We start from the raw sequence: 72,089 nt of genomic DNA, 5'->3' as shown, positions 1-72,089 counted from the left end.
GACTTAAAGAGAAACTTCTCTGAAGAGGAAAGAAGGATGGCCAGTAGACACATGAAGGAATGCTCAACCTCCCTAGCTATAAAATAAAGGCAAATCAAAACATTCAGATTCCACCTCACCCCAGTTAGTATGGCTCTAATTAAGAATTCTAACAGCAGGTTGGTCTGTGGACAGAAAGGAGCCCTACTGCATTGTTGGTAGGCGTGTAAACTTGTTCAACCTCTTTGGAAAGTAGTATGGATATTCCTCAAAAGACTCCACATAGAGCTCCCCTATTTCCCTGCAATCCCACTTTTGAGCATTTACCCAAATGATACAAACATGATTATTTTAAAGCTACCAGCACGAGTGTGTTTATTGCAGCATTATTTACCATAGGTAAGATATGGAACCAACCCAGATGCCCCTTAGTAGATGAATGGATTAAGAAAATATGGTATATATACACAATGGAATTCTATTACTCTATCAGAAAGAAAGAATGCCATATTTCATAGGAAATGGAAAGACTTGGAAAAAATTAAGTGAAGTAAGCCAGGCCCAATGAAACATAGGTCCCATGGTTTCCCGTATTTGCAATAACGTATATTTTTGAGACAAGCAGAAACGGTCAGATAAGTTGATGTTAGGTGAAATGAACCCCAATATAAGTATTCAAATGTTTTTTTTTCTTTCTTGTGATTGTGTCTAACATTCATAAGATGATTTCTTTGTTGCTTTGTATGTCCCTCCCCAACAGTATAACCCCTGTTTTCACTGTATTTGATGTTGGTATAATTTGTGGAGGGGAAGGGAAAAAACAAACAGTTTAAATAGGGATACAGATGGACCCATTGCAACAATGAGGTATAAAAGTCGTTATGTTGAAAAATGAACTTTACCACTTTGGCCTGGGGGGAGGTAGGGGGACATGTGGTGGGGGGATGAGAATGGATGTGAATGGGAAACAGAGGAGGAGGCAACAATGCTTAATAAGAAATGTACTCATTACTTTGTTCATGTAATTGTAACCCCACTGTACAGTATTTTCACAAATAAGAAAAAGAAATATACTATTCAGAAAATCATATATAGAATTAGGGGCTGGGAACGTGTTTCAGTTGTAGAGCGCTTGCCTTGCATGCTTGAGGCCCTGGGTTTCATTTCTCAGCACCACATAAGCCAAAATAAAAAATCAGCAAGTGGCGCTGTGGCTCAAGAGGTAGAGCACTAGCTTTGAGCTGAAGAGCTGAGGGACAGCGCCCAGGCCCAGGGTTCAAGCCCCATGACCGTACCCCAAAGAAATATATAGAGAGAGAATTATAAGATATAAACATACTTAAGATTCAGGATCATTGTAGCATTAACATTGTAGCATTAAAAAAATATGTACCCTGTATCTGTTGGATATATTTTCACTTCTGTTACAATGTCTTTGAATTATGAAAGGTGATCATTTGATGTTATCTGGTTTATTCTTGCTTTTTTTAGCCACTAATGAGCATCCTGAGCATCGAGGATTACAGGCATGACATATTGGTGCATGTTTGTGTTTCAATTTTTAAGGGTTTTCCTCTTTCCTTTGAATTCAAACATTGTCCTGTCAGTAATTCTGCACATTCTCAGACTGTTGTTCTCAAAGAAGATAAGTATCTGTTTGATGGGTGATTGTCCTGTTCATTGTATTTGACATAGTTTTCATTGTTTCTATTGATTTGCCCTTCCTAATTATTTCATTTGATGATTAGAATATTTAATATATAGACTTCAGTTTTGCCTCTATGGAGATTGTAGAAGTCATGTCAAAATAATGGTTTAAAAGATTCTTATAGAGACAGAATTGTGAACTTTATACATAAAAATGAAAAAAAAATTGGTCTTTGTTTCTATGAAGAAATTTTAAAAATAGGATTTAAATTATATGGTAATATATTTTAAATGCCATATGAACAAAAAATATGATAATCAGCAAAATTTTCTCTAGGTGACTGTCCCATTTATTCCCCCACCCCACCTTTCCCTGTTCTGGAGCCTAGAAAGGAAAAGGAAAATTTGTGTTGATTATTAAAGATTGTGAATTTCTCAAACTAGCTTTTTAGAAGCTCTAGAGGGTTGGGATGTAGAACTGTGTTGGCCAAGAAGAAGAAGGAGGAGGAAGAGGAGGAGGAGGAGCGGGAGGAGGAGGAGGAAAAAGAGGAGGATGAGGAGGAAGAAGAAGAGGAGGACGAGGAGGAGGAGGAGGAGGAGGAGGAGGAGGAGGAGGAGGAGAAGAAGAAGAAGAAGAAGAAGAAGAAGAAGAAGAAGAAGAAGAAGAAGAAGAAGAAGAAGAAGAAGAAGAAGAGGGAGAAGAGGAAGACGAAGAAGACGAAGAAGATGAAGAAGATGAAGAGGAGAAGGAAGAGAGGAAAAAGAGGAGCAAGGAGATGGAAGAAAAAGAAAAGGAGGAGGAGGAGGAAGAAGTACAGAATCAAATTTATCCACATTTTATTTGATGAATATTTATGGCAAAATAAGAGGTTCAAGTTTCATTTTGATCTTTACAGTAGTTCCTGTTTAGCCTCTGGATATACATTTCAAGTGGATACCTGAAATCAATGAAGTACTTTAGAGAGTTAACCCTCATTATCCAGAATTTCCAGATCTAGGTGATCAATCAACCAGAAATTTAAAATATTCAGGAAAAAATGTTCCCCAAACATTCAATATAGCAACTATTTATATACTGTTACATGTATGTTGGTAATAGATATAACCTTGACGTGATTTAAAGTGTAACTTACTTTGTATGACATACTATGCTATTTTCTATATGGGACTGGAGCCTATGCTGATTTTAGTATACTCAATCAGTTCTGGAAGCAACACTGTAAATACCTAGATGACCATTTTATGATTTTACCCAAACAAATATAGCTACAATGAAGCTTCAGGTATAAATTAGGTACAGTAAGACAATTATAACAGTAGCTAATAAAAATAGAAAAATTGTAACAGTATACTGTAAAAAAAAAAAAGTAATGTGAAATGGATATGTAAATGCATACCTGTAATTCCAGGAAACAAGACTAGGCAGGAAAATAATCAAAGAAATATACAGTGAAACTTTAGCTCCAAAAGAACCCAAAAAACAAAATGAAGGTATTAAGTGAATGTGGTCTCTTTTAAATTATGAGATGTTTTTCCATTAATCTTTTCAGAGCACAGTTGAGAACAGGTAACTTGTTGGGTCTTTGTCCGTCCCACGAAAGACAGACTGGGTCTGAGGAAAGGTAAGTGCGTTGCTTGCCCATTCTCCACACTCCCTCAGCCTGGGGGACAACCAGACACAGCGGGGAGCCAAGTCAAGAAGGAAGAGAACTCGTTTATTAACAGAGAGCAGCCCTTTTTAAAGCCAAAAATGCTGGTGGTATGGCAGGGGAGGAAGAGGAAACAATCACTGTCAAAGTCACACCCTATCATGCACCTAAGCTTTCACGGGCTGATTACACACTGAATGTAAGGTAAATTGGGCTCTACCCACTCACCTCCCTCTCAGCACCATCTTTGTGCTCTGCAGTAACTAACTACAGAAGGGGGAATTACAGTGAAGGTGACTACTGTATAATTGTTTTGTGAAGAGAAAAACGTACCTTATTTAAAGGTTCTTTTCTGACAAGAAAAACCATGCACAATTCTTTTGCCTTTTTCTGAAACTCTAAGATATTTTTCCCCTCCCAACTAACCATCTTCCCACCTGGGTGCTGGAAAGGACAAGCACTCCCAAACTAGCTTAGCTGTGCCATCGAGTCTTTCCAGGGCAACAATGCTTGATAAGAAATGTACTCATTACTTTGCTCAGGTAATTGTAACCTCTCTGTATGGTACTTTCACAATTAAAAAGAAAAAGCAGAAGTACAAACATGATTTATTCCTGAACAACCAAGCTTTCTGTAGCCTATTTCACTCTTCCTATTTTGCTCCCAGACGCCCAGAAGACCCTGGTTTGAAGACATATTCTGTATTGTCAGGTGTATGAGATAAATGACTTCTTTAGAAGAAAATGTGAATTTGGAGATTGAAATTGTGAAGGGAAATCAAACTATCCCATCTTTTTTACTAAGGACTAGAAAAAAATGATATGTGCTTACATGCTGAGAGTAAGCAACTTTTGCCACCTGTGGTAATGAATTTAATTTTGATGCTGTTGTGAAATGTGTCCTGAATCCTAATTCCTTATTTTCTGAGAGCACCACCTCTTCAGAAATTCTGATTTGTACTGTGAATATTTACTTCCTGTAAAATGTAGTTGCTTGGATATTTTGATTTTGTGAAAGCTTGGTTAGTTTGATATTGTTCTCTCAGTTGAATTATAAGCAAGTAAAAATGAATTGAAACTGATTAAATGAAGTTCTTTCTGCCCATTTACTCTGGTACAGATTTCTTTGATTTAGGAAATCTACATTTTAAGTCATTCTGGATGACTAACTAGGTCTGTGTATGTGGATGAGTCAATAAGAATTGTAGACTTTGCCACATTGATTTTGGAGCAAAAAATTACAGCTGGTAACTGGGCAATGATTCAGAAGACAGCTGAGGCTGAAGCCATGAGCCCTCCTGATTGTGTTAAGCTCGCAATCTCTTCTAAAACACCCTTCACTCCCCATTCAGTGGTTTCATTGTCTATCCAAAAAGGTTTCTGGAGCTTCATCTTATGCTGACCTCCTAGTATGCCAACATAAGGGGAGTCAAAGCAAGCAAGCCAGATGTGGCAGAGGGATTTTTTTGGTCGGTTGTGGGGCCTGAACTCTGGGACTGGGCATTGTCCCTCAGCTCTTCAGCTCAAGTCTAAAACAACTGCATAGATCAAGTAGATTTAACTGACATCTACCGAATAATTCACCCAGCAGCAACAGAACACACGTTTTTCTCTGCAGCACATACAACATTTTCCAAAATAGACCACATTTTAGGTCACAAAGCAATCTTGTCCAAATTCAGAAACATTGAAGTTATACCTTGCATTCGCTCACACAACAAGGAAATAAAATTAGAACTCAACACCAAAAACAACCAAAGAAAGTCCTCTAACACATGGATGCTGAACAACACACTGTTGAATCACCAGTGGGTCAGGGAAGAGATTAAAAAGGAAATTCAAATGTTCATGCTATTCAACAAAAATGAGCACACAAATGAACAGCTCTTCTGGGACAGAGCAAAGGCAGTACAGAGAGGCGAGTTTATAGCTTTGAGTTCCTATATCAACTAATTGGAGAGATCTAAAACCAATAATTTAATGAGACATCTGAACCTCCATGAAAAAGAGCAGCAAGATAAACCCTAATCCAGGAGATGGAAAGAAATAATTAAAATTAAATCAGAATTAAATGAATTAGGATCCAAGAAGGCCATAGAAAGTATTAACAAAAGAATGAGTTGGTTCTTCGAAAAAATTAACAAAATTGACAGGCCCTTAGCAAATCTTATCAGAAAAAGAAGAAAACTCACCCAAATATATAAACTCAGAGATCAGAATGGAAACATCACCACAGAAACAACCAAGATTCAGAACATTATAAGGGAATACTTCTCAAAACTATGCTAATAAGTTTGAGAACTTGGCAGAAATGGACCTTTTCATTGCAAATATTGACATGCCGAAACTAAACCAAGATGAGTTAAAACATTTTAACATGCCCATATGAAACATTGAGATAGAAACTTCAATAAGAGCAGTCCCATTTAAAGAGAGCCCAGGACCAAAAAGATGTGCAGCAGAATTTTATAAGGCTTTCAAAGAAGAGCTCACACCAATAGCCCCTCAATGAAATTGAAAGAGAAAGTGCACTACCGAACTCACTCTGTGAAGACATCATAACCTTCATCCCAAAACCAGTCAGGGACTCATAAAAAAAGAGAACTTATAGACACATTTCTTTGATGAACATTGATGCAAAATTCTGAACAAAATTTTGGCCAATCGACTTCAGCAATTCATCCAAAAAATCATAAACCATGATCAAACAGGATTCATTTCAGGAATGCAAAGCTGGGCCAATATACGCACATCAATTAATATAATTCCTCACATCGGCAAGAGCAAGGATAAAAACCACATAGTGATCTCAATAGATGCAGAAAAGGCATTTGAAAAGATTCATACCCATTGACAATGAAGACTAGAAAAACTAGGAATCCGGTGAACATTCCTCAATACAATGAAGGCTGTATATGACAAACCTACAGCCAGCATTATACTTAATAGTGAAAAACTAAAGCCATTTCCTCTTAAATCAGGAACGAGGCAAGGATGTCCATTCTTGCCACTCCTCTTCAATCTAGTATTAGAATGCGTAGCTACAGCAATAAGACAAGATGCAAACATAAAATGGATCTAAATAGGGAAAGATGATGTAAAACACTCCCTCTTTTCAGATGTCATGATCTTGTATTTAAAGAATTCCACTGACTCCACTCCCAAATTATTCAAACTTATTCAAAACTTGGGCAAAGTAACAGGGTATAAATTTAACCCTCAAAAATCAATGGCTTTTCTGTATGCCAAGAATGAGAAAAGTGTGGCTCAAATCAGGAAAGCAACTCCATTCATAATAGAGCCACAAAAAAAGAAAATACCTAGGAATTAACTTAACCAAAGAAGTGAAGGACGTCTATGATGAAAATTTTAAAAGCCTGAAAAAAGTAATCAAAACAGAACATAGAAAGTGGCAAAAACTCCCATGCTCCTGGATTGGAAGGATCAACATCATGAAAATGGCAATATTTCCCAAGGCTATCTACGAATTCAATGCAATATCTATCAATATCCCAGATTCATTCTTCAAGGAATACAAGAGACAATCCAAAAATTCATATAGAACAATAAAAAACCCTGGATAGCATCAAAGATCATTAACAGAGAGAAAAGGGCTGGAGGAATATCAAGACTAAATTTCAAACTCTAATACAACACAATAGTAATCAAAAAAACTTGGTAATGGCACAAGAACAGATCTCAGGACCAATGGAATAGAATTGAACCTAAAGATATATAGCCATCTAATCTTCGATAAGGAAGCTAAATAATTAGAATGGAAGAAAGACAGCCTCTTCAGTAAATGGTGCTGGCAAAATTGGTTAATCACTTGTAGAAAATTGAAGCTAGATCCTTATATATCACCCTGAACAAGAATCAACTCCAAATGGATCAAAGACTTCAGAGTAAAAGCAGACACTCTGAAAACATTACAGGATGCAACAGGAAAAACCCTAGGTCTCCTTGGCACAAGAGAAACACAACAAATCAAACAAAAGTTGGACAAATGGGATTGCATGAAATTGCAGAGCTTCTGCAAGGTAAAGGACATAGCAAGCAAGATCAATAGAAAGCCCACGGATTGGGAGATGATCTTCCATAGCCATAAAATGGACCAGGGTCTCATATCTAAAATATACCTGGAACTCAAAAAAAAAAAAATCCCCCAACAACAAATCCTCAGAGAAACAACTGCCCAATAAATAAGTGGGCTAAATGCTTAAAGGGAAACTTCTTTGAAGAAGAAAGTAGGATGGCCGATAGACATATGAAGAAATGCTCAACCTCTCTAGCTATAAAAGAAATGCAAATCAACCCAACATTGAGATACCACCTCAGCCCAGTTAGAATTATATATCTTGATTCTAGCCATAATCAAGAATTCTAATAACAACCGATGCTGGAGGGGATGTGGACAGAAGGGAACCTTACTTCATTGTTGGTGGGAGTGTAAACTTGTTCAACCACTTTGGAAAGCAGTATGGAGGTTCCTCAAAAGACTTCACATAAAGCTCCCCTATGACCCAGCAATCCCACTTTTGGGCATTTACCCAAATGCTTACAAACAAGACCACACTAAAGCTACCAGCATGACTATGTTTATTCCAGCATTATTTACCATAGCTAAGATCTGGAACCAACCCAGATGCCCCTCAGTAGATGAATGGATCTTGAAAATGTGGTATATATACACAATGGAATTCTATGCCTCCATCAGAAAGAATGACATTGCCCCATTTGTTAGGAAATGGAAAGGCTTGGAAAAATTATATTAAGTGAAGTAAGCCAAGATCAAAGAAGCATAGGTTCCATGGTTTCTCTTATTTGTAATATCTAGTATATGTATGAGTCAAGCAGAAAAGGTCAGATAATGTGATGCTAGGAAAATGAACCCTTAGATATGTAAGTAAATGTTTTTTCTTTCATGCATTTGTTTCTAATACATTTATTAGATTATTTCTTATTTGCTTTGTATGTCCCTCCCCCACAGTATAACCCCTGCTTTCACTATATTTGATGTTGGTACAATTTGTGGAGGAGAAGGGGAAAAACAAGTCGTTTAAGGATAACTGTGGACCCGTTACAAGAATGAGAAGTACAAGTTGTCATGTCGAAAACGAACTTTACAACTTTGGTGGGGGGGGAGGATGGGGGAGGAGGCTGGGAAGGGATATGAAGGGTAAACAAAGGAGGAGGCTGCAATGCTTGATAAGAAATGTACTCATTATCTTGCCCATGTAATTGTAACCCCTCTGTACAGTATGTTCACAGAAAATTAAAATTAAAATTAAAAAAAGAAGCAAAAAATGAAAATACACAATATATCAATGAATAAGACACAAAATAAAGAGAATGACTACAACAAATGCAACATGCCATATTTGGAAATATAGATCTTTTGTTTTTATTATGAATTTATGACTATATTGGCCCCCACCAGGACTCCATCTCTGGTCCCAGAAATGGTCTACCTCCTTAGTGGCTCATAGGCTGGTGTGCTCACCATGACCCATTCACCAATTGGGCCTGCTAGGCCTTGAGTTCAAATTCCAGCATTGCCAAAGATTCATTCTGATGTGAAAAGCCTAGGGTTGCACATGTTTTCCTGTTCGGTGAATGTCCTGGGTCTCTTTGAGGATCGAAAATACTATATAAGCAACTCAATAGCCATGGGAATAGGTTGTCATCCATGTAAGCACAGTTGTATCTGTCAACATATTCAATAAAATGCACAATACATCCATGAATAAGATAAATAAAAATTAATAAAAAGTATAAATACACTGAATGCAAGATGCATACCACACCTGTAGGTAAAGAGAGATCCTATGATTTAAAAAGGTGGGCTTGGGGAGTCCGGGAAGATGGCGGAGGAGATGCTGGAGTCTAAGTAAGTTCTCTCATAGAAAGCAGTTTTAGAGTTCCACTGAACAGTCCTAAGCCAGAGAATTACACCAAGTGTGCCATCACAGCACAGAGAATTAGGCCAGAGAAAGAAACCCGGGCAAGAAGACACTTCTGAGCTCTTGCCAGCAGCAGCCATGGCGGCGGCAGCTGTGGCAGTGGGCGAGCCCAGGAGCCATACCTGAGCAACAGAGAGTCTGGGACGTAGGAGCCAGATGCACAGAGGAGCGTATTATACTCAACATCAGCAAGAACCGACAAGGACCAGACATCTTCATCCTGCAGTTCGCAGACCAGAGACGACCCAGGAACTAAGACTTGGAATGAGTAGAAGCCTGACATCCTCACTCCTTCTCAGGGAGTAGAGGAGGGAAGGCCACCCCTCCCCCCCCAGCACAGGTGTTCTCCATCTTGGATAGCGAAAAAGCTCGAAGGAGCTGCTAGCTCCAACTCAGGCCTTGGAATAAAATGAGTCATTTAGCAGGTCACAAGAACTTAACGGCGGCGTGACCTGCCAGACTCAGCTCCACCCAGGGAAAAGTCACCCAGCTCGGCACCAGCCCTAGGAGTGGGTTTCTTCACTGGGTAATCAGAGCCAGAGGCTGCTCCTCCCTCTAGCAGCCTCGACACTCAATTGAAAATCAGTAAACAGAAACCCTGAGAATGGCTCCAGGCTGGGCTCCGTGAGGTTTTCACAAAGTAGCCCCAGAAAAGCTACTGTCTGTTGAAAGGCCTCAACTCTACCCAGAACCTAGCCTCATCACTGCATCCCCCTCTTTTGTGATACTCAAAGCAGATCTGCCTCCCAATGAACTAGCCTGGGAGGAGGATCGCCAAGTCCTGGGTAAAGCAGAGCATTTTTCTGCCTGTTGGAACAAACTGACTTAAGAAACCAACCAACCGATAATCTTATAAATGTGTTAGAAAAACATGCATGAAAGAAAAAAACATTAAAGTACACATCTAAGGGTTCATTTTCCTGACATCACATTATCTGACCTTTTCCGCTTGACTCATACATATACTAGATATTACAAATAAGGGAAACCATGGGACCTATGTTTCTTTGGGCCTGGCTTACTTCACTTAATATAATTTTTTCCAAGTTTTTCCATTTCCTAACAAATGGGGCAATGTCATTCTTTCTGATGGAGGCATAGAATTCCATTGTGTATATATACCACATTTTCTTGATCCATTCATCTACTGAGGGGCATCTGGGTTGGTTCCATACCTTAGCTATGGTAAATAAGGCTGCACTAAACATAGTTGTGCTGGTAGCTTTAGTGTGGAAGAGATGGGGAAAAACCAGTTGTTTAAGGATACAGGTAGACCTGTTGCAACAATGAGAAGTACAAGTTGTCATGTCCAAAACTAGCTTTACAACGTCGGTGGGGGGGGGGAAGGAGAAGGATTGGGATTGGGGGGAGGGGGGAGGCTGGGAAGGGATGTGAAGGGTAAACAAAGGAGGAGGCTGCAATGCTTGGTAAGAAATGTACGCGTTATCCTTCCCACGTCATTGTAACAACTCTGTGCAGAATGTTCAAAAATAAAATAAAATTCAAAAAAAAAAAATAAAAGTAACCAACCAAGCCACAGGACCACAATCAGACCAGAGACTCCAACAAGAAGCTGGTTAAGGACACAAGGGAGATACAGGATTTTTCCCACTTCTCCCAAAAAAAATCAAAGACTTTTTTTTTTCTCTTCTTCTTCTTCGTATTCTTTTTTTTATTTTTTATTTTTGGTATCTTATATTAATTTTTTTTCTTTTCTAAAACTTTTTTTAATCTTTAATCTTAGTCTTTTTTGAAAAGAAAATTGTTTTCCAGAAATATTTTTTTTCCTCTTATACTTTTATTTTAGGGATACGTGAGTGTGCGTTTCTCTTTCTTTTTTGGTCTTCTTTCTCTTTTTTTTTCTTTTGTAATTATCTTTTTGTTCTTTGTTTAGCTCTACTTAACTTCTCATCTTTTTCTTCTTCCTTTCTTATCCTTTTCACCTTCTCCTCTCTTTCATTCTGCTTTATGTGACTTAATTCTTTTTTTTTTTTTAATTTTATTTTTTTTAATTTGAGAACATACTTTACAGAGGGGCTACAATTACATGGGCAGGAAAATGCATACATTTCTTACCAAGCATTGCAGCTTCCTCCTTTGTTTACCCTTCACCTCCCTTCCCAGCCTCCCCCCTCTCCCCACCCAATTATACTCCCCTCCCCCCCACACCGACATTGTAAAGTTGGTTTTGACATGACATTTTGTACTTCTCATTGTTGCAACAGGTCCACCTGAATCCTTAAACGACTTGTTTGTCCCCATCTCCTCCACATGTTATACTGACATCAAATATAGTGAAAGCGGGGGTTACACTGTGGGGGAGGGACATACAAAGCAACAAAGAAAGAATCTTATAAATGCGTTAGAAACACATGCATGAAAGAAACGAAAACATTAAAATACATATATAAGGGTTCATTTTCCTAACATCACATTATCTGACCTTTTCCGCTTGACTCATACCTATACTAGATATTGCAAATAAGGGAAACCATGGGACCTATGCTTCTTTGGGCCTGGCTTACATCACTTAATACAATTTTTTACAAACTTTTCCAGTTCCTAACAAATGGGGCAATGTCATTCTTTCTGATGGAGGCATAGAATTCCATTGTGTATATATACCACATTTTCAAGATCCATTCATCTACTGAGGGGCATCTGGGTTGGTTCCATATCTTAGCTATGGTAAATAATGCTGGGATAAACATAGTTGTGCTGGTAGCTTTAGTGTGGTCTTGTTTGTAAACATTTGGGTAAATGCCCAAAAGTGGGATTGCTGGATCATAGGGGAGATCTATGTGAAGTCTTTTGAGGAACCTCCATACTGCTTTCCAAAGTGGTTGAACAAGTTTACATTCCCACCAACAATGAAGTAAGGTTCCTTTCTGTCCACATCCCCTCCAGCATCTGTTGTTGTTAGAGTTCTTGATTTTTGCTGTTCTAACTGGAGTGAGGTGATATCTCAATGTTGTTTTGATTTGCATTTCTTTTATGGCTGGGGATGTTGAACATTTCTTCATGTGTCTATTGGCCATCCTTCTTTCTTCTTCAGAGAAGCTTCTCTTTAAGTCTTTCGCCCACTTATTTATTGTGCTGTTGTTTCTTTGAGGATTTGTTGTTGGGTGGTTTAATTTTTTGAGTTCCAAGTATATTTTAGATATGAGACCCTTGTCCATTGTATGGCTATGGAAGATCATCTCCCAATCCGTGGGCTTTCTATTGATCTTGCTAGCTATGTCATTTGCCCTGCAGAAGCTCTGCAACCTTATGCAATCCCATTTGTCCAACCATTCTTTGATTTGTTGTGCTTCCGGGTCTCTATTCAGAAAATTTCGGCCTGAGCCGAGGAGACCTAGGGTTTCTCCTATTCCATCCTGTAATGTTTTCAGAGTGTCTGCATTGAGTTCAAGGTCTTTGATTCATTTGGAGATGATTCTGGTGCAGGGTGATATATAAGGATCTAGCTTTAGTTTTCTACATGTAGTTAACCAATTTTGCCAGCACCATTTATTGAAGAGGCTGTCTTTCTTCCATTCTATTGTTTTAGCTTCCTTATCAAAGATTAGATGGCTATAGGTCTGTAGGTTCATTTCTGGGTTTTCAATTCTATTCCATTGGTCCTGAGGTCTGTTCTTATGCCAATACCAAGCTGTTTTGATTACTATGGCTTTATAGTAGAGTTTTAAATTTGGTATTGATATTCCTCCAGCAGTGTTCTTTCCGTTGAGGAGCGTTTTTGCTATTCGGGGTCTTTTTTTGTTCTATATGAATTTTTGGATTGCCTCTTCTATATCCTTGAAGAATGAGGGTGGAATTTTGATAGGTATCGCGTTGAATTTGTAGATAGCCTTGGGAAGTATTGCCATTTTCACGATGTTAATCTTGCCAATCCAGCAGCATGGGAGGTTTTGCCATTTTTTAAGTTCTGTGTTGATTTCCTTTTTTCAGGATTTTAAAGTTTTCATCATAGAGGTCCTTCACTTCTTTGGTTAAGTTAATATCTAGGTATTTTATTTTTTGTGGGGCTATTACAAATGGAGTTGCTTTCCTAATTTCAGCCACACTTTTCTCATTGTTAGCATATAGAAAAGCCATTGATTTTTGGGGGTTAATTTTATAACCTGCTACTTTGCCAAAGTTTTGAATCAGCTTGAGTAATTTGGGAGTGGAGTCTATGGGATTCTTTAAATACAAGATCATGTCATCTGCAAAGAGGGAGAGTTTTATTTCTTCTTTCCCTATTTGCATCCCCTTTATGTCTGCATCTTGTCTTATTGCTGTAGCTAGGCATTCTAATACTAGATTGAAGAGAAGTGGAGAGAGTGGGCATCCTTGTCTTTTTCCTGAGTTAAGAGGAAATGGCTTTAGTTTTTCACCATTGAGTATAATGCTGGCTGTAGGTTTGTCATATACATCCTTTATTGTATTGAGGAATGATCCATGGATTCCTAATTTTTCCAGAACCTTCATCATAAAGGGGTGTTGGATCTTGTCAAATGCTTTTTCTGCATCTATTGAGATAACCATGTGGTTCTTATTCTTGCTCCTGTTGATGTGATGAATAATATTAATTGAATTGCGTATATTGAATCAGCTTTGCATCCCTGAAATGAATCCTGTTTGATCATGGTGTATAATTTTTTGGATGAATTGTTTAAGTCGATTGGCCAAAATTTTGTTGAGAAGTTTTGCATCAATGTTCATCAAAGAAATGGGCCTATAATTCTCTTTCTTTGATGAGTCCTTGCCTGGTTTTGGGATGAGGGTTATGATGGCTTCATAGAATGTGTTCGGTAGTGAGCTTTCTCTTTCAATTGCACTGAAGTGTTGGAGGAATATTGGTGTGAACTCTGCTTTGAAGGCCTTGTAAAATTCCGCTCTAAAACCATCTGGTCCTGGACTTTTCTTACCTGGGAGGTAGGTCTCTTATTGCTGTTTCTATTTCAATGCTTGATATGGGCCTGTTAAGCTGGTTTAACTCATCTTGGTTTAGTTTTGGCATGTCAATATTTGCTAGGAAAAGGTCCATTTCTGTCAAGTTCTCAAACTTATTAGCATAAAGTTTTGTGAAATATTCCCTTATAATGTTCTGAATCTTGGTTGTTTCGGTGGTGATGTTTCAATTCTCATCTCTGAGTTTATTAATTTGGGTGTGTTCTCTCCTTTTTCTGATAAGGTTTGCTAAGGGTCTCACAATTTTGTTAAGTTTTTCGAGGAACCAATTCTTTGTTTTGTTGATTCTTTCTATAGTTTTTTTGGATTCTAATTCATTTAATTCTGATTTAATTTTGATTATTTCTTTCCGTCTACTGGATTGGGGTTTATCTTGCTGCTCTTTTTCAAGGAGGTTTAGATGTGTCATTAAATTGTTAGTTTCAGATCTCTCCAATTTGTTGATGAAGGATCTCAGAGCTATAAACTTGCCTCTGAGTACTGCCTTTGCTGTGTCCCAGAGGAGCTGGTAATTTGTGTGTTCATTTTTGTTGAATAGCATGAACATTTGAATTTCCTTTCTAATCTCTTCCATGACCCACTCATGATTCAGCAGTGTGTTGTTCAGTCTCCATGTGATACCGGACTTTCTTTGGTGGCTTTTTTTGTTGAGTTCTAATTTTATTCCCTTGTGGTCAGAGAGAATGTAAGGTATAACTTCAATGTTTCTGAATTTAGACAAGTTTGCTTTGTGGCCTAAAATGTGGTCTATTTTAGAAAACGTTCCATGTGCTGCTGAGAAGAACGTGTATTCTGATGCTGCTGGGTGAAATGTTCGGTAAATGTCTGTTAAGTCTAGTTGATCTATGCAGCTGTTTAGATCTGCGGTTTCTCTGTTGATTTTTTGCTGAGTTGATCTATCTAGTGGGGAGAGTGGTGTGTTAAAATCCCCAACAATTATTGTCTTTGGATCTATGTGGGATTTGAGGGAAAGTAGTGTTTCTTTGATAAATATGGGTGCTCCATTGTTTGGCGAATAGTTATTTAGAATTGTAATATCCGCCTGAAGGAGAGATCCTTTAATTAGTATGTAGCGACCTTCTTTATCTCTTCTCACGAATTTTAATTTGAAGTCTATTTTATCTGATATTAGGATTGCAACTCCCGCCTGTTTATGAGGGCCGTTTGCTTGGTAGATTTTGTTCCAGCCTTTAACATTGAAAATGTGTTTGTTTTTATGGGCAAGATGTGACTCCTGCAGGCAGCAGATAGAAGGGTCTTGTTTTTTAATCCAACTAGACAGTCTATGTCGCTTAATTGGAGAGTTCAGTCCGTTAACGCTAAGAGGTAGGACTGAGAGGTATTTGGGAGTTCCTGCCATGTTATCCACCTTCTTGGGGGCTGTGAAAACTGGGTTCTTCCTAAGGTTCTTGGATTCTCAGTTTGGGTGCAGTTTCTTGGCCTTTGTTGCAGTCCTGTTGGTTTTCTATGTGTAGGACATCTTTAAGAATCTTTTGTAGGGCTGATTTGGTGGAGATGTATTGTTTCAATTTTTCTTTGCTATGGAAGGTTTTTATTTGGCCTTCAATTATGAAGGAGAGTTTAGCTGAGTACACTATTCTTGGTTGATAGTTGTTTGTTTTTAGGTCATGGCATACCTCATTCCAGGCTCTTCTTGCTTTGATTGTCTCTGCTGAGAAATCTGAGGTGATTCTAATTGGTTTCCCTTTATAGGTGATTACCTTTTTCTCCTTATCAGCTTTAAGGATCTTTTCCTTGGTCTGGGTTGATCCTGTGTGGATTATAATGTGACGGTGGGATGTCCTATTCTGGTCTGGTCTATTTGGGGTTCTAAAAGCTTCTTGTATCTCAATAGGCCTATCTTTTTGCAAGTTTGGGAAGTTCTCTGCTAGGATCCTGTTAAACAAATTTCCTAGACCATTAACTTCTGTTTCTAGGTGCTCCTCTACACCCATTATCCTTAGATTGGGCCTTCTGATGGTGTCTTCCAGGTTTTGGATAGACCTATCATATTTCTTGGACTTGTCTTGGATGGTTGTACGTTCTTTCTCTATAATATCTAGGCTGTCTTCAATCCCTGAGATTCGATCTTCTGCATGGTCTAACCTGCTGTCAAGACTCTCTACTTTGTTTTTTACCTCTTTTCCTTCTAATTGGTCAGCTTTGATGGCTTCAAGTTGTTTGTTGAAGCTCTGTTTTAGGTCTTGTGTGAATTTCTTTACTTCCTTAATTTGGTGTTCAGTGTTTGTTCTCAAATCACTTAGTTGATTGGTTATGGTTTCTTTGGACTCCCATTCCTTCTGTTGGGTTCCATTCAGCATTCCCTTTGTGGTCTCCCTGACTTCCTTCAGCTCTTTGTTAATGGATTCCATGAATGCCTTTAGTGATCTTTGTGTATTCTCTACCTGGTCTCTCAATTCCTGAATTACTCTTTGATTAGCTTCCTCCCGTCTGTGGGATTCCTGCAGTTCTCTTTCTTCCCGTTCGTGGGATTCCTGCAGTTCTCTTTGAGTGTTCTCTGCCTGCTCACGCCATTCCTCCCTTTTTCTTTGAGTATTCTAAATTTGTTCACGCAAATCCTGTATCAGTTTTTGAGTAGCTTCCTCACGCTTATGATATTCCTGTATAACCTTCTGGGATGCCTCCACTCTCCCTATCACGCTCATACAGAGTCCTTTGTACATTGTCAAACTTCTCATTTATCATGTTTGCTATTAGTGTTTGTAGAGCTATTTTGGAACTCTCCTCTGGATTATTCTTTATCTGTTCTAATCCCTGATTATCAAGATTGGGAATTGAGATACCCGAATTTGCCATTTTCCTTGTGTTTTTCCGGCTTACTCGGCCCATTTGAGATGAAGATTGCACCAGTTTTGTGCTAGAACACTATCTTAAGGCAACCATCAACCTAAATTTGCGTTTGTACAGTCAATAGTCTACAGATACAATCTAGTTCAACAGATACATCTATTCAACATCAAACAACTATATGTTAAAGGACTTCGAACCGCAGAAAAGAATTTGGAAAACCAGAAATTATTAGGATTAGGGAGAGATGTGGGTAAAAAATAGGAATAGATTGGTGTGGGGAGGCACAGGGAGAGTTAACTATGTCCTAATCACAATGCAGGAAATGGGTTGGGTAGGATGCAAGTAGAGAGAGAGAAAAAAAGAAGAGACGGAAAGGGGAATGAAGAGAGACCAGAAAAAAAATAGAAACGTAAAAATTAATGTTATTATACAGGTTAAAAGACCGTCTATTTAGAGAGGAATGTGAATATGTTCAGAGAAGGGGAGGGACTTAGAGGAGATGTGAAAAGCTTTAAGGATAGGAAAGGGAGAAGAAAAGTTCAGAAGTTCAGTAGAGCTAGACAAAAAACAAAAAGATAATTAAGAAAGAAAGAAAAAGAGAAAGAAGACAAGAAAAGAAAGGAAAACGCTCATTCACATATTCCTAAAATAAAAATTACAAGATAAGAAAAAAAAATTTACTGGAAAACAATTATTTTTTCAGAAGAGGCAAAAATTAAAGATTAATAAAACTTTTAGAAGGGAAAAAATATATATATCGTAACAAAAAACAAAAAACAAGAAAAAAGAAAAAACAAAAAAAAGAAAAGAAGAAGAAGAAAAAAAGAAAAAAAAGTCTTTTGATTTTTTTTTTTTGGGGGGTGGGGAGGAGTGGGAAGAATCCTGTATCTCCCTTTTGTCTGTAACCAGTCTCTTGTTGGAGTCTCTGGTCAGCTTGAGGTCCTGTGGCTTGATTGGTTTCTTAAGTCGGTTGGTTGGAAGAGGCAGAAAAATGCTCTGCTTTACCCAAGATTTTGAGATCCCCCTCCCAGTTTATTTTTCTCTCAGCGTGATCTGCTTTGCGAATCACAAAAGAGGGGGATGTGTTGATGAGGCTAGGTTCTGGGTAGAGTTGAGGCCTTTCAGCAAACAGTAGCTTTGCCCTGGGGCTATTTTGTGATAAAGCTCACAGCGCCCAGCCTGGAGCCATTCTCAGGGTTTCTGTTTTTCAATTGATTGTGGTGGCTACTAGAGGGAGGGGCAGCCTCTGGCTCTGGTTTCCCAGTGAGGCAAGGCACTCCAATGGCTGGCGCCTGAGCTGGGTGACTTTTCCCTGGATGGAGCTGAGTCTGGCAGGTCACTTCGCCGTTAAGTTCTTGTGACCTGCTAAATGACTCGTTTTATTCCAAGGCCTGAGCTGGAACTAGCAGCTCCTCCGAGCATTGTTGGTATCCAAGATGGAGATCACCGGTGCTGGGTGGGGAGGGGTGGCCTTCCCTCCTCTGCTCCCTGAGAAGGAGTGAGGACGTCGGGCTTGTACTCACACCGAGTCTTGGATCCTGGGTCGTCTCTGGTCTGCAAAGAGCAGGATGAAGATGTCCGCTCCTCTTCGGTTCTTGTTGGTGTTGAGTAGAATCCGCTCGTCCTCTGCGTCTGGCTCCTTCGTCCCGCACTCTCTGTGTCTCAGGTATGACTCCGCGGCGGTGGTCGCCGCTGCGACCCTGCCGCCGCAGCGGCAGCTGATGTGTTTCCTTGGCTTCCCCTCTCTTGTCTAACTCTCTGTCCTGTGATGGCACACTTGGTGTGATTCTCTGGCTTAGGTCTGTTCACTGGAACTCTACAACTGCTTTCTATGCAAGAGCTTGTTCAGATTCCAGCTTCTCCTCCGCCATCTTCCCGGAACTCCCTATGTGACTTAATTGTTGTACTGCACATCCTCAGATAAACCCGTAGTTGACTATTATACCCTATCCCCCATTGTGAACACACTTAATCCACAAATTTATTACTCAAGTCACAACCTCTAACACTTAAACTCCTTAATAGCAGTACTACCTCTTTATACCTATATAATATTTTAAATATTTTTATTTTTAAGTTTTTCACATCTTCATTAAATCCCTCCCCTTCTCTCAATAAATACACGTTCTTATTTAAATAGATTGTTATCGAATCTACATATTTTGATTAATTTCTACCTTTCTATTTTTTCAGGTCTCTTTTCTTTTCCCGTTCCCTTTCTTCTTTTTTTTTTTTTCTCTCTCTCTACTGTCATCCTACCTAACCTATTTCCTGCTTTGAGATTAGGACTTTGTTACCTTGCCCTGAGCCTCCCCACAACAATCTATTCCTATTTTTTATGCACATCTCCCCCTAACTCTAATAATTTCTGGTCTTCCAAATTCTTTCTTGCGGTTCATAGCCCATTAACGTATAGTTGTTTGATGTTGAATAGATGTATCTGTTGAACTAGATTGTATCTGTAGACTATTGACAGTACAAATTCAGACTTGGGCTGATGCTTGCCTTAAGATAGTGTTCTAGCACAAAACTGGTGCTATTTTCATTTGAAAAGGGCAGAGCAAGCAGGAAAAACACAAGAAAAAATGGCAAATCTGGGTATCTCAATTCCCAATCTTGATAATCAGGGAACAGAACAGATAATGAATAATCCAGAGGAGAATTCCCAAATAGCTCTACAAACACTGCTGACAAACATGATAAATCAATAGATTGAAAGCATACAAAGGTCTCTGTATGAGCGTGATGGGGAGAGAGAAGTTTATACAAGAACATCATAAGCCTGAGTTAGCTACTCAAAAACTGACAAAGGATTTGCATGAACAGCTTGAGAATACTCAAAGAGAAAAGCAGGAATGGCGTGAACAGGCTGAGAACACTCAAAGAGAACTACAGGAATTCCACGAATGGGAGGAAGCTAATCAAAGAGTAATACAGGAATTGAGAGAACAGGAAGAGAATACACAAAGATCACTAAAGGCATTCATGGAATCCATTAACAAAGAGCTGAAGAAAGTCAGGGAGACCACAAATGGAATGCTGAATGGAACCCAACAGAAGGAATGGGAGTCCAAGGAAACCATAAGCATTCAACTAAGTGATCTGAGAATAAACACGGAATATCAAATTAAGGAAGTAAAGAAGGTCATACAAGATCTAAAACAAAGCTTCAACAAAGAATTTGAAGCCATCAAAGCTGACTAATTAGAAGGAAAAGAGATAAACAACAAAGTAGAATGACTTGAAAGCAGGTTAGACCATGCAGAAGATCGAATCAAAGGGACTGAAGACAGCCTAGATATTATAGAAAAGAATATACAACCATCCAAGACAAGTCCAAGAAACATGATAAATGTATCCAGCACTTGGAAGATACCATCAGAAGGCCTAATCTAAGGATAATGGGTGTAGAGGAGCACCTAGAAACAGAAGTTAATGGCCTAGGAAATTTGTTTAACCGGATTCTAGCAGAGAACTTCCGACACATGCAAAATGATAGGCCTATTCAGATACAAGAAGCTTTTAGAACTCCAAATAAAACAGAGAAGAATAGCACATTCCACCATCACATTATAATCCACACAGGATCAACTCAGACCAAGGAAAAGATCCTTAAAACTGCAAGGAGAAAAAATTAATCACCTATAAAGGCAAACCAATTAGAATCACCTCAGATTTCTCAGCAGAGGCAATCAAAGAAAGAAGAGCCTGGAAGGATGCATGCCATGTCCTAAAAACAAGCAACTATCAACCAAGAATACTGTACCCAGCTAAACTCTCCTTCACAATTGAAGGCCAAATAAAAACATTCCATAGCAAAGAAAAATTGAAACAATACATCTCCACCAAACCAGCCCTACAAAAGATTCTTAAAGATGTCCTACACATAGAAAACCAACAAAAACACAATAATGGCCAAGAAACTGCACCCAAACTGAGAATCCAAGAACCATAGGAAGAACCCAGTTTTCGCAAACCCCAAGAAGTTGGATAACATGGCAGGAATTCCCAAATACCTCTCAGTACTTTCTCTTAACGTTAACGGACTGAACTCTCCAATTAAGCGACATAGACTGTCTTTTTGGATTGAAAACCAAGACCCTTCTATCTGCTGTCTTCAGGAGTCACATCTTGCCCGTAAAAACAAACACATTTTCAATGTTAAAGGTTGGAACAAAATCTACCAAGCAAACGGCCCCCATAAACAGGCGGGAGTTGCAATCCTAACATCAAATAAAATGGAATTCAAATTAAAATTCGTGAGAAGAGATAAAGAAGGTCGCTACATACTAATTAAGGGATCTCTCTTTCAGAAGGAGAATACAATTCTAAATATCTATTCGCCAAACAATGGAGCACCCAAATTTATCCAAGGAACACTATTTTGCCTCAAATCCCATATAAATCCAAAGACATTAATTGTTGGGGATTTTAACATACCACTCTCCCCACTAGATAGATCAACTTGGCAAAAACTCAACAGAGAAACCGCAGATCAAAACAGCTGCATAGATCAACTAGATTTAACAGATATCTACTGAACATTTCACCCAGCAGCATAAGAATACACGTTTTTCTCAGCAGCACATGGAACATTTTCTAAAATAGATCACATTTTAGGCCACAAAGCAAACTTGCCTAAATTCAGAAACATTGAAGTTATACCTTGCATTTACTCTGACCACAAGGGAACAAAATTAGAACTCAACACCAAAAGCCACCAAAGAAAGTCCGGTATCACATGGAGACTGAACAACACACTGCTGAATCACGAGTGGGTCATGGACGAGATTAGAAAGGAATTTCAAATGTTCATGCTATTCAACAAAAATGAATACACAAATTACCAGCTCCTTGGGACACAGAAAACCAGTATTCAGAGGCAAGTTTATACCTCTGAGCTCCGACATCAACAAATTGGAGAGATTTGGAACCAACAATTTAATGAGACATCTCAACCTCCATGAAAAAGAGCAGCAAGTTAAACCCCAATACGGTAGACAGAAAGAAATAATTAAAATTAAATCAGAATTAAATGATTTAGATTCCAAAAAACTATAGAAAGAATCAACAAAACAAAGAGTTGGTTCTTCGAAAAAATTAACAGAATTGACAGACCCTTAGCAAATCTTATCAGAAAAAGATGAGAACACACCCAAATAAATAAACTCAGATTTGAGAATGGAAACCTCACCACGGAAACAACCAAGATTCAAAATATTATAAGGGAATACTTGTCAAAACTTTATGCTAATAAGTTTGAGAACTTGACAGAAATGGACCTTTTCCTAGCAAATATTGACATGGCAAAACTAAACCAAGGTGAGTTAAACAGGCTTAACAGGCCCATATCAAGCATTGAAATAGAAACAGCAATAAGAGACCTTCCAACTATGTAAAGTCAAGGACCAGATGGTTTTACAGCGGAAATCTTCAAGGACTTCGAAGCAGAGCTCACACCAATACTCCTCCAACTCTTCAATGAAATTGAAATAGAAAGTTCACAACGGAACACATTCTATGAAGCCATCATCACCCTGATCCCAAAACCAGGCAGGCACTCATCAAAGAAAGGGAACTATAGACCCATTTCTTTGATGAACATTGATGCAAAACTTCTCAACAAAATTTTGGCCAACCGACTCCAACAATTCATCCAAAAAGTCAAACACCATGATCAAACAGGATTCATTTCGGGAATGCAAAGCTGGTTCAATATACCCAAATCAATTAATATTATTCATCACATCACCAGGAGCAAGAATAAGAACCACATGGTTATCTCAATAGATGCAGAAAAAGCATTCGACAAGATCCAACACCCATTAGGATGAAGGTTTTGGAAAAATTAGGAATCCATAGAACATTCCTCAATAGAATGAAGGCTGTATATGACAAACCTACAGCCAGCATTATACTTAATGGTGAAAAATTAAAGCCATTTCCTCTCAACTCAGGAACAAGACAAGGATGTCCACTCTCTCCACTTCTCTTCAATCTAGTATTAGAATGGCTAGCTAAAGCAATGACAAGATCCAGACATAAAGGGGATCCAAATAGGGAAAGAAGAAATAAAACTATCCCTCTTTGCAGATGACATGATCTTGTATCTAAAGAATCCCATAGACTCCAGTCCCAAATGACTCAAGCTGATTCAAAACTTTGGCAAAGTAGCAGGTTATAAAATTAACCTCCAATATCAATGGCTTTTCTGTATGCCAACAATGAGAAACGTGTGGCTGAAATTAGGAAAGCAATTCCATTTGTAATAGCCCCACAAAAAATAAAATACCTCGATATTAACTTAACCAAAGAAGTGAAGGACCTCTATGATGAAAAATTTAAAATCCTGAAAAAGAAAATCAACACAGAACTTAAAAAATGGCAAAACCTCCCATGCTTCTAGATTGGAAGATTAACATCGTGAAAATGGCCATATTTCCCAAAACTATCTACAAATTCAATGTGACACCTATCAAAATCCCACCCTCATTCTTCAAGGAAATAGAAGAGGCAATCCAAAAATTCATAAGGAACAATAAAAGACCCCAAATAGCAAAAACGCTCCTCAACGCTAAGAACACTACTGGAGGAATATCAATACCAAATTTCAAACTCTACTATAAAGCCCTAGTAATCAAAACAGCTTGGTATTGGCACAAGAACAGACCTCAGGACCAATGGAATAGAATTGAAAACCCAGAAATGAACCTACAGACCTATAGCCATCTAATCTTAGATAAGGGTGCTAAAAAAATAGAAAGGAACAAAGACAACCTCTTCAGTAAATGGTGATGGCAAAATTGGTTATCTACTTGTAGAAAACTAAAGCTAGATCCTTATATATAGCCCTGCACCAGAAACAACTCCAAATGGATCAAAAACCTCGAAGTCAAAGCAGACACTCTGAAAACATTATGGGATGGATTAGCAGAAACCCTAGGTCTCCTTGTCTCACGCCAAAATTTTCTGAATAGAGACCCGGAAACACAACAAATCAAAGAAAGGTTTGAAAAATGGGATTGCATAAAGTTGCAGAGCTTCTGCATGGCATAGGACATAGCTAGCAAGATTAATAGAAAGCCACGGATTGGGAGAAAATCTTTAATAGCCATACAAAGGACAAGAGTCTCATATCTAAAATATACTTGGAACTCAAAAAATTAAACCCCCAACAACAAATCCTCAAAGAAACAACTGCCCAATAAATAACTCGGAGAAAGACTTAATGAGAAACTTCTCTGAAGAAGAAAGAAGGATGGCCAATATACCCATGAAGAAATGCTCAACATCCTTAGCCATAAAAGAAATGCAAATCAAAACAACATTGAGATACCACCTCATTCCAGTTAGGATGGCAAAAATCAAGAACTCTATCAACAACAGATGCTGGAGGGGATGTGGACAGAAGGGAACCTTACTTCATTGTTGGTGGGAATGTAAACTTGTTCAACCACTTTGGAAAGCAGTATGGAGGTTCCTCAAAATACTTCACATAAAGCTCCCCTATGACCCAGCAATCCCAATTTTCAGCATTTACCCAAATGCTTACAAAGAAGACCACACTAAAGCTTCCAGCTCAACTATGCTTATTGCAGCATTATTTACCATAGCTAAGATATGGAACCAACCCAGATGCCCCTCAATTAATGAATGGATCTTGAAAATGTGGTATATATAAACAATGGAATTCTATGCCTCCATCAGAAAGAATGACATTGCCCCATTTGTTAGGAAATGGATAAACTTGGAAAAAATTATATCAAGTGAAGTAAGCCAGGCCCAAAGAAACACAGGCTCCATGGTTTCCCTTATTTGCAATATTTAGTATTTGTATGAGTCAAGCGGAAAAGGTCAGATAATGTAATGTTAGGAAAATGAACCCTTAGATATGTATTTTAATGTTTTTTTTTCTCTCATGCATGTGTTTCTAACGCATTTATAAGATTATTTCTTTGTTGGTTTGTATGCCCTTCCCCACAGTATAACCCCTGCTTTCACTATATTTTATGTCCGTATAATTTGTGGAGGAGATGGGGAAAAACAAGTCGTTTAAGGATACAGGTGGACCTGTTGTAACAATGAGAAGTACAAGTTATCATGTCCAAAACGAGCTTTACAATGTCGGTTTTGGGGGAGAAGAAGGATTGGGATTGGGGAGGGAGGGGGGAGGCTGGGAAAGGATGTCTAGGGTAAACAAAGGAGGAGGCTGCAATATTTGGTATGAAATGTACACATTATCCTGCCCATGTAATTGTAACCCCTCCATACAATATGTTCACAAATAAAATAAATAAAATTTAAATAAAAATAAAAAAATAAAAAGGTGCGTTTGCTATTTTGTTCAGTCCTGGGGCTTTAAATCAGGCCCTGTACCAGGCCTGACATTATAGTCTTCAAGGATGGTGAGCTTCCCCTTCCCCCTCAGTGCAACAGAGCTATCGAAACCTGAGTTCAAATCCCGTCACTCACAAAAATATTCATCCTGATGTCAGAAGCCAGTTGTTTTAAATGTTTTCATCTCCTGTGTAAGTCCTGAGTCTCAACTAGGAAGGGGAATTCATAGGCAACCCTATAACCATGGGAACAGGTTGTCCTCCATGTCAGCACAGTTAAACCTGTCACCTTACTTAGTAAAATACACAATACCTCCATAAAGTAGAAACAAAATAAGGAGAAATTCACCGAACACAAGATGTTGTACACACACTATGTCAATATAGATCGTATGTTTAAATTATGAATTCATGACTGTAGTGGACCACCCTGGTGATCACTGTCAGATCCTGGGAATGGCCTAGCTCATTAGTAGCTCACAGGTTAGTGTGTTCACCTTGACCTATTGGCCAATTGGTTCTATTAGGCCCTGAGTTAAGATCCCAGCACTACCAACAAGTGAATCGTGGAGTAAGAAGCGAAGTGTAAAACTTGTTTTCCTTTTCTCTGAATATCCTTGGTGATCCTGAGAATCCTGGTATGATGGAGAACATTTCTATAAATCTATATGCTCTGTGAAAGGATGTCATCAATGTAATACATGGAAGGGGTTTCATCATAGTACAATCAATGGTAAATAAATGAATATAACAAAAGATACAAGAACAACCACACCAAACATGTATGGTTGAACATCTATAGGTAAGTAAATATCCTATCTTTACAATGTATATAAATAGTATGTTTCCAGGGCTGGGGCTTGAATTCAGTACTAGTGAACAGGCCTGACTTTTTTATCTTCATCCCCATTGCTGCAGGTTTACCCAGATCCTGAGTTCGAATCCAAAGCCTGGAAGAATAAACAGCATGAATTGCAAGCCAGGGAGCTAATTTTTTTATTTTACTTTTCTCAATACGGCGCTTGAACTCAGGTTATGGCAACTCTGCCTCAGCTTTGATAACCCTAGGCTGGGGTACAGCCACTAGATCTATAGCTCCTCCTGGGATCCTAGACCCCCAGGCCTTGCAGGGAAATCAATGCACAAAAATGGCCATTTTACGTTTTCTTCCTTTGCATGGTGACCATCATGGGTCTGAATGACACTGTTGCAAAGGGTACTTCACCTTGCATTGCTGAAGGCTGCCAGACTATCAGGATTAACAATGGAATGTTGTCAATGTCAGGGTTGAATGAATTGATCATGGATGATGCTTTATAAAATTAGACAGCATCATTTCAGGAGGCTGATTGATTTGATTTAATATTTATGAAGCATTGAAAGAATATTATTACTTAAAGGAATGCAATAAATTCAGGACATTGATTTCATTAATAGTTTAAGAATGGAAACAATTTATTAATTACATTACATTAATTACATTAACTACATTGAGGCACAATTAATACCCAGGAATTGGTAAGAATGTAGTTTATATAACATCTTTGACACTCTATAAAGATATATATTTATTAGCGTACTGCCATCTGCATGTCAATCTTTTCTTATTTTGGTAACCCCTGGGGCTTGATCTGAGGTCCTGGGAACACCCTATCAGCTCAATTTGCCCCAGGATGGCATGCTAACACTCACCCATTCATGAATTGGGCCTTGTAGGCTTGTAGGCCTTGAGTTAAGATGCCAGCACTACCAAAAATGAATCGTGGAGGAAGAAGATGATGGTGACACATGTTTTCCTTTTCTCTGAAAGTTCTGGGTGTAAGGTATGAAGTGGAATACATATGCAGACCTATATCCTGTGTAATCAATGTAATCAATGTTTTATGTTCCATAATAGTCAATAAAATAAATGGTCAATACATGAATAAAACAAAAAATAAAATAACTATACTGAATGCAATATGGAGTCAACCAATGTATATAAATATAAATCATATATGTAAATTCTACATGAATAGGATATTTTCTAGTGGTGAGGATCTATTTTAGGCATAAGGAACAGACCGGAATTTCTTGATTTCAAGGAGGCCAGCTTCCCATTCCCACACAGTGCAACAGAGTTACTAAGACCATGAATTTCAAACCCAGACCTGGCAGAAAAATGGCACCTTTGTAGTATGTGAGGCCCAATTCTTATGTATTTTATTATGTCTAAATTTTATGAATGTGATTGTTTAAATGCTTAATAAAGAATTAACTAAAATCGATCAGTGTCCTATAATATATTGTATATAATTTTATCCTAGAATCATTCAAGAACTGCCCATTCAATCAGGACATACATCACATTCCATTGGTATTCATATGGAAAGGAATGAGTTCCTTAGAATCTCCTGCCATTTGGAGGTGGCAGGACCAGGATTCCAACTGTGGGCTCCAGCTCCCAACACTTCAACCTGGGGATAGGGTACGCACCGGTCTGTCCAAGAATATCAGTAAGACCAATGATTAGGCAGGCACCAGTGGCTCTCAACAGTCCTCCTTGATACTTACAAGGCTATAATGGGAGGATCATGGTCAAAGTCATCCTAGGAAGGAAAGTCCTTGAGACCTCTGTCCAACTTCAGTTCCAACAAAGCCAGAAGCCCAGGGCTCCAGTGTGGAAGGCGAGCCTTGAGCAAAAGCAGCTCACAGACTGTTCCCAGATCCTGAGTTCAAGGTCCGGGTCTGGTAACAAACAGACATACACAACAATCTGTGCAGCCATCCAGCTAAAGCAGGTCACCCTCTTGTCTCCAACTGAATTGGTCCCTGGGAAAAGGGCTGCGGGAGCTGCTGTCTTTTTGACTCCACCCATGCTGCTTGCATCACAGAAATCCAGCCACACCCCCATTATTTCATGGTTCTTTCTGACCAATGGGATACAAGAATGGTGACCACGCCCACATTCTGTGATGCCCAGTAGCACCTGGATTCCCTCTGTTAGTTTACAACATTACCAGCAGTTGAGGAAGGTAGAGGTGGCTGAGTGGTGAGGAAGAGACTCAAGCGACTTTGGATTATAGTAGGAAATTGAGAAGCCTGCCCACACCCTGGCTCCCTCCCCCCTTCCCCAGGTGCAGGATTTCAAACCTCAGGTAAAGGTGCCTACCAGCCCTCCTAAAGCACTGACCTGGTCCCTGGCCCTGGTTCTTTGCTCATGGCCCATCTGTTTGCTATGCCACTGCCATTGATGCTTGCCCCACCTGGAGCAGCCTCCAGCAGCTTTTCCCAGCAGCACAGGTGAGTGGCTGCCCCCAAATCACCACTACCCGAGGTCAGACACCCCTCTGGGGGCACCATGACCCCCTGCTTGTTTCCTCATGCTGGCTCTGAGGAGCCACCTTTCTGTCTTGTGCATTTCTGAAACAGAGACTCAATATATGATTCTGGTTGGACTGGATTGAGGTCCTCCTATCTGGGACAGGTATGCTCTACCGCTCCACCAGACCTGGTCCTCTGTAGTTGGGATGGTAGACATGTAGCACCATGCTCAGTCATCGATTTAGATGGATTATCCCAAACATTTAGTCCACAGCAGCCGATTCTTGACCACAGGTGAAGCTCTGGGTAGGGCCACAACCATCAGACCTCATTCTCTTCACAGGACAGTTTTGAGGAAACAAGGGATTTATACAGAGAGAATCTCTGGAGCATGACTTGGCATGGAGGGAGTGGCCTTTTGAGAAGGTTCTCGGCTATTCTGTTAGCAAATGACAGGAAGATACCTGAAAAGGGCTCAGGTGGGGTCAGTTATTAATCATGCAACAGGTGGGGATTTTGAAACAAAACATGGCTCTCTTTCATCATTACCCTATCCCCATGAGTAAGGGGATGCTTCACTGTGTTGAGTTTTGCATCTGGGGAAACCGAGGCACAGAGAAGTCAGGTGATCTCCTTATCATTTTAACTTCACAGGAAACTCGTCCTGACTTCATTACCATCCTCCCAAGGACAATGGGTGCTATTCAATCCACTTCTTGTGGTAGGAAGTCCACTTCTTGTCAGTTGTGGGGCTTGAACCCTAGGCATGGGCGCTGTTCCTGAGCTCCTCAGCAAAAGGCTAGTGCTCTACCACTTAAGCCCACAGCACCACTTCTGGTTTTCTGGTGGTTCTTTGGAAATAAGAGTCTCAGAGAGGTTCCGGCCGGGGCTGGCTATGAACCATGATCCTCATATATCAGCCTTCTGTGTAGTTAGGATTAGAGTTCTGAGCCACCGCCACCCGACTTAATTGTAATTCTGACTTTTCTCTCTCTTTTCACAAAAACTGGTTGAATGGGTTCTGGAGGAGGGGCCCAGCATTCCCATATGGCTGGAATCCAAGGTGACCCTCTCATTCTGGAGGTGGGCTCTGGGTCACGAGCTGTCTCGCTTAGCCTGTTGAAACAGCTCCCTGAGCTAAGACCCACTGGGCCCTGGCTAGACTGTGAAATTCATTGTCCATCCAGCCTTACTGGACTTATTATATTGTATTGCTTTCTGCATCATTTTCTAGCACCTGGACAAACTTATGATACATACTTACGGAATGAAAATGTAATGCCTTCTTAAGAAATTCTCTTAGGGCTTGGGAATGTGGCTTCATGGTATGGTGATTGCCTAGCATGAATGAAACCCTGGGTTCAATTCCTCTGTAACACATAAAAAAGAAAAACACTGAAAGGAATGCTGTGCCTCAAGTGGTAGAGTGCTAGCCTTGAGAAAAAAAAAAGCTCAGGAATAATTCCCTACCACAGAGTTTAAGCCCCTGAACTGGCAAAAAAATAGTAATTGGAAAATAAAGAAACCATACTTGAAATATATAATTGCTCCTTTCATACTGACACCTGACAATAGCCCCTAATTCATGTATTTTACTTATGTTAGGATACTGTGTTGAAAAAAGGTTTGTTCATTAAGTCACAGCAATTAATGCCAGGAATGTGCTTAGATGTTAGGTGAAGATTAATTCTGGAAATTCAACGATTCCAGGATTTTGTGTCATCACTGCTAATCACAAAGTGAAAATAGTCTAAGTGTGATTTTGAAAACTTTCTGGTCAGTTTTGGCACCAAAAAGGCAGAAGTTAATTAATAGTTGTGACAGAAAATAAGGAATAACTCCAGTTGGAAGGAAAAAATGATAGTAACTAAGTTTACCAGAAACTGGTCTAGAGAACCATTTTTGGTTACTGAAGATCTAGTTGTCAAGTAGGCTTTTCCTCATTGCCTTTAGCATTCTAAATCTCTTAGGCTAGTTCTTAATCTCTGCATGATAAATGTATCTCCTTCTATGCTGTTCTTTCATACCTTATCTCCTTTGTTTTCTAAAAATCTCATTCTTTCTACATTTCTCTATGAACATTTCCTGATACTAAATACACCTATACAGATGTCACAGGATGCTAATGTAAGGGTCCCATAGCTCATGAGTCATTAATGTAACAAAATGGAAAAGGAGGACATATTTACTGCTACCTCAATTTTTCTGAAAATCTACTATGTTATCATTTGGTTAAAAATTCCATTCTTTGTCTACACAGTGTCATTCAGTGCACATATATGCAAATATGAGCTGGGTGTTGGTGGTTTACACCTGTAATCCTAGCTACTCAGGAGGTTAAGACCAGAGGATTGTGGTTCAAAGCAAGCCTTGTCAGGAAAGTCCACGAGACCCTTATCTTCAATTAACCACCAGAAACCCGGAAGTGGTGCTGTAGCTAAAGTGGTAGTGTGCTCAACTTGAACTGAAGAGCTGAGGGACATTGCCCAGGATCAGAATTCAAGCCACACAACCAACAAAAAGTGAAATATGACTTTAAGTTTTCCCAAAAGGAACGACAAGATCAATAATCTTCCCAAGCAAAAAAATTAATTCCAAAATGATTCAGTGCACCTACTTTTGCTGAGTTATGTTATAGAATCTTTGCTGGACATATTCTCTAAAAACAAATCGTTTAGGGATACAGGTGGACCCATTGCAACAATGAGATGTATAAGTCATTATGTTGAAAAACGAACTTTACAACTTTGGTGGGGGGGGAGGATAGGGTGAGGGGAGAGGGGGTATGGGAATGGAAGGGAAGGGGAAACAAAGAAGAGGCAACAATGCTTGATAAGAAATGTGCTCGTTATCTTGCCTGTGTAATTGTAACTCCTGTGTACGGTATTCTCACAATAAAAAAAAGTCAAATACTAGCTTTCCAATAAACATCTAATATTTCTTCTTTGAAGAGACGTCTATACAGTTGATGTCACTTAGCATTACTCCTACGTGGAACACGAAGTATGAGGCCACTCCCTTTCTAAATCATGCTTGCTAATCACGCAACTTTGTAGACAGTAGAATGGAAGCATAATTCTGTTTCCAATGCAAATCAGATATAAGAGCATGGACTTAATTGGAAAAAAAGTCCATCCTGAGAGAGCAGGGATTATACTAGCCATCAACTGGTGGATAAGATCACATTTATTTTCTTTCCTTTACTTATATATTTTTTGTTGGTGGTGGTCTTGGCACTTGAACACAGGGCTGGGATCTGTCCCTCTGCTATTCAGCTCAAGCCTAATGCTCTATACTTGAGCCACAGTGCCACTTTTAATTTTCTTGTAGTTAATTGGAAAAAGAGTCTCTGGGACTTTCCTGTCCAGGCTGGCTTTTAACCCTATCCGAAGATCTCACCACCACCAAGCTTAGGATCACATTTCTAACAGTGTACACTCAGCATATGTAATGTGCATGTTCATCTATCTTTATATAAATTTTTTTTTAATTTAATTTTATTTTATTTGAGAACATACTGTACAGAGGGGCTACAATTACATGGGCAGGATAATGCATACATTTCTTACCAAGCATTGCAGCCTCCTCCTTTTTTTACCCTTCACCTCCCTTCCCCGCCTCCCCCCTCCCCCCACCCAATTATACCTCCCTCCCCCCCCACACCGACATTGTAAAGCTGGTTTTGACATGACATTTTGTACTTCTCATTGTTGCAACAGGTCCACCTGAATCCTTAAACGACTTGTTTGTCCCCATCTCCTCCACATGTTATACTGACATCAAATACAGTGAAAGCGGGGGTTACACTGTGGGGGAGGGACATACAAAGCAACAAAGAAAGAATCTTATAAATGCGTTAGAAACACATGCATGAAAGAAACGAAAACATTAAAATACATATTTAAGGGTTCATTTTCCTAACATCACATTATCTGACCTTTTCCGCTTGACTCATACCTATACTATATATTGCAAATAAGGGAAACCATGGGACCTATGCTTCTTTGGGCCTGGCTTACTTCACTTAATATAATTTTTTCCAAACCTTTCCATTTGTTAAAAATCTATGTTACACCTTAGCCTTTACACTCACAAAATATTTGTAATTTAAAATTTGATACTACTGGAGCAATACAACCTAAGAATGTAAAGTAGTCTGGGAAGTTCAGTTTGCATCCAGCCTGGGCAGAACAGTCTTTGAGAAACTATATATAATTAACCAGCCAAAAGTTGGATTGGAAGAATGGCTCAACTATTGGAATACCAGTCATGAGCAAGGTTGCTGAATAAGATGTTGAGGCTTTACATACATACATGCAATCATACACATATATACAGAGGCACTTATATGTGCACAAATACACATATGAAGCAACTCTCAGAATATGTGGAAAAGTTAGAAAACAATAGAAAATATGTCCTGAGTAAGACTAGAATCAATTGATAATTTTTAATGTTAGAAAATCCTCAAGTGAACTTTCTTCAAAAAAGTTTAAGAATACTACATAGATAGGGACCAGAGATAGTAAGAGAGTCAAGTATTCATTATTAAAGGGATCAGATCCATGGAGGAATGAATCAGAGTCTCCTGCAGGTTCATCTGAAAATATTCATATCCTGTGTCAAATGTTAGAACATCTTTGAAGAGTACATGAACACTCTCAGCAGTGCAGTGGATAATATTACTGGAGAAGTTCAGAATTGCTAGTCTGTATCTAGATTAAATAAACCAAGAATCTATGGAGGGGCAATGTGATACAAGGCTAGAATTCTAGCACTGAGATTAAGATAGGAGATTAGATAGTGGAATTACACAGTGATACCTTCCCTGGACCAGGTAGTATACTTTTGTCTTAATAAAATAAACCAAACAAGAAAGGAATACAAAGTTGGACGTTTGGGCTAATTTTGTCATTATGTTTTGAGAAGTCAAGTTTCCTATTGAAGTGCAACTCATATATAATCCTCAGTTGTGTTTTAAATGCACTCTTCATTACAGAACCTTAGATGCAAAATGGATCATGATTCCCATCCAAAATTTGAAAAAGTAAGTAATCATCACTCTGTTTGATTCCAAGGAAAGGATGAAGGATTACAAAAACTTAAGCCTGGGGAAATAGCAAAGTTAATCTAATGAAGGACTATGTAGATCTTGCTAAATTGGAGTTTAGATTTAAAATAAATACTTCGGTTTTGTTTGTAATTTCATATTCTATAAGATACTTACAAAATTCTTTTTAAGTACAGTGTTTAATTGACAAATTTACAAATGTTTCTTGCATTCTATTTGCCTAGAATATTCTTTCATAAGAGTTATAATTAGAACTCAGCTAATAGATAATTACAACACTTCATGTATAAAATGATAATGTGAATAATGTAGAGAGAGTTGCCAACAAATGGATGATATTAATTTATAAATTTAGAAAAAGGGCAATGTTTTTTTTGGTCCGGTAGTGGGGCCTGATCTCTGGGCCTGGGTGCTATCCCTCAGCTCTTCAGCTCAAGGCTAGCCCTCTACCACTTGAGCCACAGCACCACTTCCGGTATTTTTCATTTCCCTTATGTGGTGCTGAGGAATTGAACCCAGGGCCTCAGGCATGCAAGGCAAGCGCTCTGCCACTGAGCCACCTTCCCAGCCCGAAAAAGGGCAATTTTTTGAGGCTTTGGTATAACATGGTATGAAGAGAATAATTGTGTGACATCTTCTTTCTTCTAACTGTATGTAACACAGGAAGAAATTTCCCTTAATTACTTCCTCTGTATACAGTGAGAAAAATGCTAGGTTTGGGATTTGTTTTTATTTTTGTTTTTGTTTTATTGGTTTGTCCTAGGGCTTGAACTCTGGGACTGGACACTCTCTCTGAGCCTGTTTATTCTCAAGGCGTGTGCCCTACTATTTCAACCTCAGCTCACTTGTGTCTGTCTTTTGCTGAGAAGTTTATTGGAGATAAGAATCTAGGGAACCTTCCTGCCCGAGTGGGTTTTTGTCAACATCTATTGCGTTGGGGTCCCTGGGTAAGGGTAACGAAATCACCAAGACATAAGGGATGCAGAGTGCAAACAGCAATTGCCACTGAATGCTGTGCTTTATTGTCAGTGGTATTTAAAGACAAGCAAGCATGATCTTTGCCAAGATTTGGTCAGAAGACATTCACACAAAAATTTCAACAGATACATTTTTACTTGACCTATGAGACAATGTCTTGGTATTTTATTATCTAACCTATTTTAGAGCAAGCTCAAACCACTTCTTCAATATCAGGAAAATGCTTGACCAGCTGATTATCTATGCTTAAGCAAGCAGAAGAGCTACTTCCTCAGCTCCCAGGAGTCTGTGACATGTGTTTTGAGACAGGGAGAGAGAAAATTTTCCCTCTCTAGCCCGGCATCCAAGAGGTTTCTTAATACTCAAACACAGCCCTCGGATAATCCTGAGGCCAGAGCCTGCATCATTCTGCCCCTTTAACATAGACCCTGAGTCTTCACAACTTTATTCTTTTTTCTTTTTTTTTTTTAAAGAATAGCTTTCCACAGCGTTATCATAGACGCTTGCATTGGTTTCATAAAAATCAAATATAACAGTACAAGTGCAAACAAAATAAAAACAATCATGATTCCCATACTACTAGTAGTATTTAAAATGCTATGTTGTATTTCTTTCGGATCCAACCCTTCCGATTGTTTAATAAATGCATCAGCAATATTAGAAGCATCATCATTTGTAAATTGTTTACCAAAAATATCATGTACATTAAATTATAACTGAGCAATCAATTGAGCAGCTGTAGAATTTCCAGATAAATACTACTGTATTACATTCTAATCATGTATAGATTTATTATATTTTATATTAGTAATGCAAAAGGTAGTAAAATTCCAATCACATTTTAATAATAACTGTTTTTCCACAACCAATAACATTTTTCCTAACCATCCCACTGTCTGTTTAAGAATATTAATCTGGGGCTGGGAAGGTGGCTCAGTGGTAGAGCGCTTGCCTTGCATGCTCGAGGCCCTGGGTTCGATTCCTCAGCACCACATAAGCAAAATGAAAAAAGCCGGAAGTGGCACTGTGGCTCAAGTGGTAGAGCGCTAGCCTTGAGCTGAAGAGCTGAGGGACAGTGCCCAGGCCCAGAGTTCAGGCCGCACGACCGGACCCAAAAAAAAAAAAAAGAATATTAATCTGTGTTTATATTAGAGCATCAATTTCTACCTGTGAGACCCACAATTCATGTGAATCCCAGTGCCATTCTTCCACAAAGTGCTTAGTTTGTAAGGAAGTGTATAGGGCAATTCCAGACACTGCAGCAACAGTGGTAATAGCAATTAAGTTTAAGATCACATATAATGGCTCCAATCATACGCTTTGTACGTTTTAGTAGTTTGGTAAAAAAATTCAATAACAACACTATCCAAAGGATTTTGGGACCATTCTCTTCCTAATTTAACAGGTAGCCAAATATGAGTTCTTTGTTGTAATATCATAGTACTATTACTGTCATTAAAATTAAGAGAGGAATTAATGCAAGAATACAGGCGACAAGCTACAGCAATAAGACAAGATGCAGAAAGAAAGGGGATCCAAATAGGGAAAGAAGTAAAAAAACTCTCCCTCTTTGCAGATGACATGATCTTGTATTTAAAGAATCCCATAGACTCCAGTCCCAAATGACACAAGCTGATTCAAAACTTTGGCAAAGTAGCAGGTTATAAAGTTAACCCCCCAAAATCAATGGCTTTTCTGTATGCCAACAATGAGAAACGTGTGGCTGAAATTAGGAAAGCAACTCCATTTGTAATAGCCCCATAAAAAATAAAATACCTAGGAATTAACTTAAACAAAGAAGTGAAGGACCTCTATGATGAAAACTTTAAAATCTTGAAAAAGGAAATCAACACAGAACTTAAAAAATGGCAAAACATCCCATGCTCCTGGATTGGAAAGATTAACATCGTGATAATGGCAATACTTCCCAAGGCTATCTACATATTCAATGCACTAACTATCAAAATTCCACCCTCATTCTTCAAGGAAATAGAAGAGGCAATCCAAAAATTCATATGGAACAAAAAAAGACCCCGAATAGCAAAAACGCTCCTCAACGGAAAGAACACTTCTGGAGGAATATCAATACCAAATTTCAAACTCTACTATAAAGCCATAGTAATCAAAACAGCTTGGTATTGGCATAAGAACAGACCTCAGGACCAATGGAATAGAATTGGAATCCCAGAAATGAACCTACAGACCTATAGCCATCTAATCTTAGATAAGGGAGCTAAAACAATAGAATGGAAGAAAGACAGCCCTTCAGTAAATGGTGCTGGCAAAATTGGTTAACTACATGTAGAAAACTAAAGCTAGATCCTTATATATCACCCTGCACCAGAATCAACTCCAAATGGATCAAAGAACTTGAAGTCAAAGCAGACACTCTGAAAACATTACAGGACGGAATAGGAGAAACCCTAGGTCTCCCTGGCTCAGGCTGAAATTTTCTTAATAAAGACCTGGAAACACAACAAATCAAAGAAAGTTTGGACAAATGGAATTGCATAAAGTTGAGGAGCTTCTGCAGAGCAAATGACATAGCTAGCAAGATCAAGAGAAAGCCCACCGATTGGGAGAAGATCTTTACTAGCCATACAACGGACAAGGGTCTCATATCTAAAATATACTTGGAACTCAAAAAATTAAACCACCCAACAACAAATCCTCAAAGAAACAACTGCCCAATAAATAAGTGGGCGAAAGACTTAAAGAGAAACTTCTCTGAAGAAGAAAGAAGGATGGCCAATAGACACATGAAGAAATGTTCAACATCCTTAGCCATAAAAGAAATGCAAATCAAAACAACATTGAGATATCACCTCACTCCAGTTAGAACGGCAAAAAATCAAGAACTCTAACAACAACAGATGCTGGAGGGGATGTGGACAGAAAGGAACCTTACTTCATTGTTGGTGGGAATGTAAACTTGTTCAACCACTTTGGAAATCAGTATGGAGGTTCCTCAAAAGACTTCACATAAAGCTCCCCTATGACCCAGCAATCCCACTTTTGGGCATTTACCCAAATGTTTACAAACAAGACCACACTAAAGCTACCAGCACAACTATGTTTGTTGCAGCATTATTTACCATAGCTAAGATATGGAACCAACCCAGATTCCCCTCAGTAGATGAATGGATCAAGAAAATGTGGTATATATACACAATGGAATTCTATGCCTCCATCAGAAAGAATGACATTGCCCCATTTGTTATGAAATGGATAAACTTGGAAAAAATTATATTAAGTGAAGTAAGCCAGGCCCAAAGAAACATAGGTCCGATGGTTTCCCTTATTTGCAATATCTAGTATATTTATGAGTCAAGCAGATAATGTGATGTCAGGAAAATGAACCCTTATATATGTATTTTAATGTTTTTTTTCTTTCATGCATGTGTTTCTAATGCATTTAGAAGATTATCTCTTTGTTGCTTTGTATGTCCCTCCCCCACAGTATAACCCCTGCTTTCACTATATTTGATGTCAGTATAACTTGTGGAGGAGATGGGGAAAACCCAGTTTTTTAAGGATACAGGTGGACCTGTTGCAACAATGAGAAGTACAAGTTGTCATGTCCAAAATGAGCTTTACAACATCGGTGCAGGGGGGGGGGAGAGGGGAAAGAGAAGGATTAGGATGGGGGGGAGGGGAGGCTGGGAAGTGATGTGAAGGGTAAACAAAGGAGGAGGCTGCAATGCTTGGTAAGAAATATATGCATTATCCTGCTCATGCAATTGTAACCCCTCTGTACAGTATGTTCACAAATAAAATAAAATAAAATTATAAAAAAAAGAATACAGGCGACAATTAAAACAAAAAATAGTAGGAGAAAATGTAAAATTTACCACTAAAAATACATAAGGCAGAGGTACACAAGCAGTAACATCATAAGATTTGTACAAAGTAAAATTATAAGTGGATGCAGAGTTCGACGTCCCTGAAAACTATCCATTTGATAGCATCACGGGTTTCAGCACTGCTCTGACCTTCCAAATTGAGTCTGAAAACAGTGAGTACAGCCATGAAACCCAGCATGCATCTGCAATGCCTCCATCTCCCTAGGCCATCAGTCAATCTCCAGTAAGTGATCCATTAATGGCTTCCAGCATCCTAGTAACATTTGATAAATCACATCTGGTACTATTCCATTCTGAACATGTGTTAATAAACTGTCCAAAAGGTCCCTAATTAATAAAATTATTGAACACTTTTCCAAATGTCCCTCTACACTCTTGCCACACAAAAGGCTGATATTATAAATCAATATAAGTAAAATCAGGACACATAGGTAAGGATAACTTGCCATCAAAGGTGACACTTTCCCAGCTACTATTTATGGACCAAGTAGTTAATCGCTTCAGCTGTGTTCTAGAATTGGAAGTGCATTTCCCAGGTAAAACCCAATGTTGCCAATTCATAACTAAACATGGAGGAGGCCCCAGACAAACAGGCAAGGGATGAGTATAGTAAGTAAAATTTAAAAAGCTACCATCATCCTTATTGCAAAATGTCAAATTATTCCAAGGAGAGATTAAACAGCAGGAACATTATAGATGGTTATATCCATGTCTCCCCAAACAACAGGTTCCAATAAAGGAGGGTTAGGAACAAAAGCCCGAATAACTTACATTAGCATTAGCATGGACAGGGTTTACAGCAAGCAGGGCACACATGGCCAGAACAAGTTCTCAGCCACGACAGGTTTACCAGTGCATTGTAACATCTTTTGTCCTTCTCCAGTCAACTTTTTTACCTGTCCCCAGGTGGGCAGTGGGGATTTCTTCTTCCTCAACTGGTGGGGGATTCCTTGCAGGATATGGGGCTGTCCTCACTGGGCCGCGTCTGTATCCATTGTGCAGGAAGACAGTATTGTTTGCCATCCTGTGTAGACACAAAACTCTATCCTCATCCCTTATGTAATGTTCCTAGTTGCCATTCTGCTTTCAATGTAATCTTAATCTATGTGGGAGCATTTAAATAAGGTTTTTGTGATATTTGTTCAAAATGGCGCTCAGCTCTAGGTAAAATATCTCCTTGTGGTAAGTTAAAAACGTTAAGAACAAAAAGAGCTTGATGTAAAATTATTTTAGGATTTTGCATGGAAACCCACAAAATATCCATACCTTAATCCAACCTTTTCCTCCTTTTTAATTTTTTGATTTGTTGTTTTAGTGTGCAATGAACTCATTCAATAATGGATTGTCTTGGGAGTTATATTCTATTCCGGTAATATGTACCACATCATAAAGTTCACAAAATCTTTTAAATTTGATACTTTTATAGGCTGATCCAATATCAGTCTTTATTTGGCAGGCACTCCCATAATGGCAAAAACTTCCAATAAGTGTTCTATTACATGGTTAACAGTTTCTCCCGTAAGGGCAAAAGCCCAAATTTGGAATAAGTATCTATTGTAACATGTATAAAGGAAAAATGGCCAAAGGCTTGTACATGGATTATGTCCATTTGCCAGAGCTCCTTAGGTTGTAATCCTGAGGATTTACTCCAGCAGGTACAACTCTCAAATGCAATGGTCTGCAGATGGGGCACCTTTTTATAATTTGTTTACCTTGAGAATAAGGTATTTTATAATGCATATGTAAATGGCAAGCATTTGTATGTAAATGAGCATGATCTTGTTTAGCAGAAGCAAAACTAATTTATCAACCTGATTATCGCCATATACAAGGTACCCAGGTAACGAAGAGTGAGCCCTAATGTGAGTTAGCACTTTGGCCTTATGTTGTTGCAGTAATGCTTGTAATTGTTTAAATAATTGGTTTAGCTGGGGTTTAGATGAATAAGGAACAGCAGTGACTATATTAGTCACAACCCCTACAGCATAGGCAGAATTAGTAACAATATTAACATCTCCCACAAAATCTTGTAACACCTTAATAATAGCAAAAAGTTCATTTTGTTGAACTGATGCTAAAGTAGTTGTTTGAACCCAATATGTATTTGTTGTCCAATAAACACTTTTTGTTTTGGAGCCATCTGTAAAAACAGTAAGAGCAGTGGAAATAGGGACCTTGGTAATTATATTATTAAATACAAATTGTTGTTTAAGCAAGCAATTCCACAATCTACCTTTGGGAAAATGATAGGAAAATTGCCCAGTAAATTTTACTAATGTAATTTATAGCATTTCAGACATGTTTAACAAATATTTTACTTGGTCTTTTGGCAAAGGAAGGATAATTTCAAATAAATCATACCCTGATAGGGTGAATACCCATTGCCTGGCCTGTTGAATAATAATTGCCAACTGTTGTTCATAAGGCATATTTTTTGTAAATCTATGCAGTGTATAAATCCATTCTAATGGTATCTCATTTTGTCCTATAATTCCTTTTGGGTGTTTCCATGTATCTAAAATATATAAATTTATGAGTTGATTTAGCGTTACTGGATGTAAAACCATTTATTTTATTCTCTGTTCTACAAATTGTACTTCTCTTTCAGCTTCCTTAGTTAAAGTTCTTTTGCTATGTAAATCAGGCTCCCCTTGTAACAATGAAAACAAATTATGTAATTGATAAGTAGGAATTCTTTTTTTTTAATATTATTTTATTTTATTTGAGAACATACTGTACAGAGGGGCTACAATTACATGGGCAGGATAGATAAGTAGGAATTCTTAAGGCCAGTTCCATCCAATTAATATCTCATAGGAACTTTTGAAAATCATTTAACATATGTAATTGATCACGTCATAAAGATATTTTTTGAGGTGCGACTGTTTGTCTACAGACAACATATCCTAAATATTTTACCAACATGTCTTTTTGTATTTTTTCAGGTGCTATTATTAATCCAAATTCTTTAAATATAGATGGTAAGCACTGTAACACCATTTCTAATTCTGTCATATTTGGTCCTGCAACTAAAATATCATTCATATAATGAAAAATATAAATGTGAGGCCATTTTTGTCTAACAGATTTTAAGGCCTTATCAACATATATCTTATCAACATATAACACATAGTTGGAAAATTCACCATTCCTTGGGGCAACACCTTCCATTGGAAGCACTGATAAGGGCCTTGATGATTTATTTGTGGTAAAGAAAAGGCAAGTCTGTTACAATTTTTTTTTTTTTGTCGGTCGTGGGGCTTGAACTCTGGGCCTGGGCGCTGTCCCTCAGCTCTTCAGCTCAAGGCGAGCACTCTACCACTTGAGCTACAGCGCCACTTCTGTATTTCTGGTGGTTTATTGGAGATAGGAGTCTCACGGTCTCTCCTGCCCGGGCTGGCTTTGAACCGCGATCCTCAGATCTCAGCCTCCTGAGTAGCTAGGATTACAGGCATGAGCCACCAGTGCCCGGCCTGTTACAATTTTTTACATGTACAGGAATGGTAAAAAAGCAATCTTGTAAATCTATTACTATTATTGGCCAATTTTTAGGAAGCATTGCAGGCGATGGTAAACCAGGTTGTAAAGCCCCCATAGGGTACATGGATGCCTTTACTCCTCGTAAATCAGTCCGCAATCTCCATTTCCCTGACTTCTTTTTAATAACAAATATTGGAGAATTCCATGGTGACATAGAGGGCTCAATATGTCCGTTGGTTAACTGTTCTTCAACTAATTGATAAGCTGCTTCTAATTTTTCTTTCGATAAAGGCCATTACTCAATCCAAAGAGGTTCCTCAGATTTCCATAATATCATTATGGGCTCCATCTAAAAATGTTAAAATTGAATATGAGCTCCCCATTGTTCCAGTACATCTCTACCAATTATGTTAACTGGAACTTCCATAATATAAGGTTTAAGGACAGCTGTCTGTCTATCTTCTGAGGTTATAGTAACATACAACACTGCTTGTCCTATAAAATTTACAAGAGTATTGTTAACTCCTTTAATATTACAGGAGATTATTTTATATAATAAATGATTAGGCCATTCATGAGTGTTAATAATTGTAATATCTGAGCCAGTATCTATTAGTCCTGTCAATATCTTTTCCTGAATATTAATCTTAATCTTAGGTGCATTTTAGTAATATGAGTAGTCCAAACACATTTTTGTTGGTTAATACTTCCAAATCCCCCAATGTGGGGTTTAAATGACTTTCCAATAGATATCTATGGTAATAACAAAATTTGAGCAATTCGTTCTCCCTTTTTAAAGGAATTATCTGCAGAAGCTGACATTAAAATTTTTATTTCCCCAATATAGTCAGCATCAATAATTCCTAAATGTACTAAAACTCCTTTTGTATTAAGACTGGATCTACCGGTCAATAGGCCAAATGTTGCTTCAGGTAAAGGCCCATAAATTCTGGTAGGAATTTTTTGTGGCTTATCACCACCTTTCAAAATAAAATCTTTTAAGGCTGGTATGTCCACTGCGGTGCTGTGGGCTGTGGCAGGGACGAGGGAAAAGTTGGTTGGCTGCCCTCGGTTATTAATCCTGGACTCCGGGGCTAGCCCGATGGAGAGTTTCCCTGCATAGGGTAAGCATATTTTATAGGAATTCCTTTATTGTCTCTTTTTGCTCTACACTCCCTTTCTCAGTGCTTCCCCTTTTCACACTTAGGGCAAATTCCACGTCTTCTCTTGTTAACATCAGTAGCCTTTTTAAAATTTTTCTTTATATGTCCCATTTGACCACATCCAAAACACTTTAGATTAGAGGGCTTGTTTGCATAGCATGCCAGGTAGTGGCCATAGTTTCAGCAAACACCTGCATAGGCCTGGATTCAGATGTAAAGTCTTTGCAGGCCCTTAAATATGTATTCACATCCCCAGATTCTTTAATAGGCAATAGGGCTCATCTACAGTCCTCATTAGTATTCTCATAAGCCAACACGCGCAGCAGTTGTTGCCATGCAGCCTCTCCCACAACAGTACGTTCCAAGGTCAATTTCAATCGTGATAAAAATTCAACATAGGGTTTACTAGGTTTTTGAATTACTTTAGTCCAAGAGACATAATGCTCTCCTACCGGTGGAATCCTTTCCCATGCCTCAATACCTATGTCTCTTAACTGCTCATGGATTTCTTCAGGAGAGTTTACTTTTATATGAGCATCCGCATATTGTTCTGTTCGACCTAACATGGGAAAGGTGTGGATTACTGCTCTGTGCATTTTGTCTAGCCCTTTTTGTACATAACTCAGTAAACCACATTTGCCATTGTAGGTGTTTAGGTTTCTTAAGCAAGGCTCTACAAAGCATCTTCCAATCCATGGGAGCAAAATTATTGTAATGTCGGGCAAGCCCATTAAGCAATTCCTTAACATAATGAGACTGAGGACCATACAACTGCCTTCTTAAGTTTACCAATATCATAAACAGCAACACTTTCATATCTGGCTGGTTGAGCTATACCATTCATAGGGGGTGGTTGAATTACAGGATAAGAAAAAATAGGCATTTCATCATCAAACTCACTGTCTGAGCCCTCTGTTTTGGGAGGGAGTGATGCTTTAAATATTGCATCAGCCAGTTGAGGAGCCGAAGGCTGCTTTACTTTCACTTTCTCAGGTTCTCCATTCACTCTGCTAATTTCCAACTCCATATGTTGTAATCTTGATAAAATCAATTCCATTTGCTCAGACATTTTATTTATACTTTCAGTTTATTCTTTTTCAGCCTTTAGCTCTTGTTTTTTCTCTGTTAATTGCAATGCATCCTTATCTATTGCATCTTTAACCTCAGAGTCCAATTGTAAATCTACAAAAGAAGGGGGGAACTCTTTCTTTACATCTGCTATTAATCTTTCCTCATTCAAAGCTTTAAAAAGGGTATGTAAAATAGCCCAAATGGACAAAAATATAATAGCAATCTTTTCCCATTCTCGAACAGCTCTTTCTACATTATTCTTTACTCGGAGAACCAAGGATTCCATTCCCTAACTACATTAATACACATTTCTATGTCATAAGAAGACATATTTACAGCATAAGCAGCAAGTAAATGATTAAGCATATGTAAGTACAGAGTAGATTTAACTTGTCCCATCACCCTGTAATTAAAAGTACTTTCCTGAATATCCTTTCCTGAATTCAACAATGCAGGGTCCCTGTTTGGGCGCCAATTGTAACAAGCAAGCATGATCTTTGCCAAGATGTGGTCAGAAGACATTCAAACAAATATTTCAACAGATACATTTTTACTTGACTTTTGAGATAATGTCTTGGAATATTATTATCTAAACTATTTTAGAGCAAGATCAAACCACTTCTCCAATCTCAGGAAAATGCTTAACCAGGTGTTCATCTATCCTTAAGCAAGCAGAAGAGCCACTTCCTCAGCTCCCAGGAGTCTGTGACATGTGTTTTGAGGTAGGGAGAGAGAACATTTTCCCTCTCTAGCCCGCAATGCCAAGAGCTTTCCTAATACTCAAACACAGTTCTCAGATAATCCTGAGGCCAGAGCCTGCATCATTCTGCCCCTTCAACATAGACGCTGAGTCTTCACAGTCTTTGAACTGCAATCTTCCAATCTTTGCATCCTGATTATCTATGATAGTTAAAAAAGTATAAATATAAATAATATTTGTAAGAATACCAGTGAAGGAAAAATGATACAACCCTATTTATAGTGGTGTTCTTTTCAGAATATATTGGGCATCACATTAGCAGAGGTACAGTGTATTTTCACAATGGACATAAGCTATTTTTGATGTAAATTAAGGGAATTTTGAGGTGCACCCTACAAGTTGGAAACTGGTGCGCTAGGATCACTTTATGGCATAAATTTTGTGATTGATGGTCATAGAAATAATAGCTTAATCTGATAAACAACTGCTTAATCTTGAAGAATTAATTATAAGATGCTTCATAGTTTTATCCCATATCAGAATGTGGCTCTTTTCCTGTTCACATTTCAGTCTGTAACACCCCATTGGAAACTGCATCTACTGCAGAATTAAATAACATGCAAACAGGTTCAGAATTTGAAAATGAGTATTTATTAGTCATAAGAATTTTGAAGAACACATACATTCTGTCTTCTTAACAACTTATTTACTTTTAAAAGTTATGGGATTTCATAGAATTAAACTGTTTTCTGTTTTAGTATTACAAAGTACTATATTTATTTTATTTTCAAAATATTGTGAAAAAAAAATTTTTTTTAATTGTATTTTATTTTATTTGAGAACATACTGTACAGGGGGGCTAAAATTACATGGGCAGGATAATGCATACATTTCTTACCAAGCATTGCAGCCTCCTCCTTTGTTTAACCTTCACTTCCCTTCCCCTCCTCCCCCCTCCCCCCACCCAATTTTACCCCCCTCCCCCCACCCAATTATACCCCCCTCCCCCCCCACACCGACATTGTAAAGCTGGTTTTCACATGACATTTTGTACTTCTCATTGTTGCAACAGGTCCACCTGAATCCTTAAACGACTTTTTGTCCCGATCTCCTCCACATGTTATACTGACATCAAATATAGTGAAAGCGGGGGTTACACTGTGGGGGAGGGACATACAAAGCAACAAAGAAAGAATCTTATAAATGCGTTAGAAACACATTCATGAAAGAAACGAAAACATTAAAATACATATTTAAGGGTTCATTTTCCTAACATCACATTATCTGACCTTTTCCGCTTGACTCATACCTATACTAGATATTGCAAATAAGGGAAACCATGGGACCTATGCTTCTTTGGGCTTGGCTTACTTCATTTAATATAATTTTTTCCAAACCTTTCCATTTCCTAACAAATGGGGAAATGTCATTCTTTCTGATGGAGGCATAGAATTCCATTGTGTATATATACCACATTTTCTTGATCCATTCATCTACTGAGGGGCATCTGGGTTGGTTCCATATCTTAGCTATGGTAAATAATGCTGCAATAAACATAGTTGTGCTGGTAGCTTTGGTGTGGTCTTGTTTGTAAACATTTGGGTAAATGCCCAAAAGTGGGATTGCTGGATCATAGGGGAGATCTATGTGAAGTCTTCTGAGGAACCTCCATACTGCTTTCCAAAGTGGTTGAACAAGTTTACATTCCCACCAACAATGAAGTAAGGTTCCTTTCTGTCCACATCCCCTCCAGCATCTGTTGTTGTTAGAGTTCTTGATTTTTGCTGTTCTAACTGGAGTGAGGTGATATCTCAATGTTGTTTTGATTTGCATTTCTTTTATGGCTGGGGATGTTGAACATTTCTTCATGTGTCTATTGGCCATCCTTGTTTCTTCTTCAGAGAAGCTTCTCTTTAAGTCTTTCGCCCACTTATTTATTGGGCAGTTGATTCTTTGAGGATTTGTTGTTGGGTGGTTTAATTTTAGATATGAGACCCTTGTCCGTTGTATGGCTAGTAAAGATCTTCTCCCAATCGGTGGGCTTTCTATTGATCTTGCCAGCTATGTCATTTGCCCTGCAGAAGCTCTGCAATCTTATGCAATCCCATTTGTCCAACCTTTCTTTGATTTGTTGTGCTTCCGGGTCTCTATTCAGAAAATTTCGACCTGAACCAAGGAGACCTAGGGTTTCTCCTATTCCATCCTGTAATGTTTTCAGAGTGTCTGCTTTGAGTTCAAGGTCTTTGATCCATTTGGAGTTGATTCTGGTACAGTTTTCTACATGTAGTTAACCAATTTTGCCAGCACCATTTACTGAAGAGGCTGTCTTTCTTCCATTCTATTGTGTTAGCTTCCTTATCGAAGATTAGATGGCTATAGGTCTGTAGGTTCATTTCTGGGTTTTCAATTCTATTCCATTGGTTCTGAGGTCTGTTCTTATGCCAATACCAAGCTGTTTTGATTACTATGGCTTTATAGTAGAGTTTGAAATTTGGTATTGATATTCCTCCAGCAGTGTTCTTTCCGTTGAGGAGCATTTTTGTTATTCGGGGTCTTTTATTGTTCCATATGAATTTTTGGATTGCCTCCTCTATTTCCTTGAAGAATGAGGGTGGAATTTTGATAGGTATCGCGTTGAATTTGTAGATAGCCTTGGGAAGTATTGCCATTTTCACGATGTTAATCTTGCCAATCCAGGAGCATGGGAGGTTTTGCCATTTTTTAAGTTCTGTGTTGATTTCCTTTTTCAAGATTTTAAAGTTTTCATCATAGAGGTCCTTCACTTCTTTGGTTAATTTAATTCCTAGGTATTTTATTTTTTGTGGGGCTATTACAAATGGAGTTGCTTTCCTAATTTCAGCCACACTTTTCTCATTGTTGGCATATAGAAAAGCCATTGATTTTTGGGGGTTAATTTTATAACCTGCTACTTTGCCAAAGTTTTGAATCAGCTTGAGTAATTTGGGAGTGGAGTCTATGGGATTCTTTAAATACAAGATCATGTCATCTGCAAAGAGGGAGAGTTTTATTTCTTCTTTCCCTATTTGGATCCCCTTTATGTCTGCATCTTGTCTTATTGCTGTAGCTAGGCATTCTAATACTAGATTGAAGAGAAGTGGAGAGAGTGGGCATCCTTGTCTTGTTCCTGAGTTAAGAGGAAATGGCTTTAGTTTTTAACCATTGAGTATAATGCTGGCTGTAGGTTTGTCATATACAGCCTTTATTTTATTGAGGAATGTTCCATGGATTCCTAATTTTTCCAGAACCTTCATCATAAAGGGGTGTTGGATCTTGTCAAATGCTTTTTCTGCATCTATTGAGATAACCATGTGGTTCTTATTCTTGCTCCTGTTGATGTGATGAATAATATTAATTGATTTGCATATATTGAACCAGCTTTGCATCCCTGAAATGAATCCTGTTTGATCATGGTGTATGATTTTTTGGATGAATTGTTGAAGTCGATTGGCCAAAATTTTGTTGAGAAGTTTTGCATCAATGTTCATCAAAGAAATGGGTCTATAGTTCTCTTTCTTTGATGAGTCCCTGCCTGGTTTTGGGATGAGGGTTATGATGGCTTCATAGAATGTGTTCGGTAGTGAGCTTTCTCTTTCAATTGCATTGAAGAGTTGGAGGAGTATTGGTGTGAGCTCTGCTTTGAAGGCCTTGTAAAATTCCGCTGTAAAACCATCTGGTCCTGGACTTTTCTTAGCTGGGAGGTCTCTTATTGCTGTTTCTATTTCAATGCTTGATATGGGCCTGTTAAGCTGGTTTAACTCATCTTGGTTTAGTTTTCGCATGTCAATATTTGCTAGGAAAAGGTCCATTTCTGTCAAGTTCTCAAACTTATTAGCATAAAGTTTTGAGAAGTATCCCCTAATAATGTTCTGAATCTTGGTTGTTTCTGTGGTAATGTTTCCATTCTCATCTCTGAGTTTATTAATTTGGGTGTGTTCTCTCCTTTTTCTGATAAGGTTTGCTAAGGGTCTGTCAATTTTGTTAAGTTTTTCGAAGAACCAACTCTTTGTTTTGTTGATTCTTTCTATAGTTTTTTTGGATTCTAATTCATTTAATTCTGATTTAATTTTGATTATTTCTTTCCGTCGACTGGATTGTGGTTTATCTTGCTGCTCTTTTTCAAGGAGGTTTAGATGTGTCATTAAATTGTTAGTTTCAGATCTCTCCAATTTGTTGATGTAGGAGCTCAGAGCTATAAACTTGCCTCTGAGTACTGCCTTTGCTGTGTCCCAGAGGAGCTGGTAATTTGTGTGTTCATTTTTGTTGAATAGCATGAACATTTGAATTTCCTTTCTAATCTCTTCCATGACCCACTCATGATTCAGCAGTGTGTTGTTCAGCCTCCATGTGATACCGGACTTTCTTTGGTGGCTTTTGGTGTTGAGATCTAATTTTATTCCCTTGTGGTCAGAGAGAATGCAAGGTATAACTTCAATGTTTCTGAATTTAGACAAGTTTGCTTTGTGGCCTAAAATGTGGTCTATTTTAGAAAACGTTCCATGTGCTGCTGAGAAGAACGTGTATTCTGTTGCTGCTGGGTGAAATGTTCGGTAAATATCTGTTAAGTCTAGTTGATCTATGCAGCTGTTTAGATCTGCAGTTTCTCTGTTGAGTTTTGCCGAGTTGATCTATCTAGTGGGGAGAGTGGTGTGTTAAAATCCCCAACAATTAATGTCTTTGGATCTATATGGGATTTGAGGGAAAGTAGTGTTTCTTTGATAAATTTGGGTGCTCCATTGTTTGGCGAATAGATATTTAGAATTGTAATATCCTCCTGAAGGAGAGATCCTTTAATTAGTATGTAGCGACCTTCTTTATCTCTTCTCACGAATTTTAGTTTGAAGTCTATTTTATCTGATATTAGGATTGCAACTCCCGCCTGTTTATGAGGGCCGTTTGCTTGGTAGATTTTGTTCCAGCCTTTAACTTTGAAAATATGTTTGTTTTTACAGGCAAGATGTGACTCCTGCAGGCAGCAGATAGAAGGGTCTTGTTTTTTAATCCAATTAGACAGTCTATGTCGCTTAATTGGAGAGTTCAATCCGTTAACGTTAAGAGATAGGACTGAGAGGTATTTGGGGGTTCCTGCCATGTTATCCACCTTCTTGGGGGCTGTGAAAACTGGGTTCTTCCTAAGGTTCTTGGATTCTCAGTTTGGGTGCAGTTTCTTGGCCTTTGTTGGTTTTCTATGTGTAGGACATCTTTAAGAATCTTTTGCAGGGCTGGTTTGGTGGAGATGTATTGTTTCAATTTTTCTTTGCTATGGAAGGTTTTTATTTGGCCTTCAGTTATGAAGGAGAGTTTAGCTGGGTACAGTATTTTTGTTTGATAGTTGTTTGTTTTTAGGGCATGGCATACGTCATTCCAGGCTCTTCGTGCTTTGATTGTCTCTGCTGAGAAATCTGAGGTAATTCTAATTGGTTTCCCTTTATAGGTGATTACCCTTTTCTCCTTGACAGCTTTAAGGATCTTTTCCTTGGTGTGGGTTGATCCTGTCTGGATTATAATGTGACGGTGGGATGTCCTATTCTGGTCTGTTCTATTTGGGGTTCTAAAAGCTTCTTGTATCTGAATAGGCCTATCTTTTTGTATGTTTGGGAAGTTCTCTGCTAGGATCCTGTTAAACAAATTTCCTAGACCATTAACTTCTGTTTCTAGGTGCTCCTCTACACCCATTATCCTTAGATTGGGCCTTCTGATGGTGTCTTCCAGGTGTTGGATAGACTTATCATATTTCTTGGACTTGTCTTGGATGGTTGTATGTTCTTTCTCTGTAATATCTATGCTGTCTTCAATCCCTGAGATTCGATCTTCTGCATGGTCTAACCTGCTGTCGAGACTCTCTACTTTGTTTTTTATCTCTTTTCCTTCTAATTGGTCAGCTTTGATGGTTTCAAGTTCTTTGTTGAAGCTCTGTTTTAGGTCTTGTATGATTTTCTTTACTTCCTTAATTTGGTGTTCAGTGTTTGTTCTCAAATCACTTAGGTGATTGGTTATGGTTTCTTTGGACTCCCATTCCTTCTGTTGGGTTCCATTCAGCATTCCCTTTGTGGTCTCCCTGACTTCCTTCAGCTCTTTGTTAATGGATTCCATGAATGTCTTTAGTGATCTTTGTGTATTCTCTACCTGGTCTCTTAATTCGTGAATTACTCTTTGATTAGTTTCCTCCCTTCTGTGGGATTCCTGCAGTTCTCTTTGAGTGTTCTCTGCCTGCTCACGCCATTCCTCCCTTTCTCTTTGAGTATTCTCAAGTTGTTCACGCAAATCCTGTATCAGTTTTTGAGAAGCTTCCTCACGCTTATGATATTCCTGTATAAACTTCTGGGATGCCTCCTCTCTCTCCCTATCACGCTCATACAGAGTCCTTTGTACATTGTCAAACTTCTCATTTATCATGTTTGCTATTAGTGTTTGTAGAGCTATTTGGGAAATCTCCTTTGGATTATTCTTTATCTGTTCTAATCCCTGATTATCAAGGTTGGGAATTGAGATACCCGAATTTGCCATTTTTCTTGTGTTTTTCCGGCTTACTCGGCCCATTTGAGATAAAGATTGCACCAGTTTTGTGCTAGAACACTATCTTAAGGCAACCATCAACCAAAGTTTGCATTTGTACAGTCAATAGTCTACAGATACAATCTAGTTCAACAGATACATCTATTCAACATCAAACGACTATATGTTAAAGGACTTCGAAACGCAGAAAAGAATTTGGAAAACCAGAAATTATTAGGATTAGGGAGAGATGTGGGTAAAAAATAGGAGTAGATTGGTGTGGGGAGGCACAGGGAGAGTTAACTATGTCCTAATCACAGTGCAGGAAATGAGTTGGGTAGGATGCAAGTAGAGAGAGAGAGAGAAAGAAGAGACGGAAAGGGGAATAAAGAGAGACCAGAAAAAGAATAGAAACGTAAAAATTAATGTTATTATAGAGGTTAAAAGACCGTCTATTTAGAGTGGAATGTGAATATGTTCAGAGAAGGGGAGGGACATAGAGGAGATGTGAAAAGCTTTAAGGATGGGAACGGGAGAAGAAATGATCAGAAGTTCAGTAGAGCTAGATAAAAAACAAAAAGATAATTAAGAAAGAAAGAAAAAGAGAAAGAAGACAAGAAAAGAAAGGAAAACTCTTATTCACATATTCCTAAAATAAAAATTATAAATGAGAAAAAAAAAAAAGGTTACTGGAAAACAATTATTTTTTCAGAAGAGGCAAAAATTAAAGATTAATAAAAGTTTTAGAAGGGAAAAAATTTATATATATATATATATAAGGTAACAAAAAACAAAAAACAAGCAAAAAAAAAGAAAAGAAGAAGAAGAAGAAAAAAAGAAAAAAAAGAAAAAGAAAAAAAAGAAAAAAAGAAAAAAAAGTCTTTTGATTTTTTTTTTTTGGGGGGGGAGGAGTAGGAAGAATCCTGTATCTCCCTTTTGTCTGCAACCAGTCTCTTGTTGGAGTCTCTGGTCAGCTTGATGTCCTGTGGCTTGATTGGTTTCTTAAGTCAGTTGGTTGGAAGAGGCAGAAAAATGCTCTGCTTTACCCAAGATTTTGAGATCCCCCTCCCAGGTTAGTTTTCTGGGAGGGTGGTCTGCTTTGAGAGTCACAAAAGAGGGGGATGTGGTGATGAGGCTAGGTTCTGGGTAGAGTTGAGGCCTTTCAATAAACAGTAGCTTTTCCCTGGGGCTATTTTGTGATAAAGCTCACAGTGCCCAGCCTGGAGCCATTCTCAGGCTTTCTGTTTTTCAATTGATTGTCGAGGCTGCTAGAGGGAGGGGCAGCCTCTGGCTCTGCTTACCCAGTGAAGTAAGGCACTCCGATGGCTGGCGCCTGAGCTGGGTGGCTTTTCCCTGGATGGAGCTGAGTCTGGCAGGTCACTTCGCCGTTAAGTTCTTGTGACCTGCTAAATGACTCATTTTATTCCAAGGCCTGAGCTGGAGCTAGCAGCTCCTCCGAACTTTGTCGGTATCCAAGATGGAGATCACCGGTGCTGGGGGGGGAGGGGTGGCCTTCCCTCCTCTGCTCCCTGAAAAGGAGTGAGGATGTCGGGCTTGTACTCAGGCCGAGTCTTGGATCCTGGGTCGTCTCTGGTCTGCAAACAGCAGGATGAAGATGTTCGCTCCTTGTCGATTCTTGTTGGTGTTGAGTAGAATCCGCTCGTCCGCTGCGTCTGGCTCCTTCATCCCCGACTCTCTGTGTCTCAGGTATGTCTCCGCGGCGGTGGTCGCCGCCGCCGCGGCCCTGCCACCGGAGCAGCAGCTGCTGCGTTTCCTTGGCTTCCCCTCTCTTGTCTAACTCTCTGTCCTGTGATGACACACTTGGTGTGATTCTCTGGCTTAGGATTGTTCACTGGAACTCTAAAACTCCTTTCTATGCGAGAGCTTGTTCAGATTCCAGCTTCTCCTCCGCCATCTTCCCGGAACTCCCTAAAAAAATTTTGTAGTTGGATATCGTTCAAGTTGATGACCCTTTGATAAAGAAGAGGTAATTAATTCAAATTAGATGCCAATAAGACTGATTTTTTAAAAGTTACTACATAAAGAATAATATTTACTATACCAAAACAGTGAAATTTTATTTCATCAGCTTATTTTTTTTTATTTTAATGTGAAAATGATGTGCACTGTGGTTACAGCCATTGTAAGGTAGTGAGTACATAACTTTTCAAATTTGTTATCCCTTCACTCAATTTTCTAAGTTTTTCTTTCACCCTAATAACCCTCCCAAGTTGTAATGTACATTTGCAACTTATTGTCTTGTGAGAATTGCTATTGCATTGGTTTGCTGTTTGTCCTTTGACTCGCCATTGTTTTTGTTCCTGTTCCCTTCCTTATTAAGGTAAATGTATACACAATATACAGGGTACCAAAATCAAACACAGCAGGGGATAAACCATAGGGGAAAATCTCAAAGAAACTAGAAATCACATAGTACATAAAAAAACAACTGCAAATAAATATCTGTTTCCATATCTTGGAATTCATTTTGTTCAGCATCAGCTTATGTGGTCAAATATACGCAATACAAACCCACTGGAAAATAGTAGTTTCATGGACACTATATCATTAAAACAACATGTTAACTGTTTTTGATGGTAAAGGTGGGATTAAGATTGGTGAATTCATGATTCTGATAAAGGAATTTAAAAAGAGTTAAAAATTTTTGACAGGTAAATTTTAATTGTTCAAACATTTTAACAACTTAGCCTATTAAGAAAATTTAAAATTGTCTGAGAAAATAGGCTTTAATGCAAAGAAATCCATGGAGACTTAGCTGAGAGGGAACAATGTGGGTGAATATGGCTCATTTTCACACTAAACAAACAAACCTCACAAACCTTGCTGTAAATCCTGTAGGTTCCCTTGAGAATTGTCCTTACCCAGGAAATATACTCTCACTGTGTGAAACAAAGTTGTAGTGGAATTTAAATTCAAAGTTCTTTAAAAAAAAAGTCATCAAAATTTGTGAATTGACATTTAATTACCAAACAATAATTCTCTGAAAAAGAAGGAAATATAATTCAAAATCACTTGACTTTATTAAAAGTATGAGAAAAGATTAGTGAAGACAGATGAGAGAAACCATAGGGTACTGTTTTCTCTCCAGTGGTGTAATGGGTTCTTGATCTTGATTCTTCCATTCTATCTTCATAAGCTATAAAGCCACAGCTCAGGACTGGAGTAAACAGTTCAGACAAAGAACACTCACAGAATGGGGGTTAGATACCTCAGATCCACATAAGCAAAAAGAAAAAAGCCGGAAGTGTAGCTATTATTCTTCTGCAGTACCCACGGGTCTGAGGATACCAGATCCCAGTTATCTGCATCATCAGATAACAATGGCAAGTCTTCTCACCTTGGCCCATGCAACATGCTAACAGAAAGTAATTGAAGTCCCATCTCAATTTCTCATTTCCTATAATATTTCAGGGCTCCAATTCCTTGCAGTAATTAGCAGTAAGCAATTTTTCACATCTCCTTTATATCCCTCCCCTTCTGCATTATATGCATGTGCTTCTCTGAATATTTCGTTTTGAATCTGCATAATATTTTTAATTTTTACTTTTCTATTTTTTCTGGTCTCTTATTTTTCCCCTTGCTCTTTCTTCTTCTTCTTTTATCTCTACTTTCAACCTATCCCACCTATTTCCTGCTTTGAGATTAGGACTTAGTTAAGTTAACTCTCCCTGTGCCTTCCTATTTTTTACCCATATCTCTCCCTAACCCTAATAATTTCTGGTTTGTCAAATTCATATTTGTGGTTGTTAGCCCATTTGACGTTGAATAGATGTACCTATTGAACGAAATTGTATCTGCAGACTATTGACTGTGCAAATACAGACTTTGGTTGATGCTTGTCTTAAGTTAGTGTTCTAGCACTAAACTGGTGTTATTTTCATCCCAAATGGGCCGAGTAAGCCAGAAAAAGACAAGAAAAATGGCAAGTCCTGGGTATCTCAACTCCCACTCATGATAATCAGGGGACAGAACAGATAATGAATAATCCAGAGGAGAGTTCCCAATTAGCTCTACAAACAGTGCTGGCAAACATGATAAATGAAAAGATTGAAAATATACAAAGGAGTCTGTATGAGCATGATAGAGAGAGAGAGAGAGAGAGAGAGAGAGAGAGAGAGAGAGAGAGAGAGAGAGAGAGAGAGAGAGAGAGAGAGAGAGAGAGAGAGAGAGAGAGAGAGGATACAAACAAAAGTTCAATGGAGGCAAACAAAAGGTCAATACAGGAAAAGATTGAAAACCTACAAAGGACTCTGTATGAGTGTGATAGGGAGAGAGAGGAGGCAAACCAAAGGTTTATACAGGAATATTCTGAGCTTAGGAAGCTACTCAAAAACTGATACAGGATTTGGGTGTAGAGCTTGAGAATACTTAAAGAAAAAGGCAGGAATGGCATGAGCAGGCTGAGAACACTCAAAGAGAACTACAGGAATGGCGTGAACATGAGGAAGCTAAGCAAAGAGTAATACAGGAATTGAGAGTATACACAATGATCACTAAAGGTATACATGGAATCCATTAATAAACAGCTGAAGAAAGTCAGGGAGACCACAAAGGGAATACTGAATGGAACCCAACCGAAGAAAAGGGAATTTAAGCAAACCATGAACATTCAACTAAGTGATTTGAGAATGAACACTGAACACCAAATTAAGGAAGTAAAAAAGTTCATACAACATCAAAAACAAAGCTTCAACAAAGAATTTGAAGCCATCAAAGCTGACCAATTAGAAGGAAAAGAAATTTTAAAATAGAAAGTCTTGACAGCAGTTTAGACCATGCAGAAGATCGAAACTCGGGGATTGAAGACAGCCTAGATATTATAGAGAAAGAACATACAGCCATCCAAGTCAAGTCCAAGAAATATGATAGATCTATCCAACACTTGGAAGACACAATCAGAAGGCCTAATCTGAGGATTATGGGTGTAGCGGAACACCTAGAAACAGAAGTTAATGGTCAAGGAAATTTGTTTAACAGGCTCCTACAAGAGAACTTCCCAACATGCAAAAGGATAGGCCTATTCAGATACAAGAAGCTTTTAGAACTACAAATAGACCAGACAAGAATAGGACATCCCACCGTCACATTATAATCCACATAGGATGAATTGAGAACAAGGGAAAGGTCCTTAAACATGTCAAGGAGAAAAGATCAATCACCTATAAAAGGAAACAAATTAGAATCACCTCAGATTTCTCAGCAGAGACAATCAAAGCAAGAAGAGACTGGAATGATGTATGCCATGCCCTAAAGACAAACAACTACCACCCAAGAATACTGTATCCACCTAAACTCTCCTTCATAACTGAAGGCCAAAAAAAATCCTTCCATAGCAAAGAAAAATTGAAACAGTACATCTCTACCAAAACAGCCCTACAAAAGATTCTTAAAGATGTCCTACACATAGAAAACCAACAAGACCACAATAAAGGCCTAGAAACTGCACCCAAACTGAGAATCCAAGAACCTTAGGAAGAACCCAGTTTTTGTAGACCCCAACAAGGTGGATAACACGGCAGGAACTCCCAAATACCTCTCAGTCCTATCTCTCAACATTAACGGTCTTAATTCTCCAATTAAGCGACATAGACTGTCTAGAAGGACTAAAAAGCAAGATCCTTCTATATGCTGCCTTCAGGAGTCACATCCTGCCAGTAAAAACAAACACATTTTCAATGTTAAAGGTTGGAAAAAAAATCTACCAAGCAAACGGCCCCCATAAACAGGCGGGAGTTGCAATCCTAATATCAGATAAAATAGACTTCCAATGAAAATTCATGAGAAGACATAAAGAAGGTTGCTACATACTAATTAAGGAATCTCTCCTTCAGGAGGATATTACAATTTTAAATATCTACTCGCCAAACAAGGGAGCATCCAAATTTATCCAAGAAACACTAGTTTCCCTCAAATCCCATAGAGTCCAAAGACATTAATTGTTGTGGATTTAACACACTATTCTCCCTACTAGATAGATCAACTCGGCAAAAACTCAACAGAGAAACCCAGATCTAAACAACTTCATAGATCAACTAGATTTAACAGATATCTACCGAATATTTCACCCATCAGCATCAGAATACACATTTTTCTCAGCAACACATGAACAGTTTCTAAAATAGACCACGTTTTAGGCCACAAAGCAAACTTGTCCAAATTCAGAAACATTGAAGTGATACCGTGCATTCTCTCTGACCACAAGGGATTAAAATTAGAACTCAACACCAAAAGCCACCAAAGAAAGTCCTGTAACACATGGAGGCTGAACAACACACTGCTGAATCATGAGTGGGTCATGGAAGAGATTAGACAGGAAATTCAAATGTTCATGCTATCCAACAAAAATGAGCACACAAATTACCAGCTCCTCTGGGACAAAGCAAAGGCAGTACTTAGAGGCAAGTTTATAGCTCTGAGATCTTACATCAACAAATTGGAGAGATCTGAAAGTAACAATTTAATGAGACATCTGAACCTCCTTGAAAAAGAGCAGCAAGATATACCCCAATGTAATAGATGGAAAGAAATAATTATTTCAATTAATTCATTTTAATTAAAATTAAATCAGAAATAAATGAATTAGAATACAAAAAAACTATAGAAAACATCAACAAAAGAAAGACTTGGTTGTTCGAAAAAATTAACAAAATTGACAGGCCCTTCGCAAATCTTATCAGAAAATGAAGAGAACACACCCAAATAAAACTCAGAGATGAGAATAGAAACATCACCACAGAAACAACCAAGATTCAGAACATTATAAGGGAATATTTCGCAAAACGTTATGCTAATAAGTTTGAGAACGTGGCAGAAATGGACCATTTCCTAGCAAATATTGACATGCCAAAACTAAACCAAGATTAGTTAAACCATCTTGAGAGGCCCATTTCAAGCATTGAAATAGAAACTGCAATAGAGACCTCTCAGCTAAGAAAAGTCCAGGTCCAGTTGGTTTAGAGCAGAGTTCTACAAGGCCTTTAAAAGAAGAACTCACACAAATACTACTCCAACTCTTCAATGAAATTGAAAGAGAAAGTTCACTACCCAACATATTCTATGAAGCCATCATAACTCTCATCCCAAAATCAGGAAAGGACTCATCAAAGAAAGAGAACTATAGGCCCATTTCTTTCATGAACATTGATGCAAAACTTCTCAAAATTTTGGCCAATCGTCTTCAGAAAATCCTACACCACAATCTAACAGGATTCATTTCAGGGATGCAAAGCTGGGTCAATATTCGCAAATCAATTAATATAATTCATCACATCAACAGGAGCATGGATAAGAACCACATGGTTATCTCAATAGATGCAGAAAGAGCATTCGACTAGATCCAAAACCCCTTTCTGATGAAGGTTCTGGAAAAATTAGGAATCCATGGAACATTCCTCAATAGAATAAAGTCTATATATGACAAAACTACAGGCACCATTATACTTAATGGTGAAAATCTAAAGTCATTCCTCTTAACTCTGGAACAAGACAAGGATGTCCACTATCACCACTTCTCTTCAATCTAGTAATAGAATTCCTATCTACAGCACTAAGACAAGATGCAAACATAAAAGTGATCCAAATAGGGAAAAAAGAAATAAAACTCTCCCTCTTTGCAGATGACATGATCTTGTATTTAAAGAATACGATAGACTCGACTCCCAAATTACTGAAGTTGATTCCAAACTTTGGCAAAGTACTGGGGTATAAAATTAAACCCCCAAATCAATGGCTTTTCTGTATGGCAATAATGAGTAAAGTGTTGCTGAAATTAGGAAAGCAACTCCATTTGTAATAGCCCCACAAAAAATAAAATACCTAGGAATTAACTTAACCAAAGAAGTGAAGGTCATTTATGATCAAAACTGTAAAAACTTGAAAAAGGATATAAAAACAGAACTAAGAAAATGGCGAAAATGCCCATGATCCTGGATTGGCAAGATTAACATCGTGAAAATGGCAATACTTCCCAAGGCTATCTACAAATTCAAAGCGATGCCAATCAAAATCCAACCTCATTCTTCAAGGAAATAGAAGAGGCAATCCAAAAATTCATATGGAACAATAAAAGACCCCAAATAGCAAAAACGCTCCTCAACGGAAAGAACACTGCTAGTGAATATCAATACCAAATTTCAAACTCTATTATAAAGCCATAGTAATCAAAACAGCATGATAGTAGCACAAGAACAGACCTCAGGACCTATAGCCATCTAATGATAAGGGAGCTAAAAAGATAGAATGCAAGATAGTCTTTTCAGTAAATGGTGCTTGCAAAATTGGTTAACTACTTGTATAAAACCAAAGCTAGATTCTTATATATCACCGTGCACCAGAAGCAACTCCAAATGGATCAAAGACCTTGGAGTCAAAGCAGACACTCTGAAAACATTACAGGATGGAATAGGAGAAACCCTAGGTCTCCTTGGCGCAGGCCAAAATTTTCTTAATAGAGATCCAGAAACACAACAAATCAAAGAAGGTTTGGACAAATGGGATTGCATGAAGCTGCAGAGCTTCTCTATGGCAAAGGACATAGCTAGCAAGATCAATAGAAATCCCACAGATTGGGGGAAGATCTTCACTAACCATACAATGGACAAGGGTCTCATATCTAAAATATACTTGGAGCTCAAAAAATCAAACCCCCCAACAACAAATCCTCAAAGAAACAACTGCCCAATAAATAAGTGGGCTAAAGACTTAAAGAGAAACTTCTCTGAAGAAGAAAGAAGGATGGCCAATAGACACATGAGGGAATGCACAACCTCCCGAGCCATAAAAGAAATGCAAATCAAAACAACATTGAGATACCACATCATCCCAGTTAGAATGGCAAAAATCAAGAACTCTAACAACAACAGATGCTGGAGGGGATGTTGATGGGAGTGTAAACTTGTTCACCCACTTTGGAAAGTAGTATGGAAGTTCCTGAAAAGACTCCACATAGAGCTCCCCTCTTACCAAGCAATCCCACTTTTGGGCATTTACCCAAATGTTTACAAACAAGACCACACTAAAGCTGCCAGCACAACTATGTTTATTGAAGCATTATTTACTATAACTACCTTATGGAACCAACCCAGATGCCCCTCACTAGAAGAATGGATCAAGAAAATGTGGTATATATACACAATAGAATTCTCTGTCTCCATCAGAAAGAATGACATTGCCCCATTTGTTAGGAAATGGAAAGACTTGGAAAAAATTATATTAAGTAAGCCAAGCCCAAAGAAACATAGGTCCCATGGTGTTCCTTACTTGCCATATCTAGTATATGTCTGAGTCAAGCAGAAAAGGTCAAATAAGGTGATGTTAGGGAAATGAACCCTAAGATATGTATTCAAATGTTCTTTTTCTTTCATGTGATTGTTTCTAATGCATTTATAAGATTATTTCTTTGTTGCTTTGTATGTCCCTCCCCCACAGTATAACCCCTGCTTTCACTGTATTTGATGTCGGTATAATTTGTAGAGGGGAAGGGGAAAAACAAGTCCTTTAAATAAGAATACAGGTGGACCCGTTGCAACAATGACAAGTACAAGTTGTTATGTCGAAAATGAACTTTACAACTTTGGTAGGGGGGCAGGGAGGGCTGGATGGGAAGGAGGGGGAAGGATGGGAAGGGATGGGAAGGTGGAATAAAAGTGTTTTTTTTCATGTTGTTGTTTCTAACACATTTATATCATGATTTGTTTGTTGCTTTCTATGTCCCTTCCCCAGAGTATAACCCCTGGTTTCACTGTATTTGATGTTGGGATAAGTTGTGGAGGGGAAGGGAAAAAAAACAAATAATTTAAATAGGGATACAGGTGGACCCTTGCAACAACGATATGTACAAGTCATTATGTTGAAACATGAACTTTACAACTTTGGCCTGGTGGAGGGGAGGCAGGGGTAAGGAGTAGGGGGAGAGTAGGCGGAGGTGAGGGGTTGGCGGTGCGAGATGGGAAGAGATGGGAAGGAAACAAAGAGGAGGCAACAATTCTTGCTAAAAAATGTACTCATTATCTTGCCCAAGTAACTGTAACTCCTTTGTATGGTATTTTCACAATAAAAAAATCGTAATTGTTAAAAAATAAATAAAATAAAAAAATAAAAAACAAATAATATAAGGACCTAGGAAAAAGGAATCTTAAAGTTTTACTTTATGGAATGTAATCTGAAAGGACACATTTATGAATGAACCTATATATTGTAAATCAATGTAGACTTCAACGTATTATATATAGAAGACAATGAAATATATTCTGGACTTTATACAAACATAGATACTTTTTTTAGACAAGCACCAGGAATATCTTTAGTTTCTATACTATTCATTTCAACCATAAGTTAAAATTTAAAAAAATCTCAACCTCTGCAGCAATCATTATAGATGCATACAAACAACTCTTGAATACATTTTGATATCAAATCTGGCAATTCACGTGGAAGAATACAATGGAATCCATGAATTTTTAAATTAAGATATTGCTGTTGCTTTGTATATGAAAATATGTTGTAGGGACACAAAGGATGGACTGGCACTTTTGAAATTTAAGAAACTTAACCAAACTCCTACGTAGGAGAACAATTTGTAGAGCCATCCACAATTTCAAAGAGGTAGTGATACATACTTATCCTTTTGGCAATATCAAATGAAGTTTCTTCCAAGTTGTTCTTCAGACCCGGTTTGATATAATGTTTCAACAGAAGGAGATACAGCATATCTTTGCTATTTCTATTCCCAGCAGCAAAATGCAAGGGTGTCAAGAGACCTTTAGTTTGGGGATTGGTATCTTCATCATAATGAAGTAAGAAAGAATCCATTCTGGTGTTATTCCACGTATAAGCACTGTGCAGGGGTGCCAAGCCATTCAGAGTTATTGCATGAATATCTGCCTTGAGGTACCAACTCATGGACAATGTCTAAATGTCCACTCTAGGCTTCCCGATGAAAAGGGGTATACTTACCTCATCCCTAGTATACATATGAGTGGCCTTTTGGGAAAGTAGTCTCGGAACTCTAGTAAGTCGATTAATTTCGGCATCCCAAAGAAGAAATTTGCATGGATTCTTCTCCATTATTTTCTTGCAATTGATACCATTCTTCACGTTTTCATCTTGTTCCTTGTCTTCATCAGAATTGCCTAACCAGAGACTTTGAGTAATAGTGGGAATGAGGTGTCCATGTATTTCCCCAGTAGCTCACGTTGGTTGACATGGTCAGAAAATCCGGTGAATTTTCTGCATATGTTTTTTCACCATGATTTATTTTCTCTTTTTCCATTTTTACTATTCTAAATTATTCTAACTGGATAGTAGTGAATTGATAAAGAGCAGAGGAAAGATTTCCTCCGTATTCAAATGCACAGACTGAAAATGAGGACCAGTGGTGTCTACATGTGCAGCTTATTCTAGGAAGGAGAAAATAGGAAACAATGCCTTCTATGTATATGACTTGGGAAATACTATGATATAGTGTAAGAGAACTTACTTTTCAATATATGAGCTTTAAGAGCTTTCTAATAGATCCATTATTTATTGGTACCCAACATTAGAAAAAAATGTATAATACAGTAGTAAAATAGAAGTCCTTTGCATGACTATTTAAATTCCTTGTTTTTTTAAAGACACTTGTTTTCATCTAAAAAAGTTGGCCTATCTACTGTTTTCAAGTGATTTTGATGATTGAAGATGCTTAATGAGAAGTCAAAATGTATTAGTATTCCTTTGATATCAATTAAATTTCATTTTTTCTTCTTGGAGAATATAATGATCGAAGCAATATTTCAGAATCAGCAAGTAATAGTTCAGCATCATGTTTCCAATGCAAGTGGATCACCAGTAAGTAATCCTCGATACCATTTTCCTGAAAGTTTTTTTTCACAGATACAATCTGCCTGCCTTCTCTAGCAGCTTTCCTAGCCTGGACCTTTTCTTTCATTGTGCAGGAAAAGTGTGATTCAACTGATTTCAGTCATATTTGTTCCTAGAGTTATCAAGGATTTAGATTCTTTTTTAAAAAAAAAACATTACTTGTGGGGCCTGAACTCTGGGCTTTGGCACTGTCCTTGAGCTCTTCAAATCAAAGCAAGCGCTCTACTAGTTGAACCACAGAATCACTTCTGTGGTTCTGTTTATGTGGTGCTGATATGGGAAATGATAGAGCAGAAAGTGAAATGATGCAACCAAAAATATAAAAGCAAAATAAATTAGGACAATTATGGAGCAACCATATTGTCTATGAAAATCATGAGAGAGAGGAAGAGAGATACAGATGTGCAATGACCTAGCTATCCACAAAATCAATGCTTCTGATCTATTTATAAAGCAGTTTTATTGTTTTATTTGTTAAAAGAGATGGAAATAGAATTTATGTATTTACTTGAAATTAGCACATACATTTTTAGTCACCTACATAAAGAGACATAGCTTTGACTAAATTACAGACAAGAATCTTAATCCTTGGGCTGGGAAGGTGATAAGTGGTAGAGTGTTTTTCTTGTAGCTTACTACAGTGCGGACACTACTTTCCAAAAAGGCCACTCATGAATACTAGGGATGAGGATGAGTATACCCCTCTTCATCAGGAAGCCTAGAGCGGACACTTAGACATTGTCCATGAGTTAGTAGCTCAAGGCAGATATTTATGCGATAAATCTGAATGGCTGGACACCCCTGCACAGTGCTTATATGTGAAACATATTGCAGCACACACACACACACACACACACACACACACACACACACACACACATCATCATCATCATCATCATCATCATCATCATCAGATTTCTTCTTAAGTATTTTTGTGTATGATCTTAAGAAGAAATTTACATTACTAACTTGATTTTCTGAGAGAAGAGTATACTCAGTGTACATCTTGCTTCTATACTCTCAATATTTAATTGCTATCGAAGTATATGCAATAGATAAGTATAGGAAAAAGTAGGAGCCACACTGGTGGTTCATGTCATTATTCCTAGCTAATCAGAAAGATGAAATCTGATGATTGTGGTTTGAAACCAGACCAAGAAAAATAGTCCATTAGATTCTGGTTTGAAAGTAACCAGCAAAAGCTAGAAATGGAGCTGTCTTACAAGCAGTAAAATGCTAGCCTTGAGAAAACTAAAACAAAAAAATAACAAATTCTGGGACAGAGCTAGGCCTTGAGTTCAAGCTCTAGTATTAGTATTTAACTAATGAAGGAATGAATTAGTTAATTAATTACCTAAAATAAAATAAGTGGTCACATGTGGAGGGGCAAGTAAAATGTAACAACCCTGGTGACTGGAATATGTATTATTTTGTAATAAGACAAATTATAATTTGTCCTAATCACTAATATTTTATTTGAACTTTTTTGTACAATAAACTCTGAATTTGGCATGCGTGTATATGTGTACATGTGCACAAATATGTGTTTAAGTGTGTGTGTGTGTGTGTGTGTGTGTGTGTGTGTGTGTGTGTGTGTGTGCTGTTGCAATGTTGCTTGCAAATATGAACAGGGTGAGGCTGAAAAGAGCTGTGTTAAAATGTTTTTTAAAATGTTTTTTTATTTATCAGTGTTCTGTCCTGTCATTTCAGTGGAAACACCCTTCTGTACATTTTATTTGTTAATAACATCATCATAATCAAAGCAATTACAACATTAAGTTAGATAAAAGAGATCATTTTCAGCGTTTAGTATGTGTTAGGTAAAAAGATACACATATAATTGGGTAGTAAGTTATGACTGTCAGTTCAAGATATGTATTTGACCTCTTAAATTGATTATATTTTTAAGAAATACTCATGGAGTGATTTTGACCGACTTGAACAAATAAGTATTACTCTCTGGTTATTTCTGTGAAACTCAAGGTAGGTAAACTCCGGATTTCTGTTAAAAATAACTTTCTTTGTAAGATCGTATCTATTCACACTAAGATAATAAAATCCGTATTTTTAAGGTTTGAATATCCCATCATATTGACTGAAAATCAGTATTGTGGCTATGCGTGTTAGATATATATTTCAAAAACAAAAACAAAAACATGTGTCACCTCCAGATTGTGGATGCATTTGAAGTTTGTACATACAAAGGTTTCTTCATTAATAGTTCTTTTGTGGGAGTAACTATCACAACTTTAACAAATAAGGCTTTTCGAATATCTTTTCCAATATAAATAACATCCCAGAGCGAGTTTTGCAATTTCTGAAAAACATTTAAATATTTTACTATTATTTTAGTTCATTGACTATACAGCTAAAGACATTTCTGAAATAAATATTGTTAAGATCTGAAAATGTAAGTGGGTATATAGGCTTTTCATGCATCATTTCATGAAAAGCCAGTTTTTATGAAACTAAAAGAAATAGAATAAAAGAATGTAAGTGAATTGGGTAACCTAATTATTAGTATAATTTTGTTTTCTATTAGCACAGTCCTTTGAATGTAGATGATGCAGTTAAATTATTTTTTGTCTCACTGTGCTTGTTATTTTTAGATTATTTGTAGTTATAAGAATGAATTTGTAGTATAAATAAAGGTCTTTTAAAATGATTAGGATTAATCTTGTGTTTTGTATTCTACTCCCATGAAAATGAGTTATGATCAAGTGTTAATAGTTTATAATTGAATCTTCAGCATCATAAGAAATTTTGAAAAATTTGGTAGTATTGATGTCTTTTTTGCGGGGGCGTTCGGTAGTGGGGCCTGAACTCTGGGCATTATCCCTCAGCTCTTCAGGTCAATTCTAGCGCTCTACCACTTGAGCCACAGCGTCATTTCCAGCTTTTTTCTTTTTGCTTTTGTGGTGCTGAGGAATCGAACCCAGGGCCTCATTCATGAAAGGCAAGCGCTCTACCACTAAGCCACCTTCCCAGCCCTTCATGTCTTTTTAAACCAATAGTATTCACAAAATGGAGAGTCTTTAATTCATACTTAGGCCTTGATGTCTATGATTTTAAACCTCTCATTCCTAACATTAATGATAGGTCAGAGTGCATTTTTGGTTATAGGAAAGATAAAATATTTATCTAGGGTCAAAGGTGATTTTTATATCAGTCTTGCTTTAATAGCATTTTAAAGTAGTACCTTTCTCTCAAAATGTTAGGTATAAAAAGCAATCAAAATACTTCTAATGGTAAACAACTTAGTTGAGCTACAGTGTGGAAATGATTGGTCCATAAGACCTGCAGTCTGTTTCCATCAGGAATTATGGAGGTCATTCTTTCAGTAAGACAGTGTTAAATAGAGATAGGGTCCCCAGGCAGTTCAGTGTTTAGTGAAGGGTTAAAATATGATTTCTACTATTTTGAGCTAGAAATCAAGAATGTTATACTTTAGCAGTTCTTTTCACCAGGGAGGTATGCATTGATTATGAACTTTGAGTATTCATATTACAGTTCCCTATTTTCTAAGATAAAGTAAAATATTATGAGTGTACACAATAATTCTGGGAATTTTTTCCTAGAATTTGTAGACTAAGTGCTGGTATTTTAGTCATAAAATAGAATGAGGATAATTGATACAGTGGGAGATGAACCTCAGGCTAACACCATGTCTGCAATGTTGTACTAGTAATTCCAACTCTGAAGATTTCAATATAATCATCTGAGAATTAAAAATGTAAGGAGCTCCACTTCATGCAATTATTGTGAGGATTAAATTATATACCATAGGTAAAGTACTTGGAAAAACAATCAATTAGCATTTGGCACATTCTACCTGTTATTTTATCATGTGATGAAATCAAGCATTTTTACTGTGATTTTATATGTGCAATGTGATGTATTGATATGCATTGCATTGATCACTTTTCTGTCACTATGAGGAAAATACCTGCAAAGAAAATTTCTGAGGAGGAAACTATTATAATGACTCATGGCTTAAGAGAATTCAGTTTAAGATCAAATGTATCCATTGTTTTTAATCATGTTTTTATTATCTTAACTAGTTGTACACGGGAATTTCCATTCAATAAATGAGTTTTTTAAGTATAATGGATCTTTATATAACTTTTCCTACCCTTCCAAACCTCACCCCACTTTAATTTTTTCTAGTTTCATATTATTTCCATTGAATATAATGTCTTCACTGTTACTCCATAACTCTTTTTATTCCTTCCATTTGACTTCCCCTCACATCTTCCAAGTGATTGTTTCTTGGTATTCAATTTTTTGGATTAAAATTCAATTTTATAAGAAATTACACCTTTTAAATATTGCTCTGAAAAATGAAAGCTTTGGTTAATATTGTTGTTTAATTTGCATATAATTCTGGCTTCCAAATACGAGACAGAACATGGGTCCTTTGTGTGTCTGGATCTGACTTCATTTACTTAACATATTTTTAGATCTATCCATTTCTTTGCAAATAATGTAACAGTCCTCATAATGGATAGGTGCAATACAATTGTGTATATATGACACACTTTCTCCAATCATCCTTCTGCCAAAGGGCATCTTGGCTATGGTGAATAGTGCAGTAATGAAGATGATTGTGAAAGTGATTTTACTGTAACCTTTTAGAAGAATTCATCATTATCTTTCTGGGAGCAATCCTATAGCCAGTTTTCTAGAATAAGCACATCCTTCCCTTCATCTCCATCACAACGTATTGCAAATCCTCAAAAACAAACTACCCCATACAGGTCTCAATAAGCTAAAACCACACTGTGCCCATATTATTTCAATACATTTTTAATAATTACATAAATTTAGTGAGAACGTTCTATGTACTTTCCTAATGTGGGAATGAGAGACATAAAAACAGTGTAAAAGTAAGAAATATGCATTTTAATTAGCTATTATCATATTTAAAATCTTTTTCAGCTCTAACTCATAGCCTCACTTACTATTCTTTTAATCTTTATTTGATTACTTCATCTAGCCCCTAAATTATAACAGGTGAGTTAAATAAAAACAAAAAGTGTGGTTTGATTTTGACACGCATGTACGAGGATGTACAATATGGGTAAATAGATGGATTGGAATTAATAGCAATTATCCATTTTGTTAAAGTAGAGATGGTTTTCCCAAACTGATTCATATTTCATTCAACAAAAAGAAACATGTAACAATTCCCTTTGTTTTCCTCCTCATTAACTTTTGTTTCCATTTTATTTTATAATGAAGGATGATTTCATATATGTACTGTAGATACAAAAATATGTTAAACTATTTCTATCCTTATGTATTGATAAATACACACATACATATATTACACAGGTTACAATGATAATTATAACTTCTGTAACTATACAATTTACTAAATTATTAAAAACATCGATGGCTCATGCCTGGAATCCTGGTTACTCGGGAGGCTGAGATCTGATGAACATGGTTTAAAACCATCCTGGGCAGGAAAGTACATGAGCCTCTTATCTCCAAACAACCAACAGAAAATCAGAATTGGAACTGTGGCTCAAAGTAATAAAGTGGTAGCCTTGAGAGAAAAAGCTCAGGGACATCACCCAAGCTCTTAGTTCAAGAACTACAATCTACCCAAAAAAATTATTTAATTTACACCTGTGTAAGTAGAGTATTTCCATCACCCAAATGTACATCCATGCTCATTTGCAAGGTAACTCTGTTTTGTCTGAAGTACCAATAAATATTATCACTTAAGTAGAAAGCATTGGAACATAGGTTCATTCTGTCTCTCTCATGGATTTTTCTCGACTCAAATACTCAAGTGTTACAATTATTCCAATTATTTAAAATCATGGCTTTTATCTTTAATACCCCTAATATTACAGTTTGAATTCATTGTCTTGTGCTCCCTAAATAGGTGTTCTTACCACTTTGTCATGTGCCCAGCCCTAAATTATCAAGATTATTTTTCAGATAGAAACTGGCTTCCTACTTGTGTATGATCTTGGCCACAGTCCACTTTATGTTATTCTTCCTGCAATTTAGAATAATAAGTGCATGGTATTATGTACAGATCTTTCTGTCTAGTCTGGGCTTTAGCCACTGTTCTCACAACAGTGCACTCCCATGTAGTCAGGATTTTCAAAAGTTTGTCATAGCTGATTTTTTTTAAATCTTTTCATTTCCTGCAGGTTCTTGAGTACTGAATTAATTTGTGTTTTCTTGTGTTGTTTTGTTTCATTTGAATGTATGTATTGATTTGTTCCTTACTTTTCCTTTTGTTTATTTCCCTCAAGTTCTTACCTAAAGTGCTGTGAAACCAATTCTTCTTTCTCAAAATAGGGTGAACATTATTTATTCCAAAGCAATTTCAGTAACATTTAAACACCTTCATATCTATGAATGGTATACAAATGCTAAATGCTGAGAAGGGTGTTTTTATTTTCACGGTAGTCTTTGTCATACACAGATCATGAAATATATGAAGATAATATAACTACAGATGCATGCCAAGAGGAGAAAACCCTATTATTAATTGTTTGACAGAAGCTTCCCTTCTAGTGAAAGAAATATATTACTTGATGCAGGAGTTCACAAAATCATATTGCTAGGAGGAACCTAAACAATCATCTAATACTGTAGACTTGAGAGTGATGACTTGACTACCTGAATAATTTACTTTTGGGTCAAATAAAAGCAGGCTTCCAAAATGAGAGTAGATTTTAGAGAAACATGATGAATTTTATGTAAATAGGTCCTTAGCTGATTTTGTTAATTTGTGACCTAATACAGGGAAATAAAGTACAGCAAGGTAAAAATTAAAGAACTTCACATTGAAATACTCATTTGTGTGTGTGTGTTCATGCGATTGTGAGTATGCAAACTCATATGTGCATGTGCTCATGCATGCATTCATCATTCTTGAGGCTTGATAGTGGCTGGGATATATTCCTCAGCTTCTGTGCCCAAGGATAGTGGTCAACCACTTCAGCCACTTCTGTTTTTATTTTTAGATAATCGCTTGTATTTTCATGATTGGACTGGCTTTGAACAGTGGTCATCAGATCTCAGACTCCCTAGTTGCTAGCTAAGCTTATTCAGCCTCTGAGTACCTAGTTAAAATTCTGGGTGTCCTCTATGCTTCACTGCTCTTTTATTCATTTCCTGAGGTAATCACAAGCCTAAGTTATATATATATATATATATATATATATATATATATATATATATATATATATATATATATGTCTAATTGCTTTAAAAATAGTTACTGCTTGGTACCAGGGGTTCCCATCTATACTCTTACCTACTTAGGAGGCTTGAGAATAGAACCCAGGCCAAAAGTTTAGTGGAATTCCTTCTCAATCTACAGCTGGGTGCATTGGATCATTTCCAACATCCTTAACTATCTAGTTACTAACATTGGAAGGACTGCGGATCCAGGCCAGTCAAGGTAGCAGGCTAGACAAGTTGGTGTTCATGTCAGATTCCATTGATGATGGGAAGGCTAAAAGGACAGATCAGGTGCATGTTCTTGTGGAAAGAAAATCCCTATCCTAAAATTAACCACTGATATGACGCTGGCCTAGAAAGAAAAATATACTCCAGCTTGAAATACCCACAATTTCCCACAACCAAATTAAGTATATACATGAACAATCAAAAACTTAGTACAATCTGTTCTTTAATATCAGCTTTATCTGATTATCATATGATGTGACAGAATAGTTTCTTCATTAAACTTATGATAATTTAAAAATCCTAGAAAATTCTTTCACACTTATTAAGTGCAAATGAATGGCAAATTGCCTCATTTCTTACATATTTGACTACCACTATAAATTCGTCTTATGATTATTATTAATAGTAATATATTCTGATTTATTACTTTACTTTGTAATAGTTTTTAAACTTTTTGCTTTTCTGCTAAAGTTGAAGTATTTAAATAGTATCATCAAAGTATATTCCTTGCATATTTAGGGAAGATTTTTAGAAAGTTTTTAACCAATGGCTTCTAAGAATTCTTAATTGGTATATATATATATATATATATATATATATATATATATATATATATATACCTATATATAGGTTTATTTTAAATTTCAATTAATTTTATTGTAATGGTAATGTACAAAGGAGTTAAAGTTACATAAATGAGGTAATGAATACATTTCTTAGGGAAGGAACATTGTTATATCTTCCATCGATATTTTTGTACACTCAAAACAAGAACCACTGATACTTTTGCTGTTGCTATTGATCAATGGGTTGATATACAGAGGGTTTACACTTAATTAAGTCAACTAAAGAGTACACTTCATTTTATTTTCTAAATTTCATATTTTGTGCTTAAATGTTTTCATTTGTTTCTTTAGGATAATTCATTTTTTTCAGAGTTGTAGAATTAGTTTATTTATTTTTGCATGATTTTTACACATGTAAATTATTCAGACATGTATTTTGCTTTTATAATATTTAACATGTGACTATTTAAAAATTGTTTTCTTAATTTTTATAATGTTAATGATGTTAAATAAATTTATTTTCTTATACTTATGAACATATTTGTCCAGGTAACAAATACTTACTGTATTTTCAAGAAGCACATACTTTATTAAGAAAGGCTTCATTACTTGGTCACTTTTTGGAAATATTTTTACTTGAATTAAAAAAAATGTTTGAGCTCGGCATGTTGATTTGTGGAATCCATTTTCTAGCTATGGTGGGAAGTGTAAATAGAGTTTG

General features: G+C 37.5%; 1 long non-coding RNA gene across 1 annotated transcript; it reads left to right on the top strand.

Moving 5' to 3' along the window:
* Positions 1 to 33,638: 33,638 nt before the first annotated feature.
* LOC138838704 (uncharacterized) lies at positions 33,639 to 65,329 on the top strand. The gene is made up of 3 exons (XR_011375726.1): positions 33,639 to 33,690; positions 63,252 to 63,329; positions 65,272 to 65,329. It is a non-coding gene; the product is annotated as an uncharacterized lncRNA (long non-coding RNA).
* The last annotated feature ends 6,760 nt before the right edge of the window (positions 65,330 to 72,089 follow it).

Source organism: Dipodomys merriami, unplaced genomic scaffold (genome assembly GCF_024711535.1).
Source record: "Dipodomys merriami isolate MVZ:Mamm:240054 unplaced genomic scaffold, mDipMer1.0.p SCAF_289, whole genome shotgun sequence".
Classification (NCBI taxonomy): domain Eukaryota; kingdom Metazoa; phylum Chordata; class Mammalia; order Rodentia; family Heteromyidae; genus Dipodomys; species Dipodomys merriami.
Note: the sequence above shows the minus strand (reverse complement) of the source record. Positions and strands in the feature narration are given on the sequence as shown.